The sequence below is a fragment of the Vicia villosa genome, linkage group LG2 (genome assembly GCF_029867415.1).
Source record: "Vicia villosa cultivar HV-30 ecotype Madison, WI linkage group LG2, Vvil1.0, whole genome shotgun sequence".
NCBI classification, from domain to species: domain Eukaryota; kingdom Viridiplantae; phylum Streptophyta; class Magnoliopsida; order Fabales; family Fabaceae; genus Vicia; species Vicia villosa.
The window spans coordinates 201,321,888-201,393,976 of record NC_081181.1 but is presented as its reverse complement, the minus strand read 5'-3'; the positions used below and the strand labels follow the sequence as shown (position 1 = coordinate 201,393,976).

Here is a 72,089-nt window from a genome sequence, read left to right as displayed (position 1 = left end):
AAAACAAACTTCAGTCATATTTAATTATGTGACCTAATTCTTTCCTCTCAAAAAAGACATTGAAAATCATAACAGAAGGAATACAAGAATAACATATTTCAATTATTATAATAAAGTTTCTCTTTTTATTAAAAATAAATTGTAATAGTGGTCATAAGTAAACAAATTAAATTTTTCAAAAACAATAAATGAGATGACAAATTAATTAAAACTACTATAAATAAATAAAAAGTACGAAATAAATTCTTAAATTTATTATAAATTTAAATTTAAATTTGGTTAATTATGTTTTAATATCAATTTAAGTAATATATGTCATAATTTTAATAATAAAAAATAAAATATATTATAAACTTATGTTATTTTGATGTTGTTAATTGTAGAAAATAGATTTTTTAATCAAAATAGTTTACTAATTTAATAGTTTTTGAATAAAAAATCATTTAATAATTATTTAATATTAATTTAGTTGTAATTTTAAAATTATTTATTTGTAACAATAATAATTAAATAAACAAAGTACTTTAAACACCTTTTATCTTTCATTGATATAAAAATATAAAAATATAAGTATCCTCGCATTGAAAGATATAAAATATAAAAATATAAGTATTCGGAGAAGAATAAAACTTATCTGCAATTAATATAAAAATATAAAAATAGAAGAGTATAAAAATATAAAAATAGAAGAATATAAAAGTATAAGTATCAATTCAATCTCGTGAAAGATATAAAAATATAAGTATCAATTAATATCAATTGGGAATCCAAACATAACTATTGGGAGAAGAATGAAACTTTTAAACACCTTTTATCTTTCTTCTTAAGCCTTATTGTCATTTCTTCTCCTAAAAATCTTACAAAACAATTCTTAATTATTAATTACACAATTCTTTACTTTCTTCAACGTTCTAATAACATGTTATGTCATGTAGTGTCAATACCAATGCTACTAATTTACTATTAGTATCATAATTATCAATTCATTGCGTAATACCCAATATATACAAACTCAATGATTCATAAAACATAACTGCAATGCCGCCATTCATCCAATTTGATTTTCCACGTGCATTTGGATGTAAATGACCTGAAGCAGCTTGAAAAGTAACCATTGCCAAAGCCTGCACAAGAGACAGAGTTATTACCACAAATAGTTGGTGTGAAACGATTTTGAAACTATTTTATGTTGTTTATAAAATTACAACTTATCTGAACTTATAAGAAACCAAATAGTTAATTTATAAGTCAAACGCCATTCATTGATAGGGAGGAACCAATTGATAACCGCCTATGACCAATCACGATGGAGAAATGCAGCCACCAAAACCACTAAATCCTACAATCCCCTTTGCTTCATGTTTTTTTTACCAAACATTATTGTAATGCAACCTTTTCATACCACCCAAACCTCCTTTGTATATGAATACCATATCTTCGCCATCATACAACTTATGATTCCATTAAACTACAGACCAAAATCAAAGCCAATATTCCATCATTCAAACATAAGCTCACACTAATCTTGATCCAAAACAAAACTATAACTTTCAATCCAAAATAATTTGCAAATCATCACCTAATAAGAGAAAGATCGGAAGAGATAGCAACAACAACGCCACTGAAGCAGCATAAAAAATGCATCAGTAATTTCATCCATCATCACTTTTTCACCGACAAAAATTGCATCCATCACCATCGTCGCACAAATAGAATCGACTCATCATCAAACGCAACTTCTCATTCCCAGCAAGCCACACAACACGATAGCATTTGGGAAGATCAGACGGTGGAGATGGAGTAGGATTAGCATTTGGTTTTGGATTGGGACAGGTGGAAAGAGATTGAGAATCAAAGTGAACTAAGAAGATGAAAAAAAATAGTGAACGAAGAAGATGAAGAAAAATAGTTTTGGATTGTTGTCTTGTTGTGTTTAAGAAAAATGAGTTCAAATATAAATGAAAAGTTGGAGGATAATGAAAAGTTGCATTAAGGTTGGAAAATAGAATTGCTAAGAAACCTAGGTTGGAATGAGGTTAGAATGTGAAGGGGATTCCTATATGACCCAAACAAATTAAATTTATGAGATGGTGGCCCACAATATTTATATGATTTATTATTTAATAAAATAAAATAAAATAAGACACTTTCCATTTATAGAAAGAATAAAATATAGAAGAAAGCATGACAGAGTGTCAAGTGGCAAACTTGCCAAAGTACTCATCTTGCATATATATATATATATATATATATATATATATATATATATATATATATATATATATATATATATATATATATATATATATATATATATATATATATATATATATATATATATATAACCAAATTTGTATGCCAGAATCAAACTTTGATATTCGTATTTAAATGTAAAAAAATTAATTTTCTTGATGATTCTTAGTTTGGAACCGCGAAAAAAAGCACCTTCTAGTACTCAAGAAGTGGGAGCATATTTCAAAAGATTTATGTGTTGAAGCTTACTCATCACGAATTTATGTGTAACATTTACAATTCTTTTATTATATTTTGTTAGGATTATGATTAACTATAATCTCCATAATGTTAGGGATGAGTCACTATTCTTGACGAAACTTGTAATTATGAATTGATCTATGTAATGACTCTTTGTTTTATTGTGCTATGATTTATTTTTATCCATTCCTAAGGGTGCAGTTACCGTGCATAGATAAAAATTTATGCACCGTGCATAGATTATTATGGACCCTTTGATCATTGGATCAAATTCTAGACATCAATTGTTATTACTCAATACTTAATACTCACCACTCAATACTTAATACTCAATACTCAATACTGGATTAAAAACATGATCCAATGGCTTATGTAGGCTTATGCATGGTGCATAAGGAAAATCCTTATGCATATTAGCCAAAGCCCATTCCTAATGTTTTTATTTACTTTCTGATCAATTGTGAATTGTTCTACGGTTACCTGCTAGAAAGGAAGTTCAATAGGTAACACTTGATTAAAAATATTCCTGATTAGTTATCACCTAGCCTTATGATATCAACGGGAAACTGAATCGTTATTGATAACTACATGTTTGATTTTATGTATAATTCATTGATAGCCGCATGAATCAATTTAAAAATTAAAGGTTTATTCGTTAAGGAATCAAGAATAAAGAGAATCAGTAATCATTAGGAATAAAGTTTAGTTATTACAAGGTTAATTTAGAATAATAAAAACATTCAAAATCAAACTCTCATCCCTAACATGCTATCTCATGTTATTTTTTACTCTATTAAGTTTGTCTTAATTTTACCTTTTGCAAACAAACCAATTTCAACCCCAAATACCTTTTTGTTCAACAAAGTTCAAGCCAAACTATGTAATATAAGACACTAAAATCAATACTTCAACATTTTTTGATATTACTACATTAATAGATACACTTGCTAATTTATCAATCAAGTGATTAGTCATCATTTTACTATGTTTTATTCTTACGTTTATATTGAATTTGTTAATCTTTTAGTGCTTTTGAATAATAACTTTATAGTAAGTTTTGCAAATTTATCAACAAAAAAAGGTTTAGAACAAATCAAATCTATTTTCTTAATTATATGATGTTTTGGTCAAAGAAATGGGAAAAAAGGAACTCGACGAGTTTTTAGAAGGATTTATGTATTCTATTTTTCAATACATTTTACAGCATGATGTATGTACGACATTTTGATCATATCTAGTGCGTCGTAACTCCAATTGACATGAGACCGATTGCAAATGAAAGATAATATTCAGGGCTACAACTTTCATGAAGAAGTTAATGGATAAATTAGCTTTTTTCTCCTCTGCCCAAACGCATATGCCAGATTCAAACGCGCAAATTCGTAGTTAGATGAAGGAAACCTAATTTTCTTCAGAATTATTGATTTTAGACGGCGAAAAAAGCACTTTGGAGCATATCAAACAAGTAAGAAGTGACGGGGAGCATATTTCAACAGATTTTTGTGTTGACACTTTCTCATCACGAATTTATGTGTAATATACAATTCTTTCAATGCAATTTGTTAGGATTGTGATTAGAAAAACTCCTTAGTGATAGGGATTGATTCATTATTCTTGATGAAAGTTGTTAGAATTTATTTTGTTAGGATTTTATTAATGACTAAGTAATTTCTAATCAATTGTGAACTGTTCTACAATTACTTGTTAAAAATGAATATCAACATCCAATGTTTGATAAAAATATTATTGTTTAACTATCACCCAAGTCTTGACATATCAGCTAAAAATTAAATTTTCTTGATAACTAAATGCTTGATTTTATCTATGATTGACTAATACCATAGAAATCAATTTAAATTTAAAAGGTTTATTCGCTAAGAAATTAAGAATAGAAAATCTAGAGAATCATTAATCATTAGGAATAAAGTTGAGTTGTTACAAGGTCGATTTATGATGAAAAAAGGATTTAACATCAAACTCCCATCCCTGACATGTTTTTTTATGGTTATTTCCCACTCTATTAAATTTGATTCAATGTTACCTTTTGCAAACAACCAATCTCAAACTCCCCGAAATACCTTTTTGTTCAACTGAGTTCAAATCAAACCATATAATATAACACATTCCTTGAGATATATATTTTTGTTAGAACAAGATTGAGAATCTACGTTCAGAATCTGGTTTTGATGATAACAAGCATATATTAAATGAGTAACAATTTTATTACTAATGCTTTCATTGAGTGTGCAGATATTATGCTAAGCCTTATACGACAACATCACAAAGAAATTCAGACAAGCTTCAAGGAATTAAACAGAAACATCAGATACATGAAGTCTCATTACAACAAGAAGATCACATGAGTAAATGATAAGAAGTTCTTAACATAAAGCACAAATTCAACAATCAGTGACAGAAGATCAGAAGTCATCGTAGAAACAAAGGCATGACATTACAAATAATATTAAGCTTCCTCATAAGTACAAGCAACATCAACGTTCACAACAGAAGAAGTTTTGACTATGTATTCAGAAGCTTCGAAGAATAGCATAAATTGCTCCAATTAAATCGCATGCAAGAAATCACAATACTCAATGCAAAGAAAAAATTATGACATCTACTGTCGTCTACATTTTCATAAAATGTAAGAAAACATGCTACCAGGAGAAATTGTCTTGAAAGAAGAAAAACAAGGAAGACATGCTACCAAAGATAAGATTCGCCTTGGAAATAGGTGTATAATCATTTAGTCTACAGCAAGCATTAAATACTATGTTCAAATATAGTTCAAACGGTAGTATTCCAATGGTAATAACAGACTGATATAAAGAGCAAAACTATGATAGAAAATATGGGAGTGTGAGACACTGTGAGCAAGAAAATAAGCATAAGATTAATTAAGCTGCTCCATTAGAGGCAACTCACACAAAGTGAGTGATGAAACGATTATGTTGAAATACATATCATAAGCCTATGAAAAGAAAATAAAAAAAGAGTGAAAAAGAAAATCATGCATGTTTTGCAGTATGCTCCAATGGAGTTACAAGAAATCAACAAATACTTAATCGATCCATACATTTCTCATGTTGAATGACCAAAGAAACTGAATACACTGAGTTGCTACTCGATAGTGTTTCATGGTTACTTATGATCATCAATGTGTTATCAGCTGTAACAAGCTCAATGATCAGTATGGAAGAAGAAGAAGATGAAGATCAATGAACAAGAAGCAATCCATACAAGAGCTGCTGCTCTTAATCTGCTTTCAGAAGAAAAAGAAGATCTCATCCAGAAATTGAAGAAAAGAATACTGCAAGAATATTTTTTATTTCTTGTAATTATATGTAAAACACATAGAGTTGTTGCTCGTATTGTGTTATATCTTAGGAAACTTCTAATAGATTGTTTAGGCACCAAAAGTGACTTCTAGTTAGTGTGTCGTAAATATATGTACTTAGAATAGGAGAAAATCTGCTTGACTAAGAAGCACACTTGTAATCTCCAAAAGAACAATTTTGATAGAATTGGTGTTTCCTGGGTATCCTCTGATATGGATACTTGAGAATTCGTTGAGATCTGGTTAGACTCTTAGAGGGTTCTAGGTTAATAAACATTATATCTTGTGGAGATCACTGAACAGTTTATTGTCTAGGGTTAGTCACGAGCAGTTGGCTTGAGCAGGAATTACTAGGTTGATGAACGTTATATCTTGCTGAGATCACTGAATGATTCATCATCTAGGGTTAGTCACTCGCGGGTAGCTTGTAACACCCTTCTAAACCCCCGTGGAAAATATAATATATTCAGAGTAATAACACATCAAGGATGCTACAATTATTAAATAAATAAAAACATCAAGTCGATTGTCATGCTTTATTAAGATTAAACCAACTTCAAACATGTGTTCATCACAGCGGAAACTTATTTTTAACAATGTAAGGAACATATCCAAACAGTTCAACAATACATAATCCATAATCAAAATAGCAACGAAGTATCTCAAGTAACGCTAAGACTAATCGATCCCAGTGTTACAATCAGAGCATGACTCGACACGAACTACGGGCTAGCCTACAAGCTATCTTCACCCAATCAAGACGCCGCTACATCCTTAATCTGAAATCATCAAAGTAAGGGTGAGTTTCATTCGAATTAATAACCATTATACAATCATAAGCAATAAAATATCATAGCAATTATCATCCATTCAAACATACATGTAATTGGAATTTATCACAACAAGCAAGCATCAGTACACAAGCATCATCTAACACACCACACAATCATTCAGTTATAAAAGGATATAATGCAATGAATGGACTGACACTAATGCATGTGGTACCATACATGGGATACACCCATCCAACTGATCTTTTCATCACCGAGATACAGTTTTAACCAGCACAAATTCCACACAATGGGAATTATGCCCACCAATTTGATCCATTTCATCACCGGGATCCATCACCAAAAATGTATGCCAATGAATGCAACATATAACATGCTTACAACATCACCAATCCGATGTAACACATCGTCATCATTATCATCACCAAATCATCACCAATAAGCATGTATATATTCATAGCATTCATACAAACATATCACACGCATATACGAAAGTCATCACCCAATAAATAATATAATCACAAATAAACAACTTGGACTTTACGTCCATACCACCTATTCTTCGTATAGGCCATTAACTCAGCTTCGCAATGCTCAAAACGGCGCATAAATCGGATACTCGGATCAAAAGTTATGGGATTTTAAAGATAAAACATTTTTTTGAAAAAATGCTGCAGAACCCGGGTTGTCCCTACATGGGAACCGGTTCCTGGCAGCTTCCCAAAACACGCCTCTGATTTTTACTATGGGGAACCAGGTTGTCCCTACATGGGAACCGGTTCCCAGCTACCCAGAATCCACACGCTCTGTTTTTTATAAGGGGGAACCGGTTCGTCCCACATGGGAACCGGTTCCTACGTACCTGCACAGCAAAATTCATCATTTTGACAGCATTTACCCTATCCCATTTCCCCAATTTCAGGTACATACGAACATACACACAATTATCATTGATTTTCACACAATTACACATTTCAAACAAGTTATTGACATGTATTAACATCATATATCACAAGTATCAACAGAATCATGTCAATTCATACTAGATTATCAAAACCTAACAAAATTCCCAACCCGACACGTACGATTGAATTACACGATAATCCTAATCAATCTTACCGCCTACAATCGCATAAGGATCACTAACCCGAAGAATCCCCCCTTACCTCAGAGTCGAATCTTCGAAGTTCTCCTTCCCTTTAGGCTCTTCTCACTTTCACGTGTTCTTCAGTTCCAAAATCTGCTTCTTCTGCTTCTACTTCTCTTTCCCCAATTTTCCTTTATTTTATGAAAAATAAAATAAAATATTCTTAATGGGCTTGCTTAGTTAACACCCCCCCTTCTACTAACTATCACACTCAGCCCAACACCATATTTTATCATTTTTCCAAATAATTCCCACAGATTATTAATTCTAATAATTTAATTAATAAAATAATTAAATTAATACACCAGAATTAACGGGGTGTTACATAGCTTGTGTAGGAAGTTAGTCACGATAGTTGATCGTGCAGTTGTAATCAGTTTGGTTATAGTGGATTAAGTCCTCGGTTGAGAGAGACAAAATCACCTAAGGAAGGTGGACTGGAGGTAGCCTTATTGAGAATATAAACCAAGATAAAAATGAATGTGTCTTTTATCTTCTATATCTTTCATTTAACTCAGAACGATTACGCTGATCATCTTCAGAACTGTACTTGACTAAGTTAGAAGTTTTGATGAAGTTAAGAAGTTAAATTGAATGTATATCTCATTGGTCATGTTGTGTTATCTCAAACATGCTTCCGCAACAATGATCCAAGCATATCCAGAAAATGAGATACTAGAAGAAAGAAAAGATTTATAGAAAGGGAAATAAAAATATGAAAGAACACAATTCAAACCCCCCTTTCTTGTGTTTTTCTCCACCTTCAATTCCAGTAACTATCAATATTACTACATTTAAAGAATTAATACACTTTCTAATTTACCAATCAAATTTCTAACGTTGTTGCTGAGGACCGACAAAGATTATAGAGTTTACAGTTTTATTTGAGTTAAAATTTTGTTGCTCTGCCATAAATTTTTTGTTTTTTATTTTACTTTAATTTCATTTTATTATAAAAAATATATTTTATTTTTGGTTCATAAATTAATTATTCTATACTTTGCTACTAATAAAGTGATTGAGTTTTGTAATCATGTATTATTTTGATACATTACCACTTGTATCTCCCATATGTTTGTCGCCTGATTCTGAAATCACTTCGGAAGAGGCTACTAAAATTTTCAGAGCGTGTCAGAGGGAATTAAGAATTATTCTAAATGAATGTAAGGGAGTTAATGCTTACACAAATATGTTTATTTGGCGGGTGTTAAAGTTAGAAGAAGAATATGGGAAAGAACAAAAAAAAATACATGTCATTCGATGAAAAATGATTTAAAAATAGAATAATTAGAGGTAAAATAAATATGGGGAAAGAGAAAGAATGCAACTTCAGGATGATCTAGTTTTGGATGAAACTTCAAATTCAACAATTTATGAAGATGTAGATATCCAACAAGAAAATTGGACTATTTATCATATTACATCGCACTTAATTTATCTCGTAGTTTTATGTTATTAGTTTTTAATGGTAAAATTTTTAATTAGGACTTTAATAATGTCATCGGTCCCTTAAATGTGTGTGTGTGTGTGTGTATATATATATATATATATATATATATATATATATATATATATATATATATATATATATATATATATATATATATATATATATATATATATATATATATATATATATCGTATCTTTTGAGAATGTCATTTTTATATGAGAACATGAGAATGAATCTGAACCATTAAATTTTAAAATAAATGATGAAATTATGTGTCATTTTTTTTTCTTTCTCCTCCATCATTTATTTTAATAATGAAGGTGAGAGAAAAAATGACACATAATCTCCACCATTTATTTTAAAATCTAATGGTTCAGATTCATTCTCATGTTCTCACATAAAAATGACATTTTCATAAATAGAAAACTATTTGAACAAGAACAATTTTACTATTATAATTTATTTTAAAATAAATGTGAATTTAACTCAATATTTTTTAGATGCTATTAAAAATATCTTGATATATTTTTGGAAACTTTTAATATACAGGGGATTTCTAAAGGGAATTTCTTAATGCACCCTATGCATTACTATGACACAATGAAAATACTATAATACCCACAAGTTTTGGAGATACATCTCTTAACGCACCAAATGCATACAATCAAGGCTGCTTTTGAGCCATACCCCATATTTGTGTCTTGTTTTATTTCGAAGATACATCTTTGTAAAGCTTACGATATGTATTTTCGGAGCAAACTGAAGCAGAAAACCAGAAAGTTGATAAAGCAGAAGCATAAATCAACAAGTTGATAAAATGAAATTACCATTGATATCATAAAATCAATAATCCATAAGATATTTTAACATAGATAAAACATTACATTTAAATATCCATGTGGACGTTGCAACATCTTCATAATATCTTCGACTGATCTCGAAATCGTCGCTTCCAACTCGATCAAAACTTGTGATTATAAAAGGAAATAATTATTCCACATTGCCCTTAAATTTGTGGTCGTCTTCAGCTCAATGTTGCTCAATTCAATTTTCTATTATTTGTCAATGGACGACAAACGATACTCGATCTTCACAATTTTTTGATTATCGTCATATGGTAAGAGCTCCTGCATCGTGTATGTCAGATCTTCAAGAGGAGTGTACTCATTGATCTTAAATGCGCGTGAGGGTTTCACACCGTTAAAGTAAACATTTCCGACATTCTCAATGATGTTCATTATGGTGTGATGTGTTTTGGTAACAAACAATGAGACAAGTGCCACATATTTATAGCAGCGGTAGGTAATAATGGACCTCAGAAATTCTATCTTTTACCAGGGGATGTTTCTGAAGGGTATATCTGATACCACCCTGTTATCTTAACCCGAAGATGTATTTCTAAAACCTCTCAGAAAAGAAACAGAACATCTAGTAAGTGTAAATTTTTTTGACAAACTTCAGAATATATATTAGACATCATAACACATTAATACAATGTTACTTACAATAAGTTGATAAATAAATACTAAAATGAACCGAAAGATTTGTCGCCGACTAAATCTATAATTATTGGTGGTACCCCTTTTAATTTTTGTTTATTTGATTCTCTTTCAATCTTGCTCAATTTGGTGAACTCTTGCATCCTTTTAACAAAATGGTTCGGCCAAGTATATGCTTAGGTTGTTGAATGAGTTGTCCACTATGGTGATGTAAGTAGTATATGACATCCCAATTTCAAATAAACTTTAACAAAATTCTGCATATTTGAAATTCACCCAACGCACATAATACGATCATTTGAATTTTGAGGTGGTGTTGTGCAGTGGAAAAATATTTATGAGAAACCGTATCTTGTAAGATCAATACATACTCTATCATACGCACTTGCTATGAGATGATGGCCCATTTCAGATAAGCACATCCATTTATCCTCCGGTGCAGGTCCACTAATGCAAGGAACAAAAGAGTGATAAATTGCTTCAAAATTTTATTTATTCTCGTATAGTCGTGTGTATGATTCTTTATTTCCCCTCAACTCTTGGATAAGTTAATGTCAGACAAGTGTGTGATCCCCTTCTCCTTTACCGAGCAAAGCAGAAACTGCTCAAAATTCGCAGTTACAGTCATCTTCTACATTGATGAACCGTTCAATGTATTTGTGCATAAAAATTGACATTTCGTCAATGAATGGGAATTTCGGTGGAGGCGGTGAATGAGATGATTTGCTAAAGCGAGCTCATTTATAAATATTTTTTTTGAGATTTTGGAGTTGGTGAATCTGGAAAAAATGTGTCATCATATTCAAAATATGAAGTAGACCGCATAGTTGAATTGACACTCGATGTAGGTTTGACTTTCTAAGAAGCTCCTTTTGTTTTTACCGGATAAAAGGGTGGTTACAAGTCTGTGGTTTCCGGATATGCAATCTCTCTCAATTGATCTTTGATGTGAAGTTTTATATTGTCATCGGCTTTCAAAATCTATCTTGTATCACTTCCCATTCGGTCAAAATAAAGATACTCGATTTACCGTCTTACATAAATTATGGTTATGTAAACCACATATCACATTAAACCTCCATTTGTTATTTGTCAACCAATAACCACACAACTTAAAGAGACACTCACATTTTCTTGGGTCGATGTCATCTTGTTCGAAATTTCGGAGAGGAGGTCTATATTTTTCACTTCTTTCGCATGTCAATGTCACAAATGCATCTCTTCTATCTGAACCATTATCAGATCTTACAATTACAACACCAGACCCCAATTTGGATGTCTCTTTATGAATCCAGTGAAACATGTGATCACAAAATCTTGTTCATTTTTAAACTGGTTGCCAATATCTACCTCCTTCACAACAACACATTTGGCATCCGGAGACACAATAGATTTTCTAAAAACATCAGGGTGCACCATATCTAATGAAAAAAACATATAATACTAAAAACACAACTAATATTGAAAAGAGACTGGTGGAAAATAAAAACAGACAACATCCAAAAATACATCTCTGAATGAATTCATAGAGAATTCAAAAATACATTTTCGAATACAACATAACTTTTTTCAGCTTCAAAACATGGTTAATGTGAACAATGAGACTTGAAATAAATGAACTTTACTTTGAATTTCAAATTCTTTTGTTCCTTTTGATTTGATGAAACACAATAATGAAGTTTTGGAATAAAAATTTGGCTTAATTGCAACTTTGGTCCCCTTATTTCGTCTTTTTCTCGATTTTAGTCCCCTCATTTTTAAAACCACGATTTTGGTCCCCCTTTTGAATTTTTTATTGAAAAAGATACAGGAATAGGGACTAATTTTGCAAAAAAATGTAAAATAGGGGGACGAAAACTGCACAGAAAACTTAAAAGGGGACTAAAATAGTGATTTTTAAAATAGAGGGATCAAAATCAAGAAAAAAACAAAATAGGGGGACCAAAGTTGCAATTAAGCCTAAAAATTTTGATTTAGAATGAAAAAGTTTTTGGAAAGGGTTTATGAAAAAAAAAGGGGTACAGAGTCTAATCATGCAGGTGACTGTTTTTAGCAATTTCACATTTGATTTTTTAAGAGATGGGTCTTCGAATTAATCTGACATTCAAATGTGACGAATTATAAAATTTTTACTTCAAATATTCGGACATATATCTTTGAATAACACTGTAATGTGTAACAAAAAATACATTAAAGATGAGTGCTAGCAACACTCTCTTTTCAACACACTCTCAAACACTCAATTTCTTATTGGTTGAAGCATCTGTGAATCCCTCACTTTAAAAATAAGTCTCACATCTAATGATAGGACCCACACATGTTTCAACCAATAAAAAAATATATTATTTGAGAGAGTCTTAAAAGAGAATTTTCTTATCATTTCTCATACATTAAACACGATCCAACAGTAAGGTGGAGTCCGTATCCACTCCAGTACAAAAATTATCCAGTTATCCGGTTCCTTCACAGATCTTTTGACGTGTGGTATCTCAACGGCCCAGATTATAAATTATTAAATAATAAATATGCATGTTTTTAATAAAAATTAAAAACCCAATTTGACGTCACATTTGCATTACTTCTGAAACCTCCTCCAGCCGCCTTGCCTGGCTCGCCGTATTGTCGTCGGTGAATTTATAAATTTTTAAAAAATGTATCTTTTGTAAATTAAAAATAAATAAAATTACATTGTTCTGAAAAATCTGAACTTTTAAAACTTAATTTTGGATCACAAAGAAAACAGTTTTCTGGGTTCCATTTTTTCTTCTTCTCACTTAAAAGGAAAGCCACTTCTCTAAATCTGCCACAGTTCCTACCCTAATTGGATTTCTTTATTTCCCAATTAAATTAAACAAACAGATTTTCATTTGAGTTGGTGGCAATTAAAATTTTATTATTGTTTGAGATTAAAAATTTCAATTAAACTTCAATTAAAATAACAAAGAACAATTTGCAGGTGAATTGCAATCTTACCACCTTCTCCTCTGATCTTTCTCTTTCCTTAACATTATTGTCGTATTGCTCAGTCTTCCATTTTATTGCTTGGTACATCGCTCTCTGTAATCGTCGCATCACTCTATGGAATCACTCTATGGAAGAGTAATGAAGTAGAAGTAAAGCAACAAACCACGCCGAGACACCGCAACGGCCAGTAAACATAGTCAGAGTAACAGAGAGGAAGATGAAAGGATAAATAGTGTTTCGAAAAAAATACGGCTACGCAAGGTGCTTATATTGCAACTATGGGTGTAACTCATAACAGAAGTCTGAGAAATCGGCGAGTCATCCGGCATAGAAACAGAGATGAAGATGAAACAATTTGGTAGAGAAGAGAGAAAAGAAATGTTATTCTGTTTTTAAAATTAAAACCAATTTGATTTAGAGCTTTAAATCTCCGCCATTGAAATTTATTTTGCCATGTGTCAACCATCGGTTAAATAACAGGACAGAAACTGGAGCTTAAGAACTGGAGCAGATCCGTACTCAGTAAGGTGACGGTATTGAAAAATGGTCGCGAGCTTATCTCGGTGGAAGACGATGGGGTCACATGACAACCAACCTTGTGGAGTCATTGAACTCGGTGATGAAGGAAACAAGGAATTTACCTATTACAACACTGGTAAGGTCAACATACTTCAGGATGGACACATTGTTTGGGAGGCAAGGTCATAATTGGACAAAAATGTTGTCATCAAAGAAGGATTTCACGGATAATTGCATGAAAGAGATGCAAAAAGAAGTAGAAAAATCTCATAGTTATAATGTCCTGAGTTTTGATCGTGAGAGAAACTATTTCGTCGTCCAAGAGACAGTTAATAATAACGAGTGGCGGCCACTTACTTATTATAACGTCGACCTCCAAAAACAAACATGTGACTGTTGGAAATTTCAAACTTTTCATGCCCTGCTCGCATGCCATTGTAGCTTGTTCTAATGTCCTACTCAATTATCAGATGTTTATCCCTCCTGTATTTAGAGTTCGAAACATCTTCAAGGTATACAAACAAAGCTTCATCGGTATTCCCAAAGAACATCAATGGACTCCTTATCAAGGTGATATTCTTTTACACAATGAAAGAATGCGACAAAACAAAAAAGGCCTTGTCCCCATTCCAATTGGCGACATCCAGGCTTGTGGCAGACAGGACTCACCATGTCTCCACCCTGATTGGCGACATGGTTATTCAGCAGGTGGGGCCCACCATTTTCTCCATCTTGAATGGCGACAACCCTTCAAGCCGTGGCAGTCTGGGAAATAATTTTCAGAGAATACTTTTCAAAGGTGTGGCAAGTGGGGAAAAAAATTCTATTTTTGTGCGATTCTGTGTTATACAAATTATGCGTCTTGAAACTGTATTTCCGAAAACTAAGAAACATTTTCGAATTTCTATATGGCGGAGGAAGAAATTCCATTTCTCGCCAAAGAGAGCGCTAACACGGTAATGGAAGTGGAGGGATCCGATCCCAAAAACTAAAGCTTTCCCGCCAAATTATCTGCAATCTATTCTACTCTACTCCATTGGAGACGAAGATTTGCGTAATGCGTTTTATGGATTTGGAATATAAGAGTGAGTGAGTGTGTATCCGCAATCTGTAATCTGCCAAGTGAAATGGGAATCCATGGTCTATTGCCGCTACTCAAATCCTCAATCCTTCCGATTCACATCAAAGACCTACCGCTGCTCTGTCGCCATCCTCACATATTCTGGCTTCCACAAAGGCGCCCTTTCTTGCAACACTCACCTCTAAACCATATTCAATAGGTTTGGGTTGAATTTCTTTGATGAGAATATGTAACGATTCACTCTCTCATGCAAACCACAAAGGCGCTCTACAAATTTGTTTTTGAGTTTTTGTGTTCAATCAATTTTGCATGCTTATTTTCAATACGTTTGGGTTGAATTTATAGGGCTAACTAGAAATTGTGTTATCATTACAGACACATTGAGTATAGCATGCATAGAGAGAGTTTGCTGCGCCATTATGGTGTTAAGCCCATTCTTGTACTTGCTGGAGGTTTTCTACCAATGAAGTTCGGTACAGGTGTCGCGACACTGATCGCGGTCGTCGCGGTGTGAAATAAGACCAATTTGTTCTTTAACATAAAAAATAGTGATAAAGGCATGTATTGATACCGTTTTGTCGCGGACCTTTTTAAAAACCTTGCTTGTGTCAATTATCTAGTTTTTAAACCATATGATCTCATAATCCAGGTTGTTGTTGTCGTTGTTGTTGTTGCGCTTTTGCTTATGAAACACGGATTTTTTTTGCAATAAGTGCAGGGCTAGAAAGGATACTTTTGAACGAGTAGTTGAACATGATTCAAATGAGAATTCTACAGCTGCCTTAGTACTACCAGAAAGCTGTTGATATCACGCCTGTGATTGCAGTTTATCAGAGCTAGTCTGGATGTTGTGAAGGAGATAGTAAGACTGTTACCTACACACTCACATGTATTTGTGTTTCATTTGGATATATTAAACAAATGTAATTAAGTTTTCTCCTAAATGTTGAAACCTTGTATTTTTTATATATAAGACTAAGAAAATGAAATACATGCACGTACCTACTAAATTATTGACGCGGAGGTTGATTGTTAGATGTTTAGAGTATTAGCCAAAACCAACCAACTTATATCATATTTTAAGGTTTGTTGAAAAATTCTCATTAGCAATTATTGTATAAGGAAGACGTGTAACAAACCAAGTATATATTATTTTATGTGGAATGAATAATACTAATAGTTTTGTAATGTGGTTGTTACTAGTAACCCTCCTTCCTTGACTTTCCTTCTTACAGTCTGCAGTATATTAATCTGTCTTCCTTCACACCAGCTCTTTACTATTTATTTTTTGCATTTTCAATTCGTGTATCATAGATTGAATATGTTACTTACAACTAGTTTCTTTCTCTTGCAAGATTGTTAATTTTCAAATTTGATGCAAGGAGTTGAAGCTTCCAATTCTTCCATGGATCATAATCACAATCAGAGCTGTAGATATGACGTGTTTATCAGTTTCAGAGATCCTGACACACGAAACAAATTTGTCGACCATCTTTATGGTCATCTAACTAGAAAAGGTATTTTTGCCTTCAAGGTTGATAAAAGGCTTAAGAAAGGAGAATCCCTTTCCCCGCAACTTCTACAAGCAATTAAAAATTCACGGATTTCTATTGTTGTCTTCTCTGAAAGATATGCGGAGTCTACATGGTGTTTAGAAGAGATGGCTACGATTGCTGAATGCCGTAAAGAATTCAATCAAAAAGTATTTCCTATTTTTTATGATGTCGATCCATCTCATGTACGACATCGGAGTGGGCTGTACCAAAACGCCTTTGATTTATACCGGATGAGATTCAAACATGATCAGAATAAGGTTGGGAGGTGGAGTAATGCTATGAAAGTTTTAGCTAACTTAGTCGGATGGAATATCAGGAACAAGTAAGTTTTATTCCCTTTCTACTTGTTTTTACATTTTCTACTTCAATTCCCTTTCTTATTGCTTTCTATAGTCTATGCTTAATCAGTTGTTTTCTATAACTATTGGAAAAAACTCACCAAAGACAATAGTCTATGTGATTGTTTTTTCGCTATGGATACTCTTGAGTTGAGGAAGGAATTTGTGCAGATTGTTTTAAGTACCAATAGTTCTTAGTAGAATTTTCAATATTTAATGCTTTATAATTTAGTAAAACAAGATCAAGTGAAAATTGTTTACTTTACTCATGCATTGAGTTGTTTATGTTCCTTTATTAGTTTTATTACTATCAGCGTTGTGTTTGTTATGTTTGATACAATGGCTTTTGCAGTATGTAATTAAATTGGTTAATCATATTCTAATTGATAATCAATTCCACTTTTTAAACCTCAAATGCACTATACAATTCATGTTCCTAATTGATTTTGCTACTGGTTTTTTCATTATGCATAATGTCATTTCGTTTATGATTTATTCGATTATGAAGAGTACTGATTCTGCTATTGCATATATTTTAATTATGGTGCTGAAACAGTTTAATATAAGTATTGTACATCACAATCTCGATGGTTAATGCTACCAAAATGATTTAAGATCTATGAGTCTAATTTCTGTTGTTGAAGCTTACATGTGCACAATTAAAATCTATGAATGGCTTCATGAACAAGTGGTTAATTGAGTTGGTTAAATGACATATTTTAGTGTAAGATATTGTAGATGCAGGATGTTCAAATTTCTTGACAACAACATCACTTTCTTCAAGTTTGTTTGCTGAAAAATTCTTTCCACCAAGACGAACTCCGCGTTTTCTCCTTCACAATCACTGTAGAATTATTTTTTGTTGGCAACAATAATATGAAGTCTTCTATAACAATTCAAAATAATTAAGACTGATATTTTCTGTAAGAAAATGTATTATCGCAGTTCTGTTTCTACTATTGTATGCATTTTTTTAAAACTTTAACAATTTCAGAGACAAACCCGAACCTACGAGATTCAGAGGCATACTTGGAATAGGAATCTGCCTGTTTCGGACTGTGAAAAGCTTCAACTTTTGGTATATTTATACACTAATTTATGGGGAATATGCAGAATTGTAATGTTAACATGGTTTGTCTACACTATAACAATGATTATCTTGTGAAAATCATCATATATACTCTATCAATGCAATATTATTCTAATTTGAATTATAGTTTCAATTTGCATTGTATTGATTTTGACATTGTTTTCATGTTTCCCTTGCTTTGGTGTATTTTGAGGTGTTGAATGAAATATTGAAATTACAGATGTTGTAGCATGTTTATGCAGCAACTAACAAAGCCAATTAAAAGCATGAGTTTCCTGCATAATTGAATCTTATTAAGGATGGTTACAGTACAATGAAAAGCAATTTAGAATAGAGGGTGTGATACATTAATAGGTACTTTAAGGTAGTTTTATGTATGTTTCAATTGTTTGTCTTCATTAGATGTTTTTTTCTCTCTATCTAAGTGGAGCGTGTGCACAAATTAATATAGACCGTGTACAAATTCTAGCACACAATGCTTTAATAGTTTATGAACACCAATTTTCACATTGGAGTTGTTTTTGGTCTGTCTTGGCTTGGTTTTGGTTGTTATTGATGATTTGCAGTAGTGGCAAAGTGTTTATTTCGGTTTGCTCGGTTTTGGTAGAGGCTGGTTTTTGGAGCAGATGCTGTTTGGATGTATGGTGTTGTGAATTTTGACTTTAGCCTAAATTGTATGTCTACAATATTAAATGTGTAGCTTTTCCTTTTGATTGAGGGTCTGCAGTTTTCATTTGTTTTAGCAGGTTATCTTATTTATATTCTCTAGTGTATAACTTTGTAACTATAGACATTGCTTATGGCTTATTTTATTTAATTGAAGTTTTTACCTTTTGCTCTTTCAAAAATAAAAAATAGTTTAGCTAGACACTTTTTGAAAATAACCAAGAGTTCAAAATAATAGTGTAAGAGTTCAAGTTGATAACCAAACACTTTTTGAAAATTTTTTCCATTATTTAATTCCTGGAAAAGTTATTCCAGAGAATAATTTTTACATCCATGAAACAAAGACACCCTAGTTTTGTGTGGTTCTTACGAGTCACCCTCCTTTCAAGACTTTCCTTCTTACAATCTGCAGTATATTAATCCGTCTTCCTCCACTAGTTTGTTACTACTTTTTATATTTTGCATTTTCAGTTTGTGTATCATAGATTGAATACGTTACTTACAACTAGTTTCTTTCTCTTGCAAGCTTGTTTGTCATTTTCCAATTTGATGCAAGGAGCTGAAGCTTCCAATTCTTCCATGGATTATAGTAACAATCAAAGCTGTAGATATGACGTGTTTATCAGTTTCAGAGGTCCTGACACACGCAACAAATTTGTCGACCATCTTTATAATCATCTAACTAGAAAAGGTATTTTTGCCTTCAAGGATGATAAAAGGCTTGAGAAAGGAGAATCCCTTTCCCCGCAACTTCTACGAGCAATTAAAAATTCACGGATTTCTATTGTTGTCTTCTCCGAAAGATATGCCAAGTCCAAGTGGTGTTTGGAAGAGATGGCTACTATTGCTGAATGCCGTATAGAACTCAATCAAAAAGTATTTCCTGTTTTTTATGATATCGATCCATCTGATGTACGAAATCAGAATGGGGTGTACGAGAACACTTTAAATGTAGACAGGATGAGTTCCAAACATGGTTGGAATAAGGCTGTGAGATGGGTGAAGGCTATGCGTGTTTTAGCTAACTTAGTCGGTTGGGATGTCAGGAACAAGTAAGTTTTATTCCTTTTTTACTTGTTTTTTACATTTTCAACTTCAATTCCCTTTGTTATTCCTTTCTTTAGTCTATGCTTAATCAATTGTTTTCTATAACTATTGCAAAAAATTCTAGTCCCACGTTGGTTAAAGATAGAGATTTACAAAGGTTCCCATAGAGTGACACTCTCGCTTTAAAAGTCGGTTTGGTAAGGATTAGTTAAGTCAAACTCTAATTTTAAAAGTCGGTTTGATAAGAATGAGTTATGTTAAACTCTAACTCTAATATGGTATTAAAAGTCGGGTTGGTAAAGATGAGTTAGGCCAAACTCTAATTCTAATATGGTATTACGAGCCTATTGATGTATCGATGTGGGAAGTCCCAAATTAGATAAGGATAGAGCCAGTGTCTGACTCGGACATTCACCACACTTTCACCGATCTCTATCACCATCTCACCAAAAATAGTACTTCTGTATTCAAGGATGATCAAACTCTCTAAAAATTGGAATTAATTTCACTGGAGAATAACAAGTGTGAGTTAGAAATGTTGAGAAACAAGTATGAGGAAGTCTCACATTTATTAGAAAAGTGGAGACTTGAGCATTTATAAGTGAGAGAACCCACACACCTATCACCTTAAAGTTTTGGGTGAGAATGTGGTGTGTCTCTCACAAAGGTTTGTTGCTCGTAAAAAGAAAAAATCTCACATAAGAAAAAGTGTATAGAATGTAAGCTTAGCAAAAGGAGAAGCGTTTCTATGCTAAAGGTGAAAATTCGAGACCATGCTTAACACAAGTTTTGTGAAATATCTTCAGTCTATAGTACAGAGCAATGGTGAAATAGAATGACATAAACCATTGAATCCAAGTTGGGTGGTTGATGTTATATTCATTATTTTCATTTATCAATATTTAGTTGGCATGATTTTAAATGTTTGTTGAAATAAAGGTTATAATTGCATTGCGATCCTTGATATTATGAAGAAATGTGGCCTATGCAGCCTTAACAACAGTGATTGCAGACCTTTGTTTAAATTGCAATGTCCAATATATATGTCGTTGCTTCATAGCATGTCATCATGTCAACTTTCATAGCCCAACGTGCACTCTTTTACCTTCAATAAGTTATAAACAATCCGTTCATATATCTTGTAATTTGAAGTGATAATTTTGTGTTTTTGTTTTTCCTTTCAGGCCAGAGTCTATAGAGATAGAAAATATTGTTCAAGCAATAATAAAAACATTGAATCATAAATTCTCAGGGTTTACCACCGATCTTGTTGGGATACAACCTCGCATAGAAGAGTTAGAAAAGCTTCTAAGATTGAGCTCAAAGGATGACGACTTTCGAGTATTGGGAATTTGGGGGATGGGTGGAGTAGGGAAGACAACTCATGCTGCTGTTTTGTATGATAGAATCTCTTATCAGTTTGATGCTTGTTGTTTTATTAATAACACAGGCAAACTTTATATAGATGGTGGTGTTGTTGCTGTACAAAAACAGATTCTTCGTCAAGCTCTAGATGAAAGAAATCTAGACTCATACGATACTGGTGAGATAGCTGGGATTATGATAAATAGACTTCAGAGTGGCATTAAGGTCCTTCTAGTTCTTGACAATGTTGATCAATATGAACAATTGGAGGAATTGGCTATAGATCCTAAGTTGCTTTGCAAAGAAAGTAGAATAATCATAACTACAAGGGACGAGCATATTCTAAGAGTGTATGGGGTGGATAAAATTCACAAAGTTCCCCTGTTGAATAGTAATGATGCTTCTGAACTTTTTAGTAGAAGAGCTTTCAAAGGTGAAGAACGAAGCAGCAATTGTGTTGAGTTGATTCCAGAGATACTAAAATATGCTCAAAATCTTCCATTAGCAATTAAAGTTGTTGGCTCTTTCTTGTGTACTCGAGATGCTACTCAGTGGAGAGATGCTTTGGATAGATTAAAGAACAATCCAGACAATAAAATTATGGACGTGCTCCAGATGAGTGTTGATGGACTACAACATGAGGAGAAGGAAATATTTTTGCACATCGCTTGTTTTTTTAAAGGGGAGAGGGAAGATTATGTAAAGAGAATTCTAGATGCATGTGGATTATACCCTCACATTGGAATTCAAAGAGTCATTGAGAAGTCACTCATTACCATTAAAAACCAAGAGATTCATATGCATGATATGTTACAAGAACTTGGGAAGAAAATCGTCCGGCACCGATTTCTCGGAGACCCAGCATCGTGGAGTAGATTATGGCAATACCATGACTTCTATCAAGTCTTGACAACAGAAACGGTAATAAATTATGTTTCCAAAACTAGTGGGTGCAATTTATACTTTTTGGGTGAATTTAACTTGTGTGATATGCGAGAAATGATACTAATCATTGATTATTTCATCAGGTATATGTTCTCTTTTAGGCTTAAATGTCTGTTTTGCTCATTAAAGATACACCAATTTTATATAATATCTTGTCTAGGTTATAGATACGCTTCAAGTAGTTTCACATTTCTTGGGCAGTGGAAAAAGATCGCAAATTATTAATCATGTGAGGATCAATAGTAACGAGAATCCAAGTGATAATCTGAGCATCTTCTATTTCCCATGCATCTAAGTCAGTTGTCTCTAACGGTGCCAAAGAGACATCGTCCAAGTGACTCCATAATCCTTTCCCTTTGACATACATCCGAAACTGAAATTCCCAAACAAGATAATTCTTTCCGGTAAAACGAACACAAATATGATCTATCTCTTCTTCGGAAGCCATAATATCAGAGATGACTTAAGAACAATTTTGTTAACGTAACAATTTTGTTAACGTGAAACAAGAAACACCAACGGAACACTGAAGAAATTACTTGCTGACACCAAATCAACACCCCAATTCAGAATACTCGCCGACACCAAGTCAAAACCCTAATTCAGAATAATTGCCGACACAGAGTCAAAACTCTAATTCAGAATAATTGTCGACACAGAGTCAAAACCCTAATTCAGAATAATTGCCGACACAGAGTCAAAACCCTAATTCAGAATATTTGCCGACACCGATACGATAACACGATCCAAGATTGCCTACTAAATTATTGACGCGGAGGTTGAATGTTAGATGTTTAGACTTTAGAGTATTAGCCAACACCAACCAACTTATATCATATTTTAAGGTATGTTGGAAAATTCTCATTAGCAATTATTGTATAAGGAAGACGTGTACCAAACCAAGTAAATATTATTTTATGTGGAATGAACAATACTAATAGTTTTGTAGTGTGGTTGTTACTAGTAACCCTCCTTCCTTGACTTTCCTTCTTACAATCTGCAGTATATTAATCTGTCTTCCTTCACACCAGCTCTTTACTACTTTTTATTTTCTGCATTTTCAATTCGTGTATCATAGATTGAATACGTTACTTACAACTAGTTTCTTTCTCATGCAAGATTGTTAAATTTTCAAATTTGATGCAAGGAGGTGAAGCTTCCAATTCTTCCATGGATTATAATCACAATCAGAGCCGTAAATATGACGTGTTTATCAGTTTCAGAGGTCCTGACACACGCAACAAATTTGTCGACCATCTTTCTGATCATCTAACTAGAAAAGGTATTTTTGCCTTCAAGGATGATAAAAGGCTTGAGAAAGGAGAATCCTTTTCCCCGCAATTTCTACAAGCAATTAAAAATTCACGGATTTCTATTGTTGTCTTCTCTGAAAGATATGCCGAGTCTACATGGTGTTTAGAAGAGATGGCTACGATTTCTGAATGCCGTAAAGAATTCAATCAAAAAGTATTTCCTATTTTTTATGATGTCGATCCATCTCATGTACGACATCGGAGTGGGCTGTACCAAAACGCCTTTGATTTATATGGATGAGATTCAAACATGATCAGAATAAGGTTGGGAGGTGGAGTAATGCTATGAAAGTTTTAGCTAACTTAGTCGGATGGGATATCAGGAACAAGTAAGTTTTATTCCCTTTCTACTTGTTTTTACATTTTCTACTTCAATTCCCTTTCTTATTGCTTTCTATAGTCTATGCTTAATCAGTTGTTTTCTATAACTATTGGAAAAAACTCACCAAAGACAATAATCTATGTGATTGCTTTTTCACTATGGATACTCTTGAATTGAGGAAGGAATTTGTGCAGATTGTTTTAAGTACCAATAGTTCTTAGTAGAACTTTCAATATTTAATGCTTTTATAATTTAGTAAAACAAGATCATGTGAACATTGTTTACTTTACTCATGCATTGAGTTGTTTATGTTCCTTTATTGGTTTTATTACTATCAGCATTGTGTTTGTTATGTTTGATACAATGGCTTTTGCAGTTTGTAATTAAATTGGTTAATCATATTCTAATTGATAATCAATTCCACTTTTTAAACCTCAAATGCACTATACAATTCATGTTCCTATTTGATTTTGCTACTGGTTTTTTCATTATGCATAATGTCATTTCGTTTATGATTTATTCGATTATGAAGAGTACTGATTCTGCTATTGCATATATTTTAATTCTGGTGCTGAAACAGTTTAATATAAGTATTGTACAACACAATCTCGATGGTTAATGCTACCAAAATGATTTAAGATCTATGAGTCTAATTTCTGTTGTTGAAGCTTACATGTGCACAATTAAAATCTATGAATGGCTTCATGAACAAGTGGTTAATCGAGTTGGTTAAATGACATATTTTAGTGTAAGATATTTTAGATGCAGGATGTTCAAATTTCTTGACAACAACATCACTTTCTTCAAGTTTGTTTGCTGAAAAATTCTTTCCACCAAGACGAACTCCGCGTTTTCTCCTTCACAATCACTGTAGAATTATTTTTTGTTGGCAACAATAATATGAAGTCTTCTATAACAATTCAAGATAATTAAGACTGATATTTTCTGTAAGAGAATGTATTATCGCAGTTCTGTTTCTACTATTGTATGCATTTTTTTAAAACTTTAACAATTTCAGAGACAAACCCGAACCTGCGAGATTCAGAGGCATACTTGGAATAGGAATCTGCCTGTTTCGGACTGTGAAAAGCTTCAACTTTTGGTATATTTATACACTGATTTATGGGGAATATGCAGAATTATAATGTTAACATGGTTTGTCTACACTATAACAATGATTATCTTGTGAAAATCATCATCTATACTCTATCAATGCAATATTATTCTAATTTGAATTATAGTTTCAATTTGCATTGTATTGATTTTGACATTTGTGAGAAATAGAAATCAGAGTGTTCTGAATGTGCTTGAGTGAGTAAAGCACTCAGCATCCATAATATTTATACACTATATAATTAATTACATATTATGTTTACTAGGAGAAATAAATAATAGTCCAACTTCCTAAATGCATGAATCTAAATATACATGAACCTAAAACTTAAATGCTCTTTTTAATGGAAAACATACAATGGATTTTTTCTATTTCCAACAACATTGTTTTCATGTTTCCCTTGCTTTGGTGTATTTTGAGGTGTTGAATGAAATATTGAAATTACAGTGGTTGTAGCATGTTTATGCAGCAACTAACAAAGCCAATTAAAAGCATGAGTTTCCTGCATAATTGAATCTTATTAAGGATGGTTACAGTACAACGAAAAGCAATTTAGAATAGAGGGTGTGATACATTAATAGGTACTTTAAGGTAGTTTTATGTATGTTTCAATTGTTTGTCTTCATTAGATGTTTTTTTCTCTCTATCTAAGTGGAGTGTGTGCACAAATTAATATAGACCGTCTACAAATTCTAGCCACAATGCTTTAATAGTTTAGCTATGAACACCAATTTTCACATTGGAGTTGTTTTTGGTCTGTCTCGGCTTGGTTTTGGTTGTTATTGACGAGTTGCAGTAGTGGCAAAGCGTTTATTTCGGTTTGCTCGGTTTCGGTAGAGGCTGATTTTTGTAGCAGATGTTGTTTAGATGTATGGTGTTATGAATTTTCACTTTAGCCTAAATTGTATATCTACAATATTAATACTGTGTAGCTTTTCCTTTTGATTGAGGGTCTGCAGTTTTCATTTGTTTTAGCAGGTTATCTTATTTATGTTCTCTAGTGTATAACTTTGTAACTATAGACATTGCTTATGCATTATTTTATTTAATTGAAGTTTTTACCTTTTGCTCTTTCAAAAATAAAAAATAGTTTAGCTAGACACTTTTTGAAAATAACCAAGAGTTCAAAATAATAGTGCAAGAGTTCAAGTTGATAACGAAACACTTTTTGAAAAAATTTCCCATTATTTTATTCCTGGAAAAGTTATTTCAGGGAATAATTTTTACATCCATGAAACAAAGACACCCTAGTTTTGTGTGGTTCTTACGAGTCACCCTCCTTTCAAGACTTTCCTTCTTACAATCTGCAGTATATTAATCCGTCTTCCTTCACAGTTCACACTAGTATATTACTACTTTTTATTTGTTGCATTTTCAATTCGTGTATCATAAATTGAATACGTTACTCACAACTAGTTTCTTTCTCTAGCAAGCTTGTTTGTCTTTTTCCAATTTGATGCAAGGAGGTGAAGCTTCCAATTCTTCCATGGATTATAGCCACAATCAGAGCTGTAGATATGATGTGTTTATCAGTTTCAGAGGTCCTGACACACGCAACAACTTTGTCGACCATCTTTATGATCATCTAACTAGGAAGGGCATTTTTGCCTTCAAGGACGATAAAAGGCTTGAAAAAGGAGAATCCCTTTCCCCGCAACTTCTACAAGCAATTAAAAATTCACGGATTTCTATTGTTGTCTTCTCCGAAAGATATGCCGAGTCTACATGGTGTTTGGAAGAGATGGCTACTATTGCTGAATGCCGTATAGAATTCAATCAAAAAGTATTTCCTGTTTTTTATGATGTCGATCCATCTCATGTACGAAAACAAATTGGGGTGTACCAGAACTCTTTTAATTTCGACAGGATGAGTTCCAAACATGGTTGGAATAAGGCTATGAGATGGGTGAATGCTATGAGAGTTTTAGCTAACTTAGTCGGTTGGGATGTCAGGAACAAGTAAGTTTTATTCCTTTTTTACTTGTTTTTACATTTTCAACTTCAATTCCTTTTGTTATTCCTTTCTTTAGTGTATGCTTAATTAGTTGTTTTCTATAACTATTGCAAAAAACTCTAGTCTCACGTTGGCTAAATATAGATATTTACAAAGGTTCCCATAGAGTGGCACTCTCACTTTAAAAGTCGGTTTGGTAAGGATTAGTTAAGTCAAACTCTAATTTTAAAAGTCGCTTTGATAAGAATGAATTGGGTTAAACTCTAATTCTAATATGGTATTAAAAGTCAATTTGGTAACGATTAGTTAAGTCAAACTCTAATTCTAATACGGTATTAAGAGCCTATAGATGTATTGATGTGGGAAGTCCCAAATTAGATAAGTTTAGAGCCAGCGTCTTTGCAAGCCAGCGTCTGACTCGGGCATTGGCAACACTTTCACCGATCTTTATCACCATCTCACCAAAAATAGTACTTCTGTATTCAAGGATGATCAAACTTTCTAACAACTGGAATTAATTTCACCGTTGCTAAGAATAACAAGTGTGAGTTAGAAGTGTTGAGAAACAAGTACGGGGAAGTCTCACATTGATTAGAAAAGTAGACACTGTTGGTGCACAAAGAATAAAGATGATGACAAAGAGAATAACAGTCCAAAGATTAATGAGAGAATAAAGTTGTATATTTTACTTGCGCTGTTAATAAATGATAGCTACTACAAGGCTATTTATAGGAAAAGAAAATCTTGCCACATAAGCCCTAAAACAGTAAACTTAGTGAACAAGTCTAAGGTACAGACAGTACAGTACTACAAAATACTAAAGTACCCTTACTACTAAACAGCTAAGCTAATGGGACCCAGAAGGTAACATCTTTTGGTCAACACTATCTTCTGAGTAACCATCAGAAGATCAGCCCACATCAGAACATCAGAAGCATCTGCTTCTGATTAACAACAACTTATGAATATTGAGTTACTTTTCAATACCATCCCTTAATTCATATTCAGCTAGCCAAAATCTACATCACCAACTCCATCCCTCAAACAGATAAGGTGTTCAGTCTTGACATCCTTCATCAGAACATCTGCAAGTTTCTTTTGGTTGCTACAGTGTGCAACTTCTGATACTCCATTTAGAAATGCACATTTCTCCTTGAAAACCCATCTGACGCTGATGGTTTTCTTCTCCTTTGGAAGCTTAGTTAACTTCCAAGTCTTGTTTCCTTCTAAAGCCTCAAGTTCTTCTTTTATGGCATTCAGCCATCCTTTCTTCTCGAGTGCTTCAATACCCTTTCTCCATTTCAACCACCCCACTTGAATTCAATGGTTTACATTATCTTTTATTTCTTCGTCATTATGTACTATGTGTTGGTGCACAAAGAATAAAGATGGTGACAAAGAGAATAACGGCGCAAAGATTAATGAGAGAGAATAAAGTTGTATATTCTACTTGCATTGACTGTATTAAATGATAGCTACTACAACACTATTTATACAAAAGAAAATTTGCCACCTAAGCCCTAACAGACTAAACTTAGTGAACAAGTTTAGGGTACAAACAGCACAATACTACAAAATACTAAAGTACCCTTACTACTAAACAGTTAAGCTAATGGGACCCAGAAGATAACATCTTCTGGTCAACAACATCTTCTGAGTAACCTTCAAAAGATCAGTCGACATCAGAACTTCTGATGCTCATCTTCTGAATATTGAATTACTCTTCAATACCATCCCTTAATTCATATTCAGCTAGCCAAAATCTACAACACCAACTCCATCCCTCAAACGGATAAGGTGTTCAGTCTTGACATCCTTCATCAAAACATCTGCAAGTTTCTTCTGGTTGCTACAGTGTGCAACTTCTAATACTCCATTTAGAAATGCAGATTTCTCCTTGAAAATCCATCTGACGCTGATGGTTTTCTTCTCCTTTGGAAGTTCTGTCAGCTTCCAAGTCTTGTTTCTTTCTATAGCCTCAAGTTCTTCTTTCATAGCATTCAGCCAAACCTTCTTCTTGAGCGCTTCTTCAATACCCAATAGTTCAGAATCTCCTTCTGATTCTCGAACCATATCTCCTTCTGGATTTTCTTTGGAAGTTTGACTACCACCAGAAGTTCCACCTTTGTTAACTTCCGGGTCTTGTTCAAAACCACCACCTTTAGAAGTTGGATCGCCTTCAGAAGTTCTGCCTTCAGAAGTTCCAACTTCATAATCTTTTCTTTCAGAATCATGACCACCGTCAGAAGCTGGACTACCTTCAGAAGGTCCGCTTTCAACGTCATGATTAACACCAAAAACATGATCATCTTTGGAAGCTTGTCCTCCAGACTCCACGTCATTAGAATTTTCCTTTCCTGAAGTATGATGACCACCAGATTCTGTATCATCATCAGAATCTGGATCAGAATCAGATTCACCATCTGACTCATCTTCAGAGTCTCCAGAAGATTCTTCATCTTCTGACTCTAAAGTTCTGACTTATCTTCAGAAGCAGAATCTTCTTCAGATTCTAACTCATCTTTTGATTCTCCTTTAGACTCAGAATCACCTTCTGATTCTGACTTGTCTTCAGCTTCAGAGTCATCTTCTAACTCTGACTCATCTTCAAAAACCTCAGATTCTGACTCTTCTCCAGAATCTTCAAAGTCATCTTCTGATTCTGAATCATATAAAAATACTCCTTCAGAATATTCAGAGTTATCTTCTTCCCCTTCAGAATCAGAAAACGACAAACTCACAGGTTCCTCATCAGATTCATAAGCCATTAATAGCACAGGCTCATCATCAGAATCTCCTCTGGCTATTTTTGCTTCTTCTTTGTTTGACCAACAATCTTTACCAAAGTGGCCAAACCTATTACAACAGTAACACTGAACCATTCTCTTGTCATACTTCTCCTTTCCCTTCTGATGTTTCTCCTCATCAGAATAGAAGACTTATGACTTCTGCGACCTACCATGTTTTTTCAGCTTCTGGTCCTTCTTGACAAAAGAAGCCTTCAGAGCCTGCTCAACTTCCCTCTCAGAAGTTCTTTCAGTCAGACGTAACTCTTGTGCTTCTAAACTGATTTGCAACTCTTCTATTCTCATGGTTTCCAGATCTTTAGAATGTTCAATAGATACAACAATATAATCAAATTGAGGAGTAAGAGACCTCAATATCTTCTCTATGATTACTTGTTAAGAAAGAGTTTCTCCACAAGTCTTCATCTCATTAGTGATGACAATCACTCTAGAGATATACTCAGAAACTTTCTCATTGTTCTTTATGTTGAGATTTTCATATTGCTTTCCCAGGGATTGAAGCTTCACCTTCTTTACTGATACGTCACCACCGTAACACCTGACCAGTATATCCCACGCCTCCTTAGACGTCATAGCATTAGAAATCTTCTCAAACACATTCACATTCACACACTGATGGATGAAGAACAACGCCTTTTGATCTCTCTTGTTCGTTTCCCTCTGCGCTTCTCTTTGTTCTTCCGTTGCATCCGCTGCAACCGGAACATATCCTCTAGTGACAAGATCTAAAACATCTTGAGCACCAAATAATACACGCATTTGAATCATCCATCTATTCCAGTTACCATCAAGAACTGGAAGTTTGGTATTCAAGTTGCTTCCACTCATCTTTAAACTTGTGCAGAAAAAAATCAGATTTCACTCACACTCACACAGTGTTTCCCAACCCACAAACAACCAAGAAAAATGTGATTCAACACAACTTTGTTTCCCGGAAACAAAATCAATCACACAGTCACACAAACTCACGTTCACTCGTGTTTCCTTGTGTTTGGAACCGGAGCTCTGATACCAATTGTTGGTGCACAAAGAATAAAGATGATGACAAAGAGAATAACGGTGCAAAGATTAATGAGAGAATAAAGTTGTATATTTTACTTGCGTTGTTAATAAATGATAGCTACTACAAGGTTATTTATAGGAAAAGAAAATCTTGCCACATAAGCCCTAAAACAGTAAACTTAGTGAACAAGTCTAAGGTACAGACAGTACAGTACTACAAAATACTAAAGTACCCTTACTACTAAACAGCTAAGCTAATGGGACCCAGAAGGTAACATCTTCTGATCAACACTATCTTCTGAGTAACCATCAGAAGATCAGCCCACATCAGAACATCAGAAGCATCTGCTTCTGATTAACAACAACTTCTGAATATTGAATTACTCTTCAATAGAGACTTGAGCATTTATAAGTGAGAGAAGCCACACACCTATCACCTTAAGGTTGTGGGTGAGTATGCGGTGTGTCTCTCATAAAGGTGTGTTGCTCGTAAAAAGAAAAAATCCCACGTAAGAAAAAGTGTGTGAAATGTAAGCTTAGCAAAAGGAGAAGCGTTTCTGTGCTAAAGTTGAAAGTACGAGACCATGTTTAACACAAGTTTTATGAAATATCTTCAGTCTATAGTACAAAACAATGGTGAAATAGAATGAGACATAAACCATCGAATCCAAGTAGGGTGGTTGATGTTATATTCATTATTTTCATTTATCAATATTTAGTTAGCATGACTTTAAATATGTGTTGTAATAAAGGTTATAATTGCATCGCGATCCTTGATCTTCTGAAGAAATGTGGCCTATGCAGTCTTAACAATAGTGATTGCAGACCTTTGTTTAAATTGCAATATCCAATATATATGTCGTTGCTTCATAGCATGTCATCATGTCAATTTTCATAGCCCAACTTGTAATCTTTTACCTTCAATAAGTTATAAACAATCTGTTAATATATCTTGAAATTTGAAGTGATAATTTTGTGTTTTTGTTTTTCCTTTCAGGCCAGAGTCTACAGAGATTGAAACAATTGTTCAAGCAGTAATAAAGTCTTTGAATCATAAATTCTCAGGGTTTAGCAGCGATCTTGTTGGGATGCAACCTCGCATAGAAGAATTAGAAAAGCTTCTAAGATTGAGCTCAAAGGATGACGACTTCCGAGTATTGGGAATTTGGGGGATGGGTGGAGTAGGGAAGACAACTCATGCTGCTGTTTTGTATGATAGAATCTCTTATCAGTTTGATGCTTGTTGTTTTATTAATAACATAAGCAAACTTTATATGGATGGTGGTGGTGTTGCTGTACAAAAACAGATTCTTCGTCAAGCTCTAGATGAAAGAAATCTAGACTCATACGATACTGGTGAGATAGCTGGGATTATGATAAATAGACTTCAGGGTGGCATTAAGGTCCTTCTAGTTCTTGACAATGTTGATCAGTATGAACAATTGGAGGAATTGGCTATAGATCCTAAGTTGCTTTGCAAAGAAAGTAGAATAATCATAACTACAAGGGACGAGCATATTCTAAGAGTGTATGGGGTGGATAAAATTCACAAAGTTCCGCTGTTGAATAGTAATGATGCTTCTGAACTTTTTAGTAGAAGAGCCTTCAGAGGTGAAGAACGAAGCAACAATTGTATTGAATTGATTCCAGAGATACTAAAATATGCTCAAAATCTTCCATTAGCAATTAAAGTAGTGGGCTCTTTCTTGTGTACCCGAGATGCAACTCAGTGGAGAGATGCTTTGAATAGATTGAAGAACAATCCAGACAATAAAATTATGGACGTGCTCCAGATGAGTGTTGATGGACTAGAACATGAGGAGAAGGAAATATTTCTCCACATTGCTTGTTTTTTTAAAGGGGAGAGGGAAGATTATGTAAAGAGAATTCTAGATGCATGTGGATTATACCCTCACATTGGTATTCAGAGAGTCATTGAGAAGTCACTCATTACGATTAAAAACCAAGAAATTCATATGCATGATATGTTACAAGAACTTGGGAAGAAAATCGTCCGGCACCGATTTCTCGGAGACCCAACATCATGGAGTAGATTATGGCAATACCATGATTTCTATCAAGTCTTGACAACAGAAACGGTAATAAATTATGTTTCCAAAACTAGAGGGTGCAATTTATATTCTTTGAGTGAATTTAACTTGTATGGGCCTATATGGGGGAAATGATACTAATCATTGATTATTTCATCAGGTATATGTTCTCTTTTAGGCTTAAATGTCTGTTTTGCTCATTAAAGATACACCAATTTCATAGAATATCTTGAATAGTTTTAGTTTGGACAATTTTTGCTTGTTTGAAGAACATGGACAGGTAATAGAAGGACTAAAAACAACTAAGTCATGGAGCTCAATTGCTTTATGAACTTTTAATTAAGGATAAATCGTTTGGAAGAACTCGAAATTGAATCATTGGCTAAACTTTACTTACCTCCCGGTCAAACTCCACATAGCAACCGAAGGGTTAAGACCAAACAAACTTGAGAGAGAGAAAAAAATAATAAGGAGCAATTTTATCTGATGATTCATGATTAACATTCATATTGGAAACTTTATTAATAAACTATTTAAAGAAAACCAAATACTATGTAGTTTTACATAGTTAATTTAAATTCAGTTTGATTCCATGGTTTTCTTATTCCATTAAAAGTTGACATTGTAATATAGGATATATTGGTAATTTTTGTTTCTAAAATGGTTTGGTCAAGTAATTTCATTTTTTTCTGTCTATGTTATGCTTACTCTCTTCTTTTCTCAGGGAACAAACAATGTTAAAGCTATAGTTCTGGATCAAAAGGAAAGTTTCTCCAAATGCAGGGCTGAAGGATTTTTAAATATGAGCAACCTTGCACTTCTCATATTGTATCATAATAATTTTTCAGGAAGTTTGGATTTTCTTTCCAACAACTTGCGATATCTTTTGTGGCATGGATACCCTTTTACTTCTTTGCCGTCAAATTTTGAGCCATATTATATTGTGGAATTGAATATGCCTCATAGTAACATTCAGTGGCTGTGGGAAGGTCGCAAGGTACTCTAGTTACATAATATTTCTTTTATAAAAGTTTGCACTTAATTTTGAAATCACACCACGACAAGTTAATAAAATTCCAGGTTTTGTGATACGTTTTTACTGATGGTTGCTAATTCTCTTTATAGGAACTACCTAATTTGAAAAGGATGGATTTGAGCAACTCCAAAAATCTTATAGAGACACCAAAGTTTTTTTGGACCCCAAAACTGGAGCGGCTAGATTTTACAGGATGCACAAACTTAATACAGGTCCATCCATCAATTGGACATCTTACAGAACTTGTTTTCTTATGTTTGCAAAACTGCAGCAGTTTGGCCAACCTTGATTTTGGTAGTGTATCAAGATTAAATTCTCTGAGAGTTCTGCGCCTTTCCGGTTGTACGAAACTTGAAAAGACGCCTGATTTAACTGGGGCATCAGTCCTTGAATACCTTGATATGGATGAATGTACAACTTTATCCAAAGTTCATGAATCCATTGGGGATTTGACAAAGCTTAAATTCTTGAGTTTGAGAAACTGCACAAATCTGGTTGAAATGCCTGATTGGATTAAGAGGATGGCGTCCCTTGTAACTCTAGATTTTTGCGGTTGCTCGAGTCTTACAATTCTACCCTTGAAATGGACTCATACTGATCATATGAGTTCTTTGATTTTTCTAGATTTAAGCTTTTGCAATCTTCATGAAGTACCAGATACTATTGGAACGTTACATACGTTAGAAAGACTAAATCTACAAGGAAACAAGTTTCGTTCACTACCTGATGATTTCTTTGGTCTTGATAACCTAGCATATGTAAACTTATCTCATTGCCATGAGCTTGAAAGTAATGAGCTCCTATTTTCACAAAGTGTTTCACAAAGTGCTTCAAAAAGTGCTTCTTCTGGAGGAAGATATTTTAGCATAGTAGCGGGATCTCGTGATCATAGGTCAGGATTTTATATATTTGACTGCCCTAAGTTCATTGTTAAATCCAAATACCAATCCATAGAATGTTCATGGTTACAAAGACTACTTCAGGTGTGTACGTTGCTTACACTCCCCCAATTCTCTAGCTTTCATTCGTTCTATTTTCTTTTTTACAAAAAAAAAAAAATCCTGATTTAACTTGTGCAATCAGGAAGAGCTCTCATTACTAAGAATGGTTTTCCGATGTGGTCATTATATAAATTTTTTTTGGCTGCATTTAGTTGACTAATCATTATCTGCAAGCCGCAAACTACTTAGTACTTTTTGTGGCTAATAATCATATACCATTTCTTTGCACTCTCTAGCTCTAATTTTCTTATGTGTTATTTTTCTTCTGGTACCAGGGTCCCCATCACTTCCGGGGTGGCTTTGACATTGTTGTTCCTTGGGATTGGGAAAACATTTATTTTCCGTCAAGTTGTTGCATTCCAAAATGGTTCAATTACACATTTGATAGTGATTCAATAATAAGGATAGTAGAGTTTGGTGAGTTTGATAAGAAGTTTGGCTTTGTCTTCTGTGTGGCATTTGAGGTAAACAATTGTCCTGCAAATTCTGGTTCGGCACAGGATTCATTTTCCTCAGCACTCCCACATCCCTTATATCTTTCTTTTGAAAGTGAACACACAGAGGAATGCTTTGTTTTGCCGCTCAGTTTGGAACTGCACAAAATTGATGGCTCCAGACATCTTTGGCTAATCTATATCTCTCAAGAGCACTGCCATTTTTTAAAAACTGGAGCACATATCACATTTAAAGCCTGCCCAGGTTTGTCAATAAAGAAATGGGGATTACGTTCGTTAATCAAGGATCAATTATCATATCATGTCCCTAGCTTCTGGGAACACTTACCAGACACTGATGCGCCCCAACTTTTCTTTGATCATGTACAAAAAACCAGCATGAAGTCTGGAACTAAAATCCAACTTCCTTACAATTGGTTGTTTACTGAAGAGGAAGTAGTTGAGAATTCTGGAGCAAAGTCAAAAGAAACTGCTCTTTCTAATCTGGGCCTTTAGATATGCCAACCACGGCCAAAACGCGCAACACATTCTGAGAGCCTTGAGGTAATTATCTCACCAAAGCAGTGACATATTGTTATGTAATACTTCATTATATTGGTAGTTAATAATTAATTTTATAACTAATGATATGAATTATCAGTATAGGACATCTATATTTTGCACTACAAGTTTGTCCAGTGAATATGTCTGATTATTTGAAGTAAAGGTTCTGGCATGAAGCTTATCAGGTGAATGAATCCATGATAGGTACTGTTATTCTATGTTTGTTGAGGATGATTGTTGTTATCAGTTGCAACTTGGGAATCTCTTCATCTTCGCAAATTTAGAATGTGATGGTAAAAGTTTATGTAAGACCTCTTACAGAAAATGTAGATAAAAGGATTGGGGTCGAAACTGCTCATTGGAATGGAGAGATTCAAGACACTCGAAAGGAACCAAACTGTTTATTGTATTTCTGGTTGTTTGTGTGTAATTTGCTTCAATTTCTTTTAGTTGTAATTGTAACTCTTTTTTGAGAGTTTTTCTCAGGAGTAGGGTTGAATATAAATTCAGAAATTCATATCACAAGTTTGTTGTTTTGGCCATTTCTAGTTTCCTTAAAATAAAATGTTGGTGAAGCAATTTGAGAAGCTACTCAAGTTTGATTGAACGATAATAAGAGGTGCAGGGGGAACTGAGAGGGAATAAATCAATTTCTGAAATTATGTTTTTACTTTCACTGAATTGAAATGAAACCGCTTTGATTCATTCATTCATATTGATGCTGCTACATTGGAATAAGGTGCTGTTTTTTTGCCACTCTAAGCTTGCCGTTAAATGTTTGGCCTATTTCAGTAGTTGTAATTGGTTGCTGCTGCTGGTGTGTTTTCTTTGTTTGTCAAAAACCTTTTTTGCCTTTGCCTATTTCAATAGTTGTGAGAGTTATAGGTCCAAAAGCTAGGGACCGGATGTTCACAGTAATTTATGCCGGTCCTAGTGAGGAAAGGAGGAAATATAATCGAAAAATCTGAAAAAGATTTTGAAAGCGACGAATACTCTTTGGATGGATGATTGCAGGGGACTTTAATGATATTGCTAGTATTTTGGAATAGAAAAGTGGTGCTCCCGTGTTAATTAAAAGGTGCAATAGTTTCAGATAACAACATATCCATAGCTGCAATCTAATTGACTTTGGGACAGCTGGGTCTAGGTTCACATGGCGAGGCCAATTTACCATGAATGTCAAAGGATTTATGAAAAGCTTGATCGTGCTCTTTGTAACGAGGATTGACGTCTAAAGTTCCTGAAGTTCCTGAATGCTCATGTTAGAGTTCTAACTAGAGTGAGTTTTTTTTATCATCATTCACTACTTATTGTACTAGATAGTAAGCTCAACGGCAACATAACGAGACAATTTAAATTTGAGAGTGCATGATTCCTCAATGATAGTTACTTTCTTTTACTCCGGTAACAGCGGAACAAAAACACATACTTTATTGAACATCAAAAATCCGTATAGAACAAATATATATAAATGATACGAGTTTTGTGAATCTAATTTATTCAAACTTAAAGAGAAATTTCGATTTAGATTTAATGTTAATTCAATAAACAACAAATGTCATATTAACAAAATTCATCCTTAATTAATTATTTTTTCCATCTTTACGGTTTCAATCCGTAATAGTACAACCTTCTTTGTATTCTGATTTTCATATTAATTTCAAATGTCTTCTGATACATGTCTTTTGTTCAAAATTTTCTCTTACATGTTTACAATCAATTTTTTTTAATGAAACAAATTACTATTAAATTTAACTTAAACATATAAAAATTAATAACGAGCAGCAATATACGAGCCCGCACATATGCACGGGTCAGTTATTAGTTCTCGATAGAAATATTTTCACAGGCTTAATTAAAAATGTCCATGCAAATTTTGTCGTTATTTTTCCTTCTATTCATTCCAAATTTTATCCAACTTGCAACTAAATTGAAATCTATGATGAGATCCTTGTTTGATGCTGGAGAGAATCTCAAAACAGTAATTGTAAACTACTTTCAGTTAATGTGATCATGCTCTTTATAACGAGGATTGGTGTCTAAAGTTTCTGAATGCTCATGTTAGAGTTCTAACTAGAGTGAGTTTTTTTTATCATCATTCACTACTTATTGTGCTGGATAGTAAGCTCAACAGCAACTTAACGAGACAATTTGAATTTGAGAGTGCATGGTTCGTCAATCTATGAAATATATGAATGAGACGAGTTTTGTGAATCTAATTTATTCAAACTTAAATAGAAAATTCGATTTAGATTTAATGTTAATTCAATAAATAACAAATGTCATATTTACAAAATTCATCCTTAATCAATTATTTTTTCCATCTGTACGGTTTCAATTCTTAGTACATGTCTATTGTTCAAAATTTATTCTTACATGTTTACAATCAATTTTTTTTAATGAAGCAAATTACTATTAAATTTAACTTAAACATATAAAATTAATAACGGACAACAATATATGAGGCTCTGATATCATATTAGAAAGAGAGAAGATAGATGAACTTTGCATTTCAGTTGCAACTGCTTGTTGTATATCTGGAAAGTTAGTTACAGAAAGGTGCACAACTTGCTTTATATAGAGCCAAGTTGTGACCTGCAATAGTAGGTAACACTAGATACAACGGTCACGTGTCAGTCTAAAGCTGAATGGCTTGTTTACACAATCCTATTCTACTGAATACTCTAATAGTTACTGATTCTCGATAGAAATATTTCGAAAGGCTTAATTAAAAGTGTGTCTGTAAACTTTAATAGAAATTAATTTTTGGACAAAATTTAAGTACAATTTTTTAAGTGTAATTCTTACTATTTTCTAATAAAAATATGACAAATATACTTAAATATTATTTAATGAGTAAAAGTAAGATAAATTTGCATTCGTGTAAGAGAAAATTACATTCTTATCATATTTTTATTAAAAATAGTAAAATTCACCCCTAAAAAATTATACATAAATTTTTTAATAATTTTTCTTTCTATTCATACCAAATTTTATCCAACTTGCAACTAAGTTGAAATGTATGATGAGATCCTTGTTTGTTGCCGGAGAGAATGTCAAAACAGTTACTTTCAGTTAATGCGATGCATATGAGGGAAATCCTTGGATTGATCAATAATTCTGAAGTTCGGCCTGCTAATAATAATAGTAGTAATTTATTCAAATGTACAACTACAATTACAAAGCAAGATTTTTGCGAAACAAGAAGCAAAAATGATTCTCTATTGATTATGCCACATCTTTAGCGCGTGTTTGTCAACCACTATTATTTATTGGCATATTCTATATTTTTGTTTTTAGCTTCGACTTAATCAATTTTCATAGAGAAATGCTATTAACACTCTCTTTTTAACACTCTCTCTAACACTCACTTTCTTATTGGTTGAAACATGTGTGGGTCCTACCACTTTAAGTGAGATCTATTTCTAAAATGAGAAACTCACACATGTTTCAACCAATAAAAAAGTGAGTATTGAAGAGAGTGTTTAAAAGAGAGTTTCAACCAATAAAAAAGTGAGTGTTGAACAGAGTATTTAAAAGAGAATATTGCCAGCACTCCTCATTTTCATATGCATTTGCAAAGCAAATTGCAACAATTACCATGAGTTAAGCAAAGACAAACAATCATTTAATTCAAAATTAATACTAATAACGAGTTAGATCTACTGTTGAAATTTAATAACTATCTTCTTCCCTAATTTTTCGTTTTAGATTTGGATACACATATTGACAAATAAAAGTTAAAATATACAGATTCTTCTACCTTTAATTTTTGCCAATCACCCAATAGTAAAAAATAAAATAATTTAGCATTGGTTAATTATATGATTTATTTTTTATTCTTAAACTTATCTGCATTGGTAAATGCAACTGTTGAATAAAAAATATACTCGTCCGTACGCAAAATAAAATTGTTTATCTACGTGAAGCTCATGAAAGTAATAAAAACATAATATAATATAAATTGGAAAATTAAATTTAATGTAACTTCATACTTTATTGATCACTGAAATGTGCATCAGATATTATAAATTAAAACAACAAAAACAACAAAATTGTTTTCGTTGATAAAAATAAAACAAAATCAAACTTAGAAAATGAACGCATCTTGCTCAACATTTCTATAAGCATTCAGAAAGCAAGACTTAAAATGAAAATGCCATTAATGTAGAAGGTTTCGTCACATAAAACTTTAATGTTACAGATTATATATGGCTATCCCAAACCCGTGCCACAATTCATAAGAATAATGCTGTGAAAATAAAGAAAAAATGGATTCTCAAAATTGACACTTCTGGGTTCGTAGCTAACACCTTTCTCAGAGCATCTAACAGAGAAGATTGATACTTTGATAGTGGTTGTTCTAGACACATGACTGTTGTTAAAAACTTCCTAGTGGACATTAAACCTCACTCCACTAGTTATGTCACCTTTGAAGATGAATCAAAAGGTGAAGTTAAGGGTGTTGAAAAGCTGGACTACACAAGGCTGCCCAGTCTTGATAAGACGTTATTTGTTAAAGGGCTGACTGCAAATTTGATAAGTATTAGTCAACTATGTGATCATGGACTCAAAGTTAACTTTACTAAATCTGAATGCTTGGTAACAAATGAGAACAATTAAGTTGTCATGAGGGAAACCGGATTTAAAGATAAATGTTACTTATGGACTTCTCAAGAAACAAAATGCTTTTCCACATGCTTCATGTCATAAGAATTTGAAGTTTAAGTTATGGCATAAAAAGCTTGGTCACTTACATCTGAAAGGTATGAAGACAGTTCTGTCAAAAGAAGTAGTCAGAGGTATTCCCAAGTTGAAAATTTATGAAGGAAGATTCTGTGGTGAATGTCAAACTGGTAAGAAAACTAAGATGTCACATAAGAAGCTTCAACACTTGACCATGTCTAAGATTCTGGAGCTACTTCATATGGATTTGATGGGACCTATGCAGGTTGAAATTCTTGGAGGAGAGAAATATGCTTATGTTGTTGATGATTTCTCAAGGTTCACATGGGTAAATATCATCAGAGATAAGTCTGAAGTGTTTGAAGTATTTAAAAAACTCTGCCAAAGGATCCAAAGAGAAAAGGATTGTGTTATTAATGTATTATTAGAATAAGAAGTGACCATGGGAAGGAATTTGAAAATAGCAAGTTTGATGAATTATGCACTTCTGAATGAATTAGTCATGAGTTCTCTTCACCCATCACTCCTCCACAAAATGGTGTGATAGAGCGCAAGAATATGACTATCCAAGAATGTGCCAGGGTCATGCTTCATACTAAGAAATTGCCATAGCATTTTTGGGCTAAAGCCATGAACACTGCATGTTATATCCATAATAGAGTGACTATCAGATCTGTTACATCTGCTACTTTGTATGAATTATGGAAAGGAAGAAAGCCAACTGTTAAATATTTCCATGTCTTTGGAAGTAAATGTTACATTTTGGCAGATCGTGAGTAAAGAAGAAAGATGAATCCTAAAAGTGATAAGGGAAATTTTCTTGGATACTCTACAAACAGTAGTGCTTATAGAGTATTTAACTCCAGAACTAAGGTGATGATAGAATCCATAAATGTAGTTGTTGATGACTCAACAAATGAAGTTGATGTCAGAGAGGATGTTGAAACATCTTTTCATATGAATGATGATGATGTTGTTGACTCAAGTGCAAATGTTGAACTTGAAGAAACCGAGACAGCTGATAAAGGACCCTCAATCAGGATTCAGAAAGATCATCCTAAAGAGCTTATCATAGGAAATAAGAATGAAGGAGTAATCACTAGATCAAGGGAAGTGGTGTTAAATTCTTGTTTTATTTCAAAGTTTGGACCAAAGAATATCAAGGAAGTTCTGACTGATGAGTTTTGGATTAATGCTATGCAAGAAAAACTTGAACAATTCAAGAGAAATGAGGTTTGAGACCTATTAAAAAGACCTTTAGGGACAAATGTTATTGGGACTAAATGGGTGTATAAGAATAATTCAGATGAACAAGGCGTTGTTACCAAAAATAAAGCTATGCTTGTTGCTCAAGGATACACTCAAATTGAGGGAATGGACTTTGATGAAACGTTTGCTCTTATGGCTCTCTTTGAATCGATCAGGCTATTACTTTGAGTGGCTTGTCTCTTAAAGTTTAAATTGTACCAAATGGATGTTAAGAGTGCCTTCCTAAATGAATATCTACATGAAGAGGTGTATGTTGAACAACCTAAAGGGTTTGATGATCTCACATTTCCAAATCATGTGTTCAAATTAAATAAGGCATTGTATGGCCTAAAATAAGCTCTCAGAGCTTGGTATGAGAGGTTGACTGAATTTCTCTTCAACCATGGATATAAAAGGGTGGAATTCATAAGACTCTCTTTGTTTAAGAAAAGGATGAAAAAATTATGATAGCTCAGATCTATGTGGATGACATTGTCTTTGGTGGGATGTCGGATGAGATGGTCCAACATTTTGTCAAGAAAGTGCAATCGAAGTTTGAGATGAGTTTGGTAGGTGAACTAACATACTTTCTTGGTCTGCAAGTCAAGTTGATGGAAGATTGCATTTTTCTTTGCCAAAGAAAATATGCAAAGAATATTGTGAATAAATTTGGATTGGAGAATGCCAGTCAAAAAAGAACTCCTACTCTTACACACTTTAAGCTATCCAAAGATCAAAAGGGGATTAATATTGATCAAAGTTTATATAGAAGCATGATCGGTAGCCTTTTATACCTTATAGCAAGCAGACCAGATATCACGTTTGTTGTTGGAGTTTATGCTAGATATCAAGTAGAACCCAAAGTCAGCCACATCAATCAAGTAAAAAGGGTTATGAAGTATGTGAATGGTACATGTGACTATGAAATACTGTACTCTCATGATTCAAATTCCATGTTAGTAGGGTATTATGATGTTGATTGGGCTGGTAGTGCTAATGACAAGAAGAGTACCTCTCGAGGATGTTTCTTTTTGGGAAATAAATCTAATCTCTTGGTTCAGCAAGAAATAGAAATGTGTATCCCTATCTACTGCTGAAATTGAGTACATTGCAGTAGGGAATAGATGTTCTCAATTAGTATGGATGAAACAAATGTTGACTGAGTATGATGTCTCACAAGATGTCATGACACTATTTTGTAACAACTTAAGTGCTATTAATATTTCCAAAAATCCTATTCAACATAGTAGAACTAAGCACATTGATATTTGATATCATTTAATTAGAGAGCTTGTTGGAGACAAAGTTATAACTCTTACGCATGTTAGCATTGAAAATTAGCTAGTTGATATCTTTACTAAGGCTTTGGATGTTTTCCAGTTTGAAAACTTGGTATTTGTGTGTATGAGGAGTTATAACAATCAATGCTATTTATGTGGGTCAAGCAAAATCTCAACTTTTATTCTTTTGGCCCAAGTTCATTAAGCAAAATTTCATTCCTTTGGACTAAGTCTTACTATCATTTCAAAAAGGACAAGACCATTGATCTCCCTCTCTCTCTCTCTCTCTCTCTCTCTCTCTCTCGCTCTCTCTCTCTCTCTCTCCCTCTCTCTCTCTCTCTCTCTCTTGTGCACATGCCCTCACAAATCATCTTCTTCGTGTTCGATCAAAGATGTCTCATATGTTCAAACATCTTTGGTGAAAGATACTAGCTCTAAGGGTGACAAGAGTGACAATACTGATGTGTGTGTTCCTATAGAAGTTGTACATGAAAGAATAAGCATGAAGAAAGTTGATGTTGTGTTCTTGATGATGTTATCAATGTTGATGACATTCCTACCGATGTGGATCTCATAGCCAATATACTTTGGAGAAGAAAGGGAAAGGATGTTGTACTTGTAGTTGAAGATTCACCTTCTAAGGCAACCAAAGTTAAATCTGATACTGCCAAAGGAAAGTATGTTGTTGGCCCTGCAAAACCATGGATCAAAGTCGTTATTCCTTCAAAGAAGACGAATGATGCCTCATATAGTGACTCTGAATATGAAGCTGTTGAAGATGTTCAGGATATCATTCCTCTTAAAAGGTCTGTCTCCATGAAGACATGTGTTGTTGTTCGTGCAAAGAATGTTGAAATATGGCAATATGTGGATCAAAGAAGGATTTTTTTAGAGAGGGAATTGGGTAAGGATTTCTTCAAATTCAAGGAAATTGTGGAGCTGATAGAGGCTGCTAGACTGAGAAGGACAGTCACTGAATTTGGGCCTTGCTATGATAGGTTGGTGAAGGAATTTGTTGTGAGTGTTCCTGATGGTTGTGATGATTTGAAGAGCAGAGATTACAGGAAGGTAAATGTTAGGGGAAATATTGTGAAATTTTCTCCAGTTGTGATCAATAGATTTCTGGGGAGACTTGAAGAACCTCAAGCTGAGTTAGAGGTTACAGATGATCAAGTGTGCAAGGAGGTAATTGGTGGGCAAATGAAGCACTGGCCTAATATAGGAAAGCTGTCATCTGGAAGGCTTACTGTGAAATATGCCATCTTTCGTAGGCTTGTTGCTGCCAATTGGGTTTCCACGAACCATACCTCCACTATTTCCACTGGGCTAGTAAGTTCATTTATGTTGTTCGTAGAAAAATATCATTTGATTTTGGACAGTACATCTTTGATCAGATTCCGAAACAAGCAGCCTCATCTGTAGTGAAAATGCCAATCTTATTTCCATCTCTCATATGTGGAATGATCTATGATCAATAACCTGGTATTTTATTGGCTATTGATAGTATGCAGAAAATGGATTCTCCTTTGTCTTTGCTTTATAAATTTTTTGGTGGGGCACATGTCCCAGATATTTCTATGACATCTTCCCAGGTGAGTGGCCCTTAGACTTCAATGGAAGGAATTATTGCTCAGCTCAAGGAGACGTTCAAGGAATTGGAGGATTCCATCACGGTTGACACTGCTAGGAAGATCGAGCTTGAAGGATTAATTAAAGCTTTGATGGAGGAAAAGGACAACAAGGTTGGACCTGTTAGTGCTGTTGATGTTGACCTTAGAGATTCTGAAGGAAATGACGAAAGTATTGAATCTGGAAAAGATGATGGTAAATCTGGAAATGATGATGATACTAATGGGGGTGACTCTGGAGGTGGGGATGCTGCTGAACAAAATGCACTTGATGGTGGAAAAGTTGAGAATGCAAATGCTGATGATATTGATGATGACCAGGTGGCATCTGATGGTGGTGATGTAGATGGTGAAGAAGAAGAGTTTGAGACTGCTGATGTTGCTGCATGATTTCTCTTCAATCTTTTGTTTATTTATTTTGGTATATGATTTTGTAAGGGTTAAAATGTCTAGATTAATTTTTAACCTTGTGTGCACATTGTGCTTTTTGTTTATGTGCTAATGTGGTTCCTTTTTGGTTAGTTACTTGCATTTGTCATATTATGGCTAAAAAGGGGGGGGGGGTAATATGTGTGTGTGCACTAACCACTAATCATTGACTGGCTGCTGCTATTAAGGGGGAGAATTTTCTAATTCTTTGAAGTGTTGCTTAACAGTAACTTGAGGGGGAGTACCTACTCTAGATTGAAATTGTATGAAGAGATGTCAGACATGATGTCCTGACATAAATCTGTTTGAGAATTTATTTTTCTCTGTTTTGATATGTTAAGTAGCTGCCACTAACTGTTACTTTGATTTTATTCCTACTGTTGATATCTCTAATGATGAGTTTTGCTGCTGTGCCTCTGATGTCTGTGTTTGATTTATTTTCAAACCTTTGATTCTGGTGTTTTAGTGCAAAAGTATTTTAGCCAAAATTTTACAAAAGGGAGATTGTTATTTCTCTAAAATTATGATTCGTATAAATTTTGGTAAAACTAACTTGGCAGCAACATGATGAAAAAAATGTTTCAACTTGCAGACTCAACATGTCGAATGCGATGTCCTAACCAGAAATATATTACATCTGGTTTGTTATAGTTTACAGTTTGGATGCAACTGCTTATTTTCACATTATTGAATATTCTATGATTGTTAATATATCCTATGTGGCGTCCAAGACTGATGAATCAGAGACTTTGTTGGTTTATTCTGTTTTCTAAATGTTGAGACATTTTAGGAAACTCTAGATTGAAGACCTATTTTCTTGCAGATTTTTTTGCAGTCTCATTGCCGCATTTTGAAGCCCAATCCAGTCCAGATTTATGCTTTAAATAGATTGTTGCAAACCTAGTTTTGTGTGGAACAAATACTGTGATTGTATGATCGTTTTAGGGTTTGTGTGTTGTTAATTATGAGCCTCTCTATTATCATTATGATATAAGAGAAAGATTGTCTCTATTGAGTTGTAAGTTCAATTAATCACTCTTAAACTTTTAAGCATTGAGTGATTGTGTGTTCTTGAAATATAACTTTTGAATCTTTCTATGTAAGAGAGTTTTCACCACTGTGGTGATTGAAAGAGACATGAGAAGAGTCTCATACCTAGGAGAGTCTTAGGTAGAAAATAAGCACAGGTAGTGATTAAGTAAGTAGATTGTAAACGGGTGATAGTTTATTGTGGGTCTACAAATTGATACTCCCTCCGTCCCAAAATAAGTGTCACATTTACTTTTTAGGTTCATTGAATATTTAATGTATCTAGTCTGTATAGAGACCAGATACATTAAATATTCAATGAATCTAAAAAGTAAATGTGACACTTATTTTGGGACAGAGGGAGTACTATTTAGTTGAGTTCGTCCCTGGTTTGGTAACCCCCAGAGTAGGTGTTGTTGTACACCAAACTGAGTTAACAACTCTGTGTGTTCTTTTATTTTTCAGTATTGTATGTTTATCTATTTTTACCTTGCCATTGTGTTTTGTTAAGAGATCACTGTCACAACATCTCTTAGGACATTTGAGATCTGAATACCAGAATTTCATTTACCTTGGCTTTTAACTTTGCTCCATTTGATTTGATGGAACAGAATAATGAACTTTTGGAATGAAAATCTTGATTGCGAATGAAAGAGTTTTTGGAAAGGGTTTATAGAAAAAATGGGTATGGGGTCTAATTATGCAAGTGACTATTTTTAGCAATTTCACATTTATTTTTTTTCTGAGATGCATCTTCGGAATAATCTAACATGCAAAGGCGACAAATTATCAAATTTTCGGACATAAATCTTTGAATAACTCACAGAAATATACATTGAATACTATTCAACAAAGATGTATCTTCGATTTTTTTTAGCTGTAGGGTGACAGTATTTTTGTGACATGTTATGTTATACATATGGTTGACAATGTATTTTCAAAAACTGAAGAGCATTTTTAAGTTTCTATAGAATTCTCTTCCACCACATAGATTGAACTAAGAGATTATCTTTCTTAATATTTTTAATATTTATCGTGTTTAGACCACACCAAATATAATTTTTTTTAATAAACAAAATATAAACTTTCTTTAATTTTATAAAAAAAAAAAAACGCGTTGATGCCGTAATGGAACCATAATTAAGCTCGAATTATGACGTTGGACTCCCGATGCAAATTTATAAGTCTTCGATGGGACATATCACATGAGATGGATTGCAAGTTAACACTTTGACAACAAAATCACTTAATGATTTCAAAAGAGATAAATGATGTATAAAAAATATTAATTTACTTTAAGTTTTGCGCATTTACGCATGTAGAAGTACTTTTACATCGTAATTGAGTAGTTATTATACTACTTTTAAGAGTTGAAATCGACTTCCCATAGTGAATAATTGACATGTCCAAAACATGTATTAAAAATAGGATAAAGCTAACATGTGCTCTTGGGGCACATGCTAAGAAACATAAATATAGTAAATTTGTATTGGAAAACGTAATAAACACATTAATTATAAACTTTTTATGAAAACAATGCAGAATTTCTTAAAAAAATTTTCTACATTTAACTCTTAACATGTGCCCTTAGGGCACATGTTAGCATGACCTTTAAAAATAAAATAAAGAGTTAAATATATATATATTTTTTCTATAAATAATTCATAAATTTAATTTTAGTCCCTGTAATTTTTTTAAAATAATAACACTTTAAAATTTTTCATCCAGACTAACAAAAACTGATGTAGCAAAGTCAACATAACATTGTTTTTAATAAGTAACTAGTAACAAACCCGTGCATACGCATGGGTTCTGGTCTGATACGCGCATTTATTTACATAATATATTTATTTTAAATAGAATATTTAAAATGAAAAAATATTTAGATCAATAATAAATTTTTCGTATATCAAAATATTTAGATCAATAATAATTTTTTTCCCTCTTATATCATTCTTGGATCATAAATATTTGAATCATAAATATCATCTTTCTTATATATAAATATGTAGACAAGAATATATTTTTCCCCTATTCAAATATTATTTATGTTTAGGTATCATTTACAAAAATATTTGGATAAATTGTAAATTTTTGTATATAAAAATATTTAGATCAATAATAGATTTTTTTGTCATATACCATTTTTGAATAAATTTTTTATGGATCTAAATACCATTTTTCGTATATTAAAATATTTAGATCAATAATAATTTTTTTCCATATACAAATATTATTTTTGTTTAGGTATCATTTATAAAAATATTTGAATGAATAGTAAATTTATGTATAAAAAAATATTTAGATCAATAATAGATTTTTTCCCGTATATTATTTTTGAATAAATTTTTTTTGGATCATAAATTCCATTTTTCGTATATAAAAATATTTAGATCAATAATATATTTTTCCCGTATTTAAATATTATTTATGTTCAGTATCATTTACAAAAATATCTGAATCAATAGTAAATTTTTTTATATAAAAATATTTAAATCAATAATAGACTTTTTCCCGTATACCATTTTTGAATTAAATTTTTTGGATCATAAGTACCATTTTTCATATAGAAAAATATTTAGATCAATAAATTTTCTTTTCCCGTAGACAAATATTATTTATGTTTAGGTATCGTTTACTAAAATATCTGAATCAATAGTAAATTTTTGTATATAAAAATATTTAGATCATTAATAGATTTTTTCCCGTATACCATTTTTGAATTAAATTTTTTTGGATCATAAATACTATTTTTCATATAGAAAAATATTTAGGTCAATTATAGATTTTTTTCCCGTATACAATATTATTTATGTTTAGGTATCGTTTATAAATATATCTGGATCAATAGTAAATTTTTGTATATAAAAATATTTAGATCATTAATAGATTTTTTTCCCGTATACCATTTTTGAATTAAATTTTTTTGGATCATAAATACTATTTTTCATATAGAAAAATATTTAGGTCAATTATAGATTTTTTCCCGTCTACAATATTATTTATGTTTAGGTATCGTTTATAAATGTATCTGGATCAATAGTAAATGTTCGTATATAAAAATATTTAGATCAATAATAAATTTTTCCCACATATCATTTTTAAATTAAACTTTTTGGGATCATAAACACCATTTTTCATATAGAAAAATATTTAGATCAATTATAGATTTTTCCCGTATACAAATATTATTTATGTTTAGGTAATGTTTACAAAAATATCTATATCAATAGTAAATTTCGTATATAAAAATATTTAGATCAATAATAGATTTTTTTTCCCGTATACCATTTTTGAATAAAATTTTTTAGATCATAAATATCATTTTCCGTATATAGAAATATTTAGATCAATAATAAATTTTTTCCGTATACAAATATTATTTTTGTTTAGATATCATTTATAAAAATATTGAGTGAATAGTAAATTTTCGGATAAAAAATATTTAGATCAATAATAGATTTTTTCCTGTATACCTTTTTTGAATAAATTTTTTTTTAGTCATAAATAATATTTTTCTTATATAAAAATATTTAGATCAATAATAGATTTTTCTGATACAAATATTATTTATGTTTAGGTATCATTTACAAAAATATCTGAATGAATAGTAAATTTTTGTATACAAAAATATTTAGATCAATAATAATTTTTTCCATTATATTATTTTTTATTAAAATTTTGTGGATCATAAATACCATTTTTTTTAAAGAGTAAATGGAGTATAGAGAGATTGGGGTAGAAAACTAAAAAGGTGAAGAGAGAGAAAGAATGGTGAAAATAAGTTATAATATAGTTGAATAAAATATTAAGATATAATGGACAATTGTGTGGATAGACCAAAAAACCAACAATTTTAATAGGTGTACAAAAAGTAAGGATGGGTAATTTTGTAAAAACCAGAGCCATTTATTTTCTTATATTATAGATTTGTAGCTAACGAATTTCGAACTTAAAGACCATTAAAGAACCACACTCAACTCAAACATTTCACTTTATCAACATAATACTTGAATGCAAAAAAACTTCATTAGACTGCTGGGTTATAAACTCTCCCGAATTCCTTCAAATATGGTGTCAAGCTATCTTGAAAGAAGCATTTTCACTTGTTTTCACTTACCTTCTCTATCTCTACAAGACTATACCTTTCTGTTCCATGTCTGTGCATATGCTTGGCATTGCATTATTACATATTTTCCAATTCCCAACAATTCAAAATGATCTTTTTTCTAATTAATTAACATAATAACATGTTGAACATGTATTGCATGTGTGGCCATTTAGATTATGCTCACCACCTGTTTGATCAAATGCCAAGAAGAACTTTTGTTTCTTAGACTGTTCTCATTTATTGGTATGTTTGGCTTAATAAAAGAGTGTTTTGCGTTATTCTCTATCTCTAGCATGTCGGGTTGCTTTCGACCTCTGTCTGCTAGAGCATCACTATTAAACCAACAAAAAGTATGGACACAGTACCGTCCTATTTTACACACACAATATTATTTTCTTAAGGTAGAAAATATAACTCAAATCCATAATCCGCAATCTGCAATCTGCCAAGTGAAATGGGAATCCATGGTCTATTGCCGCTACTCAAATCCACAATCCTTCCAATTCACATCAAAGACCTTTACCGCTGCTCTGTCGCCATCCACACATATTCTTTCCTCCACAAAGGCGCCCTTTCTTGCACCACTCACCTCTGCAAAGGAATACCCACTCCCAGGCTACTCACCCATCTCAGCTGTTTCTATTTTGAATTGAGTTGTTTTTTAGTGTTCTCTTTATGATTATTTTGTTGAGGTTTTCTTTGATTTTATATTTGGCACAAAATCAGTGAATCAAAATTTGTTTTTGAGTTTTTGTGTTCAATCAATTTTGCATGCTTATTTTCAATAGGTTTGGGTTGAATTTATAGGGCTAACTAGAATTTGTGTTATTATTACAGACACATTGAGTATTGCATGCATAGAGTGTCATCTCTGATTTCTTAGCTGGTTTTTTAAACCATATGATCTCATAATCCAGGTTGATGTTGTTGTTATTGCGTTTTTATTTATGAAACGATTATTTTGTATGTTATAAGTGCAGGGCTAGAAAGGATAATTTTGAACGTGCAATTGAACATGATTCAAATGGAGATTCTACATATGCCTATGAGTGTTACCAAAAACGCTGTTGATATTTCGCCTGTGATTGCGCGAGAAATAATTAAGGTAGAAAGGAATTCAGTTTATCAGCGCTAGAGCTAGCTGTTGATACTCCCTCTGCTCCTTATTATAAGAAAAAGGTGACTTTTTAAATACATTGAATAATCAATTTATATGATCTATATATGGACGGACTAGATACATTGAATGTTGGATGTTTAGAGTATTAGCCAACACCAACCAACTTATATCATAGTTTAAAGTTTGTTGAAAAATTCTCATTAGCAATTGTATAAGGAAAACAAGAAGTATATATTGTCATCTTGTGAAATGAATAAAATACTGGTTGTTTACGATCCTTCCTATAATCAACATAAAAAATCTCAGGTAAAACTACTTCCGCTATCAAAATTTATCACACACTAGTTCGTTAATACTTTTTATATTTTGCATTTTCAGTTCGTGTATTATAGATTGAATACGTTACTTACAACTAGTTTCTTTCTCTTGCAAGCTTGTTTGTCATTTTCCAATTTGATGCAAGGAGCTGAAGCTTCCAATTCTTCCATGGATTATAGTAACAATCAAACCTGTAGATATGATGTGTTTATCAGTTTCAGAGGTCCCGACACACGCAACAATTTTGTCGACCATCTTTATGATCATCTAACTAGAAAGGGTATTTTTGCCTTCAAGGATGATAGGAGGCTTGAGAAAGGAGATTCCCTTTCCCCACAACTTCTACAAGCAATTCAAAATTCACGGATTTCTATTGTTGTCTTCTCTAAAACATATGCCGACTCTACATGGTGTTTAGAAGAGATGGCTACTATAGCTGAATGCCGTAAAGAATTCAATCAAAAAGTATTTCCTATTTTTTATGATGTCGATCCATCTCATGTACGACATCGGAGAGGGCTGTACCAAAACGCCTTTGATTTATACCGGATGAGATTCAAACATGATCAGAGAAAGGTTGGGAGGTGGAAGAAAGCTATGGACGTTTTAGCTAACTTAGTCGGTTGGGATATCAGGAACAAGTAAGTTTTATTCCCCTTCTACTTGTTTTTACATTTTCTACTTCAATTCCCTTTCTTATTGCTTTCTTTAGTCTATGCTTAATCAGTTGTTTTCTATAACTATTGGAAAAAACTCACACATTGGTTATAGATAGAGGCTTTCAAAAGTTTATATAAAGTGACACTCCTACCTTAAAAGTTGATTTGGTAAGGATGAATTAGGTCAAACTCTAATTCTAATGGTATTTTAAGAATTAATTTCCCCACAGCTTCTACAAGCTATTCGAGTTTTAGGAATTTTGATAGTAGTCTTGTAAAAAAAAATCTAAGTCAATATTGTGTTTGGATGAAATGGTTGCTATTGCGCAATGCCTCACAAAATTAAAGAAAACTGTTTCTACGATGTTGATTCATCTCATGTTCGAAACACGGGTTGAATTTGATGTTATAGATAACTAGTCATATACCCCAACACTAACACCTATACTTAGTATGGGAGACATTTCCTTTAATGTAGTTATTTTTGATTATTTTCATTTATCAATATATGGTTAGCACGGTTTTAAATGGTTGTTGCAATAAAGGTTATAATTGCATCGCCATCCTTGATATAATGGAGAAATGTGGCCTATGCAGCCTTAATAACAACAGTGATTTCAGACCTTTATTTAAATTGCAATGTCTGAAATATGCGTAGTTGCTTCCTAGCATGTCATCATGTCAACTTTCATGACCCAACTTGCACTCTTTTGCCTTCAATAAGTTATAAACAATCTGTTAATATATCTTGTAATTTAAAGTGATAATTTTGTGTTCTTGTTTTTCCTTTCAGGCCAGAATCTATAGAGATCAAAAAAATTGTTCAAGCAATAATAAAAACTTTGAATCATAAATTCTCAGGGTTTACCAACGATCTTGTTGGGATGCAACCTCGCATAGAAGAATTAGAAAAGCTTCTAAGATTGAGCTCAATGGATGATGACTTTCGAGTATTGGGAATTTGGGGGATGGGTGGAGTAGGGAAGACAACTCATGCTGCTGCTTTGTACGATAGAATCTCTTATCAGTTTGATGCTTGTTGTTTTATTAATAACACTAGCAAACTTTATATGGATGGTGGCGTGGTTGCTGTACAAAAACAGATTCTTCGTCAAGCTCTAGATGAAAGAAATCTAGACGCATACGATACTTGTGAGATAACTGGGATTATGATAAATAGACTTCAGAGTGGCATTAAGGTCCTTCTAGTTCTTGACAATGTTGATCAATATGAACAATTGGAGGAATTGGCTATAGATCCTAAATTGCTTTACAAAGAAAGTAGAATAATCATAACTACAAGGGACGAGCATATTCTAAGAGTGTATGGGGTGGATAAAATTCATGAAGTTCCCCTGTTGAATAGTAATGATGCTTCTGAACTTTTTCGCAGAAGAGCTTTCAAAGGTGAAGACCAAAGCAGCAATTGTGTTGAGTTGATTCCAGAGATACTAAAATATGTTCAAAATCTTCCTTTAGCAATTAAAGTAGTGGGCTCTTTCTTGTGTAATCGAGATGCTACTCAGTGGAGAGATGCTTTGGATAGATTGAAGAACAATCCAGACAATAAAATTATGGATGTGCTTCAGATGAGTGTTGATGGACTAGAACATGAGGAGAAGGAAATATTTCTGCACATTGCTTGTTTTTTTAAAGGGGAGAGGGAAGATTATGTAAAGAGAATTCTAGATGCATGTGGATTATACCCTCACATAGGAATTCAAAGAGTCATTGAGAAGTCACTCATTACCATTAAAAACCAAGAGATTCATATGCATGATATGTTACAAGAACTTGGGAAGAAAATAGTTCGGCACAGCTTTCTCGAAGACCCAATATTGTGGAGTAGAATATGGCAATACCATGATTTCTATCAAGTCTTGACATCAGAAACGGTAATAAATTATGTTTCCAAAACTAGAGGGTGCAATTTATACTTTTTGTTTTGTGACATTTTTACCAATTTTTCCTAGAGTATCATCATGCAGTTCGTTTCAATTAACATTCATACTGGAAACTAGTTTTAAACAAACAATTTTAAGAAAACGAATTACTATGTAGTTTTTTCACAGTTAATTTAAACACACTTTGATTCCATAATTTTTTTATTCCATTAAAAGTTGACATTGTAATATAAGATATATTGGTAATTTTTGTTTCTAAAATGGTTAGGTCAAGTAATTTCATTTTTTTCTGTCTATGTTATGCTTACTCTCTTCTTTTCTCAGGGAACAAATAATGTTAAAGCTATAGTTCTGGATCAAAAGGAAAGTTTCTCCAAATGCAGGGCTGAAGGATTTTCAAATATGAGCAACCTTGCACTTCTCATATTGTATCATAATAATTTTTCAGGAAATTTGGATTTTCTTTCCAACAACTTGCGGTATCTTTTGTGGAACGGATGTCCTTTTACTTCTTTGCCGTCAAACTTTGAACCACATTATCTTGTGGAATTGAATATTCCTGATAGTAGCATTCAACGACTGTGGGAAGGTCGCAAGGTACTCCAGTTACATAACATTTCTTTTATAAAAGTTTGCACTTAATTTTGAAATCACACCACAACAAGTTTATAAAATTCCGGTCTTAGCGATACGTTTTTATTGATGGTTGCCGATTCTCTTAATAGGAACTACCTAATTTGAAAAGGATGGATTTGAGCAACTCCAAGTATCTTATAGAGACTCCAAAGTTTTTTTGGACCCCAAAACTGGAGCGGCTAGATTTTACCGGATGCACAAACTTAATACAGGTCCATCCGTCAATTGGACATCTTACAGAACTTGTTTTCTTATGTTTGCAAAACTGCAGCAGTTTGGTTGACCTTGATTTTGGCAGTGTATCAAGATTAAATTCTCTGAGAGTTCTACGCCTTTCCGGTTGTACAAAACTTGAAAAGACGCCTGATTTTACCGGGGCATCAAATCTTGAATACCTTGATATGGATGAATGTACAACTTTATCCAAAGTTCATGAATCCATTGGGGCTTTGACAAAGCTTAAATTCTTGAGTTTGAGAAACTGCACAAATCTGGTTGAAATGCCTGATAGGATTAAGAGGATGGCGTCCCTTGTAACTCTAGATTTTTGCGGTTGCTCGAGTCTTACAATTCTACCCTTGAAACGGACTCGTACTGATCATATGAGATCTTTGATTTTTCTAGATTTAAGCTTTTGCAATCTTCATGAAGTACCAAATACTATTGGAACGTTACGTACGTTAGAAAGGCTAAATCTACAAGGAAACAAATTCCGTTCACTACCTGATGATTTCTTTGATCTTGACAACCTAGCATATGTAAATTTATCTCATTGCCATGAGCTTGAAAGTATTGAACTCCAATTTTCACAAAGTACTTCACAAAGTGCTTCAAAAAGTGCTTCTTCAGGAGGAAGATATTTTAACATGGTAGCGGGATCTCGTGATCATAGGTCAGGATTTTATATATTTGACTGCCCTAATTTCATTGTTAAATCCAAAGACAAATCCATAGAATGTTCATGGTTACAAAGACTACTTCAGGTATGTACGTTGCTTACACCCCCCAATTCTCTAGCTTTCATTCATTGTATTTTCTTTTTTACGAAAAAAATCCTGATTTAACCTGTGCAATCAGGAATAGCTCTCATTACTAAGAATATAATTTTTTTTGGCTGCATTTTGTTGACTAATCATTATCCGCAAGCCGCAAGCTACTTAGTACTTTTCATGGCTAATAATTATATTCCATTTCTTTGCACTCTCTAGCTTTACTATACTTATGTGTTATTTTTCTTCTTATACCAGAGTCCCCATCACTTTCGGGGTGGCTTTGACATTGTTGTTCCTTGGAATAGGGAAAACATTGATTCTCCGTCAAGTTGTTGTATTCCAAAATGGTTCAATTACCAATTTGATAGTGATTCAATAGTAAGGATAGTGGACTTTGACGAGTTTGACATGAAGTTTGGCTTTGCCTTCTGTGTGGAATTTGAGGTAAACAATAGTCCTGCGAGTTCGGGTTTGCCACAAGATTCATTTTCCTCAGCACTCCCACATCCTTTTTATCTTTCTTTTGAAAGTGAACACACAGAGGAACGCTTCGACATGCCACTTAGTTTGGAACTGCACAAAGTTGATGGCTCCAAACATCTTTGGCTAATCTATATCTCTCAAGAGCACTGCCATTTTTTAAAAACTGGAGCACATATCACATTTAAAGCCGGCCCAGGGTTGTCGATAAAGAAATGGGGATTACGCTTGGCAATCAAGGATCTAAGGAAATCATATCGTGTGCCAAGCGACTGGGAACACTCATCGGACTCTTATGCGCCCCAACTTTTCTTAGATTATGTACAAAAAACCAGCATGAAGTCTGGAACTAAAATCCAACTTCCGTACAATTGGTTTGTTACTGAAGAGGAAGAAGTTGAGAATTCAGGAGCAAAGTCAAAAGAAACTGCTCTTTCTAATCTGGGCCTTTAGATATGCGCCAAACGCACATCACATTCCGTGAGCCTTGAGGTAATTATCTTGTTACGCAATACTTCATTATATTGCTAATTAATAATTAATTTTATAAGTAATGATATGAATTATCAGTATAGGACATCCATATTTTGCACTACAAGTCTGTCCAGTGAATATATCTGATTATTTGAAGTTAAGGTTCTGTCATGAAGCTTATCAGGTGAAAGAATACATGATAGGTACTGTTATTCTATCTCTGTTGAGGATGATTGTTGTTATCAGTTGCAACTTGGGAACTTCTTCAACTTCGCATATCTCATGTTGGACAAACTCAGAATGTGATGGTAAAAGTTTCTGTTAGACCTCTTAAAGAAAATGTGGATAAAAGGATTGGGGTAGGAACTGCTCATTAGATAGTTTAGTTTAGTGGGCAGTTATTTATTTCCTTAGCAGTTATGTTTTTTATATTTCAGCAGTTATTAGGAAGGGAGAGATTCAAGAGTTGAATTTTTGTAAGGAACCGAACTGTTTATGTGTAATTTGCTTCAGTTTCTTTTATTTGCAATTGTAATTCTATTTTGAGAGTTTTTCTCTGGATTTATGTTGAATGTAAATTCAGAAATTCATCACACAAATCCACTGCTTTGATCATTTCTGTCAGTTTCTTTCAAATAACATGTTGAAGCAATTTGAGAGACTAAGTTTAACCATACAAGGGAGTTTCTTATCCTACCTATATGGTTGAAAAATATCCAATGAAAATCCAAAAATTTATTTTAGATTTCGGAAATATATTTCCGGACTCACAATTTTCACACTAAAACACGTTTTAAAAGAGACTTGCCCCATTTTTTTTCATAAAATCTATTTTGGAGATGTATTTCTGAATTTCTGAATTTCGAATTCACCCTATAGGCTAAATTCATGCGTAAATTAGACACATTCGTTTTATAAAAGAAAAATAAAAAAAATATATTTCTAGAATAAATCCGATAATATTCTTCCAACAACATATAATATGACATCGCTATTAGAGTAGAACCAGCACCTTCGTTTTTGCGATAATAATTTTATGGAAATAAATGATAAAATTAGATGTGCAGGAATCTTCCCTCTTTGCCCTCAATTATATCAGAAAATGATTTGTAAACTTTATTATTACCGTCCCTCATTGGTTGTCCGCGGATTCCATTATCAAAAAGTGTATCCACAACTTCTTGTATCAATTTTTCTTGAGACATTACTAAGTCCCCTGGTGTAGATCTACTTGTTGTTAATAGATCAATAAGAATATTGTTCCGAAAGATAACTCTTCTATAGAGTTCATTAATATCTGAACTCATAAGTTTACCACCCATCTATTTAAATAATTGGTCTCAATTTGGGGGGAAGAATTGGTAAGAGACATAAAACCATTCATTCTGGTTCTATATTTGTTCGAATAAAATGCTTAGCATAAAGGAAAAAGAGAGCTTAAGTAGGACCAAGGACTGCAAAACGCATACAGACATCTCCAGACGCGCATGGCAAGCTGCTAGGCATAAAATCGCCTTTGTCCATATGCATCCAATAGAACCAGATTTACACAACACACACCATACATGTATCGTATACACCAGACACGTATGGCAGGGTTGAAGGCCAGAAATAGCCCCACGACCTTACGCATATCATGGAATCCAGATGCAGACTAGATGAGGTCATATATGTATCTTATGCACCAGACGCCTATGGCAAGGTTGAAGGGAAAAAAATGTCTCTGGTCAGATTCATATGAAGGCATCCAAATGCATCCAACCGAGAGGCCATACACGTATTTTATTAGTAACACTCCGTTTATATTGACACCCAACTTTTTTAAATAGGGTAGATAAGAATTTACCTACTTATCTAACTTTGCTACTAAATTAAGAAATCTATAATCAAATCCTTGTTTGTTGCTAGAGAGAATCTCAAAACAGTAATACTGGTAAACTTTCAATTAATGCGATGAATGTGAGAGGGATTCAAATGTATTAAATATTAATGTAGAAAACAAGAAACCATTTGATTGATCAATAATACAGAAGTGTAGCCTGCTAATAATAATAATTTATTCCAATGTACAACTACAAAGCAACGTTATTAAAAAAAATTTATCCACGATCTGTAAAATAAACTTATTTAATTCTTTCTTTCTAATAATTCAATATTTTTTTAATACGCACGATTTCCAGGCCGTGAATATTATAAATTATAATTTTATAATCACAATAGAAAAAAAGAAAAAGGTCCAGCAACTTTATCCTGTGATGCCACTACACTGAATCGCGCTCGGAATATTCCTCTTCCGGAAAACCGTTGAACATTCCGGCAACTCTCCAAGATCTGCAAACAACGATTCATCCTCCTCCCTCATCGTCAGCGTTATATCCTCCACTCCTCCGCAGATCGGACTCACAAAAACACCTGTAGATGCAACGTCATCGAACCAGCCAAACACGGCGTGGTGGTGGTGTTGGCTGTGCAGAACCGTTGAATCACCGGAGAGGTCGAAGTCAGTGGCGAAAACGGTTAGATTCTCCGGCTGTGGAGTAGCGGCGGGAGAAATAGTATTAGTGTTACATTCGCCGGAAGAGTCGCCGGGAGATGGAGATGGAGATTCGACGGTGACGGTTACGGTGGTGGAAGAAGATGAATGAGATTTGGGAAGAGGGAGGGAGTGGTTGTGGTCGTGAGCGTAGGTTACGAGAAGCTTTGTGGGGTCCACGCGGCTTCGCTCAACTTGTTTCCTAGCGGGACACCCTTTTGAACTGCTACATCGGTAATAACCCCTGCATTTTCAGATTTAAATTAATTAATTATAATTAAAAATTGGATTAGGAAGAAAAATGCATTATTAAGAAAAAGATTAGGATTAGGAAATGTTTAAATAATATGAGTGATGTTGATTGGATGATAATACAAAACAAGAAGGAAAATGATGCTTTATGGATTATGCCACACCTTTAGCGCGTGGTTCTCAACCCCTATTTTTTATTGATATATTCTACATTTTTGTTTTTAGCTTCATCTTAATCATTCTTCAAGGGCAAAATAGTAATGATGAAAATACAAGGGAGACTTATTATAATTTAAAATTACAAATATTTTATTTTATTATATCTTAAATCTTATGATAAAGATATTTGTTGAGATATAATAAAATAAAATTGTTATTATTATTTCTTTATAGGTGAAGGCGTGAAGCTGGTATCACAAGTTCAAATTAGAGACAATATACTATAATATCTTGTATAATTGGATGACTATACTGAATTATAAGCTGAAGGATTATTATAATTCATATCATTACATTTTAAAAGCTGGCAATATGAAGTTTCAAGTATTATTAACATTTTATACTTAATTTGCTCTTTCACATATTATTTTCCTATGCCCTTTTTAATAAGAAATATTTCTCATTGATAAGAGACTAATAATCCTGAACTGCTGAACACATTTTATGCTAAAGATTGGAAGAAACAATAGAAGAAAAATACATTTTCCTATACATTTAAAACAATCGGCATGAGTTATATTACAGTAATTAATTATATTAATAGTTTTTTTTAATATATTGAAAAATACTAAAAGTATATAAAAACGAGTACAGATAATTTATTTTTAAAGAGTTTTTAATAAAAAAATAATTTAATTGGATACATGGGTGGTGATTGATTGACAGTGTAAAAATATTTTACACTGTCAGTGCATCACCCCTTTTCTCATTTTTAAAACATTTTTATTCGTAAACTTATCTGCGTAAACTTATCTGCATTGATTAACGCAAATGTTGCATGAAAAACATACATGCACAATGTCATAGGTATGCAAAATAACATTGTTTATATTTACGTGAAGCGCATAAAAGGATATACATAAAATAAAATACTTGGGAAATTAAATTTATTGCAGATGCAACTATAATTTATTGAACATTGAAATGTGCATCACATATTATAAATTAAAACAAAAAAAATTGTTTTCTTTCATCAAAAATAAAATAAATTCAAACATAGAAAATGATGGCATCCTGTTCAATATTTCTATAAAGGGAAATGCTAACAAGTGTCCCAGGGGCACTCTTTAATAGCTTTAAAAAGTAAGTTTTTCTTGGAAATATGCGTAATTAATGCATCCAAAATTGAAATGGTGAACTTTTGAAAGAATATTTTCTTTATTTAGAATGCTTAAAGAGTGCCCCTGGGGCACTCGTTAGCATGACCCTTCTATAAATTAATCAGCTCCATTATCAGTAGCGTGACACCAACGCGTTTCAGAGCCCGCGTGAGGAATCACATTAACCAAAGTTTCTAACTACTACCACCACACGCCATAATCCATAATGCGCATTTTAGCACAGCCACCCTTAACAGACTTTTCTACGCTTATAGCTGGCGATAACCACTATCCTTCACTCTATTCCGCCATGCACTTCCAATTCAAGCAAACATTTAATCTCAATATTCCCTAACCTTATTTAGCATTCTTCACCCCAATAAAGTTTCCATCTAAAAACCTTAAATTTAAGCTAACATAAAACTTAACTATCTAACAATTATGAAAATCAACTAATTAAGACGAAGGTTATGATACCTGGGATAAGGGGAGCCTTTGATAGGCTTTTGACCATACTTTCTCCAAGCCCATGAATCCGACGGTGGATACGTCTCTCCTTTGTTCTTAGATCCTTCCACGTCAGCAATCGGTATAGTCACCACCCTCTTCTTCATCTCCCTCCTACGTAAAGTATCACGAACATAAAACTCTTCAACTTCTCAATTCACAAACCCAAAAATAAAATAAAATCCATGAAAATAGAAAAATTCAAATTAAAAAATAAAAAAAAATGAAACCTTTTCTTAGGCGACGGTTCTTCAATTTTTACGTCTTCACAAGAAGGAGAAGCAGGACCATCTTCCGATATGGGCTCGGGTTCAGGCTCGGGCTCGGGCTCATCATGGTCAGTAACATACACTGGCTTAGTGTTGAATCTACGTTTGTACATGATTGGCTTTTGTTTATAGAAAATAACTTTTTTTGAGTTGTTATTTAGTGTAGGAAATGGTGATGAAAAGGTTTGGCTCGCCGGAGAACAAAGAGAAGGGTGATCGGAGAAGTGGTGGTGGTGGTGGTGAGGGAATTGTAAGAGTTTGGGATTGAGAGAGAAGAGAGGATTGGGATTGATGTTTAATATGAGCCGCCATGGTGACAGATTGTCAATGTAACTAGTTTATTATGGACGTGAGAGCAAATACATCAATTAATAAACATATATTAATGTAAGGGTTTTATTTGATGGGGTAAGGTTCATGATAAAACATGACATTCGACCATTTATTGGTTGTTATGTTACGCTGTGTATTGACAATTGAGTCCTTGCTACTATATTAGTATAATGTGTATTATTAGGGTTAGTATTGAAATAATATAAAATACATGAGATGTGCTGCGTTATGGTCTTATTTTCAAATTGTGTGAAAAGACAATACACAATTGGAAATATTGTGTATGATGGTGCCAAATTATGATCAAAGAATGCAAATTAAGTTTTTTTTTATTCTTCTTTGCAAATTATCATATTGCCAAAAAAAATCATATTTTATATAGCCGGCTTACTAATAAAAAAATTTAAATGAAAAGTGGGATGTATATGAGAGACGTACAGTGTTAAAGTTTTATCCCAAAATACCATGCAACAAATTGCTTTTCCTCAATAAGACCATTAATCAACTAGCTCTATGCAGAAAATCTTTCTATATTTGTCAATCAAGATGTACAAATAACGGAAATGAAGCATTCATTTCAAACGCAGAAGCATATTTTATTTTTGCTATTCATAGAAAGAAACACGTTTAAATAGCTTAAAGAAAGGAAATTTCTTAACAGACCTCTTAACCTTCTTGGCCACTCCTGGCGAAATTTTCAGAATGCCTCTATATTTCGGAAATGCATCTCTGAAATTACTTTTTTCTCAAAAAAAGGGTGATTTCGGAAGTGCACTTCCAAAAACACGAAAAAAAGGTGTTTTCGGAGATGCATTTCCGAAAACACCCCTTTTTTAGTTTTCGGAGATGCATTTCCGAAAAATTCCCTTTTTAGGAAAGGGGGTGTGTTCGGAGATGCATATCCGAAATATTCCAAGAACAAATTGGTCTTGGAATGTTTCGGATATACACTTCCGAAAGAATTCAATAATTATTAAAAAATTAAAATCAAAGTGAATCAATACAATTAATAGGTATAAAATCAAGGTGAATCAATAAAATGAAGGTGAATCAATAAAATCAAGGTGAATCAAAATTTCCTAAACAATTTTAAAGTTAAAAATTATTTTACTAACTTATATAAATCAAAAACATTTTAATTTCATAATTAAATTTTGATTATTTAGGATTAAATATAAAATTTATTCTTTAAATAAAATTAAGACAAAATCTTTTTTTAATTTTTTTAAACTAAATAAAAATTTATAACTCATTTTTAATTATGAATCAGATTAGAAATATATAAATATATAATAATTATTAATTTTATAAGTGAAATATATAAATATATAATAATTATTATATAAATATATAATAATATAATAATTATTATAAATTAAAACACTATTTTTTTAATTTTTTTAATTATTATATAAATATATAAATATATTTATAATTAATATATAATAATTATTATATAAATATATAAATATATAATAATTTTAATAAATATATAATTATTATAATTATTATATAAATATATAAATTAAAACACTCATTTTTTTAATTTTTTTTGTAAATATATAATAATTATTATAAATATATAAATAAAAAATTATAACTCATTTTGTAAGTGAAATTATTTTAATTTTTTTAATTAAAATTATTTTAAATTTTAAAATATGAATCAGAATAGAAATATATAATTATTATTATTCATAACTCATAAATTATATCAAAATATATAATTATTATTATTCATTACTCATAAAATATATCAAATTTATGATATATGAATTAATTAATATCATAAAATTAATTTTTGGGATTTTTTAAGATTTTTTTTTGTTGTTTCGGAGATGCATCTCCGAATTTGTCAAAATCTCAATTTTTGGGATTTTTTCGAAATGCACTTCTGAAGTCTGAAAAAATTTTGAAAAAAAAATATATTGGAAATGCATTTCCGAAGCGGGGTAAAATTGGGTTTTCGCAGGGGGTGACCCCCATAGGGAGGTGGGTAAAGAAATTTTCTAAAGAAATTACGTGAACTATTTTACATGTCTTTTTACGGCGTGTCTATTAGAGTTAAGTCATTATGACGGACTGTTAGAGATGGATCTCTGATCTCATCTTGCAACAGAAAAGGAAAATGGAAATTGTAGGTAAAGAAGAAGAAGAAGTGAAAGCTGATTGTATTATTCAGAGTAGAGTCATAGTTTATATACAGGTTATCCAAAGTAATATAGTTAGCCACTAAGCAATGGACACGTAGGCTAACAGAACTATAACTACCAACCAAAAGTATATCAATCGTATATAAAGGATAAGCTAGTGAAAGACTATACTCCAATACCCCCCCTCAAACTGAAGGACAGAGAACAACCTTAAGTTTGGTGCGAAGATCCTGAAACGCAGTCGTGCCCAACGGTTTTGTAAGAGTGTCTGCAATTTGAGCAGTGGCAGGCACATGTTTGATCAACATTCGACGTGCAACAACTCTTTCACGCACAAAATGAATGTCCAATTCAATATGCTTGGTACGGGCATGTAAAACAGGATTATGGAAGAGTAAAACCGCACTGAGGTTATCACATAATAATGTTGGAGTATGGAAGGGGATGTGGATTTCAGCTAACAGAGATTCAAGCCAAAGTAGCTCAGAAGTTGAATGAGCTAAAGCACGATACTCAGCCTCAGTACTTGATCGAGCAACAAGGGATTGCTTTTTGGAACTCCATGAAACCAGGTTAGGGCCAAAGAAAATGCAGGAGCCGGAGGTAGATCTTCTATCATCCGGATCGCTAGCCCAATCGGAATCACTGTAGGCACGTAGAGAGAACTTTGGTGCTGCAACAGAAGGAGATAATAGAAGGCCATGACTAGCTGTGCCACTTAAATACTGTAGTAAACGTCGAACCACAGCCCAGTGCGTATCTAGAGGACAAGACATGAACTGGCAGGCTTTATTTACACTAAAGGCAATATCAGGACGAGTCAAAGTAACATACTGCAGAGCACCCACTATAGACCTGTAGAGTTGCGGATCAGAGAAGACAACATCACCATGTTTACTAAGCTTACAGTTACTGAGCATAGGTGTTGGAACACCATTAGCATTCATCATCTTTGCTTTGCTCAACAAATCTTTAATATATTTACACTGAGTTAGCAACAAAGAGCCATTAGTTAGATGTTTTACCTCAATCCCAAGAAAGTAACTCGGTTTCCCCAATCTTTTTAAGGCAAACTTGGCATGAAGCTTGTTGATTATATCCTGAACCAAAGTAGGACCGGAGCCAGTGATGAGGATGTCATCAACATAGACAAGAATATATAAGGAGATGCCCTGTTTGCAGTATGTGAAGAGAGAACTATCACACTTTGAGGAGGTGAAACCAAACTGTATCAGAGCCTGAGTGAGCTTCTCATACCAGGCCCTTGGTGCCTGTTTTAAACCATAAAGAGCTTTGTGAAGTTTGCATACTAAGGTCTTATCACCTGAGGTGAATCCAGGGGGTTGGCTCATGTATACCTCATCATGGAGGGTGCCATTGAGAAAGGCATTTTTAACATCTACTTGTTGAATCTCCCACTTGTAAGTGATAGCAAGAGTAAGGATAACTCTAATAGTAGTAGGTTTGACTACATGGGCAAAGGTTTCAGTAAAATCAAACCCCTGTTCTTGATGAAAACCTTTTGCAACCAACCTAGCTTTATGTTTATGAACAGAACCATCAGCATTTTGTTTAAGTTTAAAGACCCACCTACACCCTATAGCAGTTTTATCAGGAGGTAGAGGTGCTAAGGTCCGGGTTTTATTTGCTTGTAAAGCATTGAATTCATCTTGCATAGCTTTAGCCCATGGTGGACTAAGTAAGGCCTGTTTATAGCTAGTAGGTTCAGAATCTGTTTGAGCTAAGAAGGCTTTTGGTTTAGAGTTTCCAGTCTTAGCACGAGTAAGCATGGGATGGCTATTCTGAACAGGATTACTAACAGGTTTGCTATTGCCAATAGAGGGAGATTGAGAGGACTCAGAAATGGGAATGCAAGATGATAGAGTAAGTTCATTGGAAGAAAAGGTAAGACTAGGAGGAGATATATTGCTATGAGCATTTTGTAGATTAGAGAGAATAAGAGACTGACTAATGGGAACATCATTGATATTGGTAATAGCATTGTCCTCTGGACAATTGTGAGTATTATTATTATTGTCCTCTGTACTATTAGACAGACTAGGAGCAGGGGATCCTGCATAACCCTCAGGGTTAAAGGGACTCAGACAGCCAGCATTAGGATTAATATTATGCTGTGTAGGAGTAGCAGACTGGACAGCTATGATATTGGGAGAAGTGTGACCTTGAGCTTGACTGGTCACAGATTTGGCAGACAAGGACAAAGCTATATTAGAGCCTGAGGGAGCAAATTGATTGGACTGCTGAGGGTTTATATGAAAAGTAGGAGAGATGTGAGTAAAGGACACATCATTAGGATTTGTGAGAGGATTAGGACTCGCATGCTCAGACTGAGTAACTAGGTTATGACTGACAGAGGTAGCATTATACTGATTGTTGTTTGAAACTGTAGGAAGAGATATGGGCTGAAAGACACAGGGTGAAGGAGAACTCTTGTTCAAAGGTGTACCAGGACCATTATTAGGGAGAGTTTGAGTCTTATACTCAGATGGAAACATGGTAGAGTAAGGTAGGGGTGTTCGGGGTGCGGTTTGGGCAGTTTTTACGAAAAAAATTATCCGAACCGCAAGAGAAAAAATAGTGCGGTTTGGTTTGGTTCGGTTGGCTTTTAAAAAAAATCCGAACCAAACCAAACCAAACTAATGCGGTTTGGTTCGGTTTGGTTGGTTCGGTTTTTTACAAATATTTTACTGAGCCATACATACATATATAGATGATAACATAATTTTGTATTTATACATTCTTACACTATCAAATAACAACAAAACTCGTCATATTTTGACAACAATTTTCTATTTAATATGCAAAAATTAATTTAGACAAAAGTGGAATATTAAACATAAAATAATAACATAAAACAATATAAAAATTATTATAATGTAACAAAAAAATAAAAGAGACGAAAGATTAGTAAAAGTGAAAAAGAAAAAAAGTGTTGAGAGATTAGAGAAGAAGATATGCGATAAAAACGAAATTGAAATACGAAATATTTACATAAAAATGAGAAGGTGAAAAAGAAAGAATATAAGAGAGTAGAGATTATAGAAGAAGATGGAGGATGTATGTGGCAAAGAAGGTGCAATAATGTTATTAGAGATTTTAGAAGATCGAGACTGAAATTATATGTGTAAGGATGAGAAAATTGTTCATAATCATAACGCTAATGTATAATAAGTTTAAGTTTGGGTTGGATGTGAGTTAAGTAAAATTTAGGTTGTAACATAATGCGGTTTGATTCGGTTTGTTTCGGTTTACAAAATACAAACCGCAAACCGAACCGAACCGAACCGTGCGGTTTTGTAAAAACTGACCCAAATTAATCCGAACCAAATGCGGTTTTTTGCGGTTTCGGTTTGGTTTGGTTTGGTTTGCGGTTTTCTATTGGGTTGGTTTGGTTTTGATCACCCCTAGAGTAAGGAAACCTATGTTCATTGAAGGTAACATCCTTGGATATATAGATTTTGCCTTCAGGGCTGAGACACTTGAAACCTCTATGCTGGGGAGACACCCCTAAGTAGACACACTCAGCACTCCTATGTTGAAGTTTATTCTTATTAAAAAGCCTAAGAAGAGGAAAACAAGAACAGCCAAACACTCTTAAGGATCTATAATCAGCATGTTTCCCATAGAGAGCATAATAGGGTGAAAGGCCATTTGTGAGAGGAGTGGTAGGGAGTCTATTAATCAGATAGGCAGCTGTAGCAAAACTGTGATCCCAATAAGAGAGTGGTATGGGTGAGTGAGATAACATAGTGAGGCCCATTTCAACTAGGTGTCTGTGTTTTCTTTCCACAGTCCCATTTTGATGAGAGGTATGTGGACATGTCAACCTATGTGTGATACCTAGTTCAGTAAGGAACTTAGTGAAGGGTCTATATTCTCCATTAAAGTCAGATTGGACAGATTTGATAGTGACATTAAATTGATTCTGAACAAAAGCATGAAACAATTTGAAGGCTTGCAATGCCTCAGATTTTTGCTTTAGAAAATACAACCAGGTATACCTAGTATGACCATCTACAAAGGCAATATAGTATTTAAAACCAGTACTAGAAGGTAAATGTGCAGGCCCCCACAAATCAGTGAACACAATATCAAAAGGTTTCTTGTAAACAGTATTGGTTAATGGAGCATGAATTTTATGAGCTTTGCCTATATTACAAGAAGTACAGAAGTATGAACTTTGTTTATTAGAAGTATGAATATTACACAATTTGAGAATATGAGAAACAGCATTGAAATTAGCATGACCTAGCCTATGGTGCCAAAGTATGCTAGGATTACATTTAACACTTTCATATGGAGTAGAATTAGAAACAATATAGCTTTGAATGGAAGCTGGCAGGGACAAACTCTTATGTGTACTGGAGTGACTGATGAGTTCCAATGATTGTTGAGAGAAAGAGTACAATCCATTAGCATCACGGGCTCCTTCAACAAGAAGTTGCTTAGAAGCCTGAGATTTGATGAAACATTTATCAGAGAGGAATTCAAAGATAACATTATTATCATTAGAGAACTTAGAAACTGACAGAAGATTCCTAGTGATGGATGGAACATGAAGCACATCAAATAAATTTAGTTTATAATTGGGTAAGAGTTTGGAATAAAAGTGTATGGATCCTATAGAGTGTATGGTGAGGGTTTGGCCATTTCCTACAAAGACTCTATTAGATCCTACATAAGGTTTCTTATTCTGCAAAAGTAAATCATAGGGAGTAAGATGGTGAGTGGCACCTGAGTCAGCAAACCATGACTGGGACTCCAAGTCAGCAGGGAGAGAGTACTCCTGAGTATAACCAGAATGCTTGGTAGTAGCCATCATAGCTATGGCCTGATTGGGTTGAGTACCATCTTGAGTGTTATCTTGCTGCACTGTAGCATTATTAGTAGAGTTTGCTTGAGTGTTGAAGTTGTCTGGTGGGGCATAATTCTCATCAAAGCGATGCCAACACGATGCAACAACATGGCCATATTTACCACACAGTTGACATGTAGGGCGCGTGCCAGTTGACTGTCTTCCTCTTCCACCAAGGCCTCTGCCGCGAGGGTATCTGTTGCCTCTTCCTCGGTTACCGGAGTAAGCTCCTCTGGAGCCATGACTCTCTTGTCCCGAATGAGCAAGATTCGCTGCTATTGTTGCAGCTGCCAATTCTTGGCGAAATTTGTCTAACTGTGCCTCTTGCACATATAAAAGCGCCTCAACATCACACAAATTCAGGGTGGTAGGGCTACCATACATTTGCATCACGAACGGGTTATACTCTTCTGGTAAACCTTCAAGGATGGAATCAATTTGGTCTTGTTCTGTAATGGAATCACCCACTGCAAGGAGCGAATTAGCAATAGCCTTAATGCGAAGCACATACTCAGTGACTGTGCGATTGCCTTTCTTCGTAGATTTCAGCTCCACACGCAGTTGACGCACCCTCGCCTTCATCTGGGCATTGAAGTACTGATGAATTTTATCCCATACTTCAAAAGCGTGTTTGCACGCAAGAACCCTAGGTAGAACAGATTCAGAGATCGTGGATAGAAGCCAGATAAACACAGCTTGATCTTGAACAATCCAAGCCTCATGCTCATCAGAAACTGTACCTGAAAGACGATCTTGAGCTGTCTTGAATTTCAACGGAACCTGCGGATTTACTACAATCTTGTGCATCTTCTGAGTGAGGATAACACCTTCAACCTGCTGATTCCAGAGGAGATAGTTATTCTCCTGAAGCTTGATCGAAAGCTTTGGTCCGAAAGAATGAGAACCCTTGGAAGATGCAAAAATGGCCGCCAAATCTTGATTTTGCGTTGTGCCTTTGATCACAGAACCTTGTTGATCATCAGAATCCATGAGTGAATCTTGAAGACGAAGAAGAAAGAGCGACAAGTGATTGGGTTTTAGGGGGAAGCGTGGTTGATCGTCACCGCGAATGATACCATGTTAGAGATGGATCTCTGATCTCATCTTGCAACAGAAAAGGAAAATGGAAATTGTAGGTAAAGAAGAAGAAGTGAAAGCTGATTGTATTATTCAGAGTAGAGTCATAGTTTATATACAGGTTATCCAAAGTAATATAGTTAGCCACTAAGCAATGGACACGTAGGCTAACAGAACTATAACTACCAACCAAAAGTATATCAATCATATATAAAGGATAAGCTAGTGAAAGACTATACTCCAATACGGACCAACTGCAGTTAAAATTTGGTGTTGTGCAGTCAAAAAGCTCTGCAACCATTAGATCTATTTTGCATCCATTCTTGACCTTTGGATGACTTTTCTCAAAGAATATATTAAATTACACTGGTAGAGAGAGATAGAGAGGTGACTCTACATCAACATTCTCATTATGACATGTTTTCTAAGATAAAATACAATTTTGATGTGGTGACGTGAATTTTTAGTATGGCAGAGCAAGATTCAATCTCTAAGATTAACACTCGAACATCTAAGTCACTGAAGGAATGAAAAATTAGTTTGAGTGTGAGTTAAATAATACTTAAAATGACACGTGTTAGACTTTATATCGTGTGTTGTTAAAATCGTCCCCGTGTGATCCGACGACTTAGCTTACACGAGGGATCGTTTGATTATATTTAACGGTGGGTGATCGTCCGAGGGCGAGGATCAAGTGCAGGTCTCTTGGTTACGAGCACATTGAGTCCTTAACGTATTGGTAAGAATGTTCTTGGATTGAGCCTCATCATGATTGGACTTTCCAGTCATTGGATCTGTGGTTGGTCCGAAACAGTTGTCCCCAAGATCTGTCACTGTGCAAAAGTAGAAAGAATTTTAAGAGTATCAGGTTATTGTCATCCTCGACCGTGGTCTTCGTGATGGGTTCCAACATTGCAGAAGTCGTAAATCTTAGAGAGTGAGCCGGTGACCTTGGGAGTAAGTGCATTAAATGCAAAGTTTATCACTGAAACATTTTGTCGGATCATTCTGACGTGTGGACCTAGATCCCTAGAGTAGGCTGTGACGCAACACTTTAGTGTGATCAAGTGCACTTAATTGCCCTTAGTATCTCGAAATAACTTCAGTTGATTTTTTGTCTGCCTACCTTCTCTGGTTCTGGATCGTTGTTTTGTCTACCTTGTTCTACTATGTAAATGGAATTCCTCTTTCCAAGTTACGTTTCACCGTTTGCGCAAACTATCGTCTCTCTCTCTCTCTCTCTGTCTCTCTCTGTCTCTCTCTCTCAATTCAAATTATCCCTCCCTGAACTCTGGTGACATCTTGCTTTATACGTTTGTTTTCCTTTTTAGATATTGCAACACATTTGATCTCTCGCAATTTGACATTTTTCATTGTAGCTTTACTTTTACATCACTAGTTTTTTCACGTACCATTTCTTTCCCTCTTGTTTACTATTGTTGCTTCAAATTCTTTCTTTATGATAATAGCCAATTTACGAGATAAACATGCAAATATTATATACATACCTAGTGCCAATGATATAAGTGGCGCCTTATCTCGCACAGGGTGGTAGACCTATAAATACAAGACAGTATATTGCTCCATTGGCTGATATTGCCCTTTTGCCAAACTCATAGTTCTTAGTGATAGTTTTGAGTCCAAGGGGGTTCTTGTTGAGTGCTAAATTGTTGTGAATTTGAGTGTGAATAATTAGAATTCATTGGCTTAATTCGTTTGCTTTTCGTCAATAAACCTCAACTTTAGTGTATATTTAGTATAATGTACGTTATAGTGTATATATTGCGTTATCGTGTAAATATCATTGAGTTTAATTGTTTTTATCTCATTTTTGTAGGTATTTAAGCATTGATATTTAGTCATTGTTAGATAGAGCATTGAATAAGCTT

The 72,089-nt window shown here is 33.5% G+C and overlaps 5 protein-coding genes across 16 annotated transcripts; 4 read left to right on the top strand and 1 right to left on the bottom strand.

The window, feature by feature from the left end:
• The first annotated feature begins 13,487 nt into the window (after positions 1 to 13,487).
• Positions 13,488 to 18,594, top strand: LOC131653601 (disease resistance protein RPV1-like). The gene is made up of 3 exons (XM_058923845.1): positions 13,488 to 17,160; positions 18,171 to 18,254; positions 18,509 to 18,594. Exons 1-3 carry the CDS (start codon positions 16,658 to 16,660, stop codon positions 18,513 to 18,515), a joined length of 594 nt encoding a protein of 197 aa, XP_058779828.1. The 5' UTR covers positions 13,488 to 16,657; the 3' UTR covers positions 18,516 to 18,594.
• Positions 17,176 to 23,819, top strand: LOC131653600 (disease resistance protein RUN1-like). 2 transcript variants are annotated; one of them, XM_058923844.1, is made up of 5 exons: positions 17,178 to 18,620; positions 19,459 to 19,984; positions 21,164 to 22,265; positions 23,409 to 23,571; positions 23,684 to 23,819. In XM_058923844.1, exons 2-5 carry the CDS (start codon positions 19,482 to 19,484, stop codon positions 23,707 to 23,709), a joined length of 1,794 nt encoding a protein of 597 aa, XP_058779827.1. In that variant the 5' UTR covers positions 17,178 to 18,620; positions 19,459 to 19,481; the 3' UTR covers positions 23,710 to 23,819. The 2 variants fall into 2 exon arrangements, 1 of the variants encoding a protein (XP_058779827.1); XR_009299107.1 differs by lacking the exon at positions 23,684 to 23,819 and having other exon boundaries at positions 17,176 to 18,620; positions 21,164 to 23,134; positions 23,409 to 23,543.
• Positions 23,773 to 36,474, top strand: LOC131653597 (disease resistance protein RPV1-like). 9 transcript variants are annotated; one of them, XM_058923833.1, is made up of 8 exons: positions 23,773 to 23,931; positions 24,943 to 25,026; positions 26,468 to 26,997; positions 31,799 to 32,900; positions 33,577 to 33,849; positions 33,978 to 34,871; positions 35,165 to 35,887; positions 36,092 to 36,474. In XM_058923833.1, the coding sequence occupies exons 1-7, from the start codon at positions 23,914 to 23,916 to the stop codon at positions 35,837 to 35,839; spliced, it is 3,576 nt and encodes a 1,191-aa protein (XP_058779816.1). In that variant the 5' UTR covers positions 23,773 to 23,913; the 3' UTR covers positions 35,840 to 35,887; positions 36,092 to 36,474. The 9 variants fall into 9 exon arrangements, with proteins under 9 accessions (XP_058779816.1, XP_058779815.1, XP_058779814.1 ...); XM_058923832.1 differs by having other exon boundaries at positions 35,990 to 36,474; XM_058923831.1 differs by having other exon boundaries at positions 35,985 to 36,474.
• Positions 36,475 to 50,184: 13,710 nt separating this feature from the next.
• LOC131653599 (disease resistance protein RPV1-like) lies at positions 50,185 to 57,512 on the top strand. Of its 3 annotated transcripts, none has more exons than XM_058923842.1 (7): positions 50,185 to 51,477; positions 51,852 to 52,377; positions 53,189 to 54,290; positions 54,624 to 54,896; positions 55,025 to 55,918; positions 56,183 to 56,899; positions 57,085 to 57,512. In XM_058923842.1, the coding sequence occupies exons 2-6, from the start codon at positions 51,875 to 51,877 to the stop codon at positions 56,858 to 56,860; spliced, it is 3,450 nt and encodes a 1,149-aa protein (XP_058779825.1). In that variant the 5' UTR covers positions 50,185 to 51,477; positions 51,852 to 51,874; the 3' UTR covers positions 56,861 to 56,899; positions 57,085 to 57,512. The 3 variants fall into 3 exon arrangements, with proteins under 3 accessions (XP_058779825.1, XP_058779824.1, XP_058779823.1); XM_058923841.1 differs by having other exon boundaries at positions 50,186 to 51,477; positions 56,983 to 57,512; XM_058923840.1 differs by having other exon boundaries at positions 50,186 to 51,477; positions 56,978 to 57,511.
• A 1,404-nt stretch (positions 57,513 to 58,916) lies between these two features.
• Positions 58,917 to 62,138, bottom strand: LOC131653596 (probable WRKY transcription factor 69). Its single transcript, XM_058923830.1, has 3 exons — positions 61,723 to 62,138; positions 61,463 to 61,606; positions 58,917 to 59,658 (listed from the first exon to the last, which is right to left on the bottom strand). The coding sequence occupies exons 1-3, from the start codon at positions 61,872 to 61,874 to the stop codon at positions 59,127 to 59,129; spliced, it is 828 nt and encodes a 275-aa protein (XP_058779813.1). The 5' UTR covers positions 61,875 to 62,138; the 3' UTR covers positions 58,917 to 59,126.
• Positions 62,139 to 72,089: the final 9,951 nt, after the last annotated feature.

Bases quoted from the DNA above. Each gene is read 5' to 3' on its own strand.
- LOC131653601 (XM_058923845.1), top strand. From the start codon at position 16,658: ATGCAAGGAGTTGAAGCTTCCAATTCTTCCATGGATCATAATCACAAT. The intron at 17,161-18,170 runs GTAAGTTTTATT...TAACAATTTCAG, and splicing joins GGATGGAATATCAGGAACAA to AGACAAACCCGAACCTACGA.
- LOC131653599 (XM_058923842.1), top strand. From the start codon at position 51,875: ATGCAAGGAGCTGAAGCTTCCAATTCTTCCATGGATTATAGTAACAAT. The intron at 52,378-53,188 runs GTAAGTTTTATT...TTTTCCTTTCAG, and splicing joins GGTTGGGATATCAGGAACAA to GCCAGAATCTATAGAGATCA. The intron at 54,897-55,024 runs GTACTCCAGTTA...TTCTCTTAATAG, and splicing joins GACTGTGGGAAGGTCGCAAG to GAACTACCTAATTTGAAAAG.
- LOC131653596 (XM_058923830.1), bottom strand. From the start codon at position 61,874: ATGTACAAACGTAGATTCAACACTAAGCCAGTGTATGTTACTGACCAT. The intron at 61,607-61,722 runs GTTTCATTTTTT...TACTTTACGTAG, and splicing joins GAACCGTCGCCTAAGAAAAG to GAGGGAGATGAAGAAGAGGG. The intron at 59,659-61,462 runs GTATCATAACCT...CTGAAAATGCAG, and splicing joins AAAGGCTCCCCTTATCCCAG to GGGTTATTACCGATGTAGCA.
- LOC131653597 (XM_058923833.1), top strand. The intron at 26,998-31,798 runs GTAAGTTTTATT...TTTTCCTTTCAG, and splicing joins GGTTGGGATGTCAGGAACAA to GCCAGAGTCTACAGAGATTG. The intron at 33,850-33,977 runs GTACTCTAGTTA...TTCTCTTTATAG, and splicing joins GGCTGTGGGAAGGTCGCAAG to GAACTACCTAATTTGAAAAG.
- LOC131653600 (XM_058923844.1), top strand. From the start codon at position 19,482: ATGCAAGGAGCTGAAGCTTCCAATTCTTCCATGGATTATAGTAACAAT. The intron at 22,266-23,408 runs GTAATAAATTAT...TTCTCATGCAAG, and splicing joins AAGTCTTGACAACAGAAACG to ATTGTTAAATTTTCAAATTT. The intron at 23,572-23,683 runs GTATTTTTGCCT...CTTCTCTGAAAG, and splicing joins TGATCATCTAACTAGAAAAG to ATATGCCGAGTCTACATGGT.